The following is a 72089-nucleotide window of genomic DNA, read 5'->3' on the forward strand; positions in this document are numbered from 1 at the left end:
AGCTGGGTGAGAATCAAGCAAATCAGCCTTGTTAAGGTCTTTGGCAGAGATGTGTGTAGGTTGCCTTGTGTCTGGGAGGATCTTGCTTGCAATTGAAAAATGCTCCTTGATCCTGGTCAAATCTCTAGTGTTGATTATTAATTAATCGATATACATAATATACAGCTCATTTCACATGTCTATGAGTTTATCACACACACACAAAAAGACCAAAGATGTCTTCCTTTTTAAAAAAACTTTATTTATTATTTAGAGAGTGTGTGTGTTCACGTGGGGGCAGAGAGTGATGAGAGAGAGGATCCCAAGCAGGCTCCAAGCTGTGAAGGTGGAGCCCAGCTGGGGGCTCAGTCCCACAAACCATGAGATCATGACCTGAGTTGATATCAAGAGTCGGATGCTTAACCAACTGAGCCACTCAAGGGCCCCAAACACCTTCCGGCCTTCCCAGATGCCTGCAACTCCAGTTAAAATGAAAAGGCCTGAACTATTTCCCTTCAGGGCCCTCCCCAAGCAGCACACACTTTGTCTCTTGTTCGAAGGCTGAAAGACTTACAATGAATTCTGTTCTGGGAAGTGAGGGAAGAGCCAGAGAGGGAAGAAGGGGAGGGACGGGGTGGGAAGGTGGGGGTGTGGAGGAGGGTTGGGAGGGATGGGGAGGGGGGAGGGGAAGGCTGAGGAGGCCGGGCGATNTACCTGAGCTCTGCCGCCTTCTCAAGCGGAGGCCCCTCACTCTTTCCCCCTGCTTTCCTGCCCCTCCATTACCGCCCCCACACCCCCTTCCCGGGTCCTTGGCGCCAGTGGAATAAGGTCTGGATCCGGGTTGGAAGCTGCCGCTGCCCGCGGACAAGGGAGAGTCGACCACTTCCTGGGGCTTCCATCTCTCTCCACCTGCTCCTTTTCTCTGGGGTGGGGTCTCAGGGCTTGGTGGGCGCCTGCCTGCGTGCAGCCACGGCTCGGCCCCCAGGGGCCTCGGGCACCGAGCTGCTGAGCCGGTTAATTAGCGCTGGTTCCCAGAAAGCCCCATCTGTTCCCAGCACCCTGTGCTGCCCCCGTCTCCACGCCCCTCCCCCCCAGGCCGGGCAGGATTCCTGTCCTCCTCCCCGGCTGTCCCCGAGGGTGCTCCCTCCCTGGGGGCCTTGTCCTGGGGTCGCCAGTCCGGGTTAATCCTGCTCTCTAGCCTGTCTACCGGAGGGCGAGGATGGGTGGGAGGGACAAGGCGAGAGGCAGCCCTCTCCGGACCCTAGGCTGCCTGCAGACCCCGCGGCCACTTCCCGCCTTTGTCCAGAGCAGGCACAGCCCCCAGGAAGACGGTTTTATGGCAATCCTGGAGTCTCGGTTGGGTTCCCCCAAGGCAAAGCCTGAGACACGGGCTTGGGCGCAGGTGCTTTATTTGGGGGGCGAGGGGCTCCAGGAAGCCCCGGCGAGGGAGAAAGCTTTGTCATTGAGATTGTGGCTGGCGACACCTGGGATCCTGCAGGTGAGAAGCTCTTTAAGAAAGTCGTTTCCCCGTGTGGGTTCAGAATGGGTGAAGTCTTTCTGGGCGTGTCTGTCATCATCACCAGGAGGGCAGGGGAGGGTCGGGGAAACTCTAGGAAAGGCCTAAATCGCTTCATAATGGTTCTAATCCACACAGCGGGTCTAGATTCTCTCTCCTACCTAAAGTGATTTAAACTCACCCAATTCAGCAAATACTGATTGAACAGCTCCTACTGTATTTATGGAATCTAAAGGTATCCATAGGCATGCTGTTTCTTTTTTTTAATGTTTTATTTATTTCCAGGAGAGAGAGAGAGAGACAGCGTGAGCAGGGGAGGGTCAGAGAGAGAGGGAGTCAGACTCTGAAACAGGCTCCAGGCTCTGAGCTGGCAGTCAGCACAGAGCCCGACGCGGGGCACGAACCCGCAAACCGCGAAATCATGACCTAAGCGAAAGTCGGACGCTTAACCGACTAAGCCACCCAGGCGCCCCTAGGCATGCTGTTTTTAAGAAGAAGAGAAAAAGGCTGACAGTTAAACCATGATACACTATCAAATGCAAGATGCTTTCCTAGTTCAGAGATGAGAAAGTGTGCAAAGAAAGTGGGCCTTGGGGTAGGCACAGTGTCCATCACACCTTAGTGGTAGTGGGGAGGGTCATGATATAGAAGCTGCCTTTGCGGGGCGCCTGGGTGGCCCAGTGGGTTGAACATCCGACTTCAGCTCAGGTCCTGTTCAGGGGTTTGAGCCCCGCGTCCAGCTTTGCTCTGACAGCGCAGAGCCTGCTTTGGATTCTCTTGTTTCCCTCTCTCTCTGCTTCTCCCCTGCTCACACTCTGTCTGTCGGTCTCCCTCTTAAAAATAAATAAACATTAACAAAGAAAAGAAACTGCCTTTGCTCCTGGGGGAGGAAATAGCACAGAATAGGATGAGGGGGGGAAATCAAGTGCCTCAGAGCACAGAAGAGGGAGAGGTTAATTCTGGTGGGGAGGAGTCAGGGAGACCTTCCTGGAAGAGGGGTGGTATGTGAGCTGGGCTCCGAGGATGGCAGGGTTTTGGACTGTTGGAGAGGGAGGGAAAAGGCACTCCGTGCAATGGAAACAACATGGAAAGAGGCCGAGGCTGGCCTAGAAATGCAGGGATCCTACTTGCCTGGAATGTAGGGTTTGGGGGTGAGCAGAAGAAAAACGTTGAGAATTAGGACAGCAAGGAACATACCCAGGAATTCCACTCCTAAGTGTTTTCTCAAGAGAAATTCCTACTCAAGTGCTCCGGAGACAAATATATCGACGCCGTAAAGCACTGTTAGGGGAGCAAAAAATGAGGATGCTCGTTGGCGAAAGAAAGATCAGGAAGGGTCGCTTGTTCGGAATGTTTCTTTAGGAAAATCAGGCCGAGGGAGAGGAGGAGGGAGGCCGGAGCAGGAGACCTTCAGGGACACGCTCAGACCAGAGGCAGTGACGCTGCACGGGGACAATGACAACAGTGGGAAGGGAACAAGAGTGGATGCCACCGGAGGGGGAAGGCGACAGGACTTGGTGACAGGGGAGGCGGTGCCAGGAATGGACTGGGACACTTAAAACACAAAGCAAGCCTCCCCCCTCCCCGTTGTTTCTAAGGGAGAGTGAAGGAGGGATGACGCATCTGGTCTTGCCCGAGAAGCCCTCCAGCGCACTGTACCTTGTGTTTCAGTCAGTTGGCTTCCATGACATGGTTCTGCTATTTGTCTTCTCCTCTCCCCCTCCTTCCTTAGCCTCTCCATCCTCTGAGCCTCCAGGTAGCTGAGGGCCCTGCCTTCCGTCAGGAGGCCCGTCGCGTTGTCCACATGCCCTCTCTGGGGTTCTCTGTCTCCTGAGCTCTGCCTCCGGCCTGAGTGCTCCACAGCGCTCCTCCACATCTCGTGAGGGTCCCACAGTCCTTTCCATTTGGCATTTCGCTAATGAAGCCCCTTATGGTTCCCATGCCCATCCACTGGGGGACAGGGCACCGCCATCCACGTGACTACCCAGTCCTCACACTGGTCTTCCCTTCACTTCCCCTGTCAGGCCAGCTTCCCTGACCTCCCCCTTTGTGAGTCTTCTTGAACTCTCTTGGCTCCCCTCCGGGCTGGGGGTGTTGCCGTGACCACCAGCTCTAAGGTGTGTCCTGACAGGGCAGAGGGGGTACCGCTTGCTTTGTGCCCAAGCCGGTGGACACCCTTGCTTAGCCATTCTGGCTTACGTGTAAGCTTGGAATGGAAGCTCAGGAAACGTGGCATTCCTTCAGAAGAGCCTTGGCCAGTAGGAGGTGGGAGGTGATGGGTAAATAGTTCCTCCATCCGTGTTCCGGATGGATGGCTCTGGGGTCCCTACACACCGCCTTGGAGGGCCTCCCGTGGGGGATCTAGCCCCCGCTGCCCACTCTGGAACCAGCCCAACAACACCCTCTTGACCTGACTCCTTCTCTCCTCTCCCCAGCACCCCCCCCCCCCNCTTAACTGCCTGCACAATAAGCACGTGTCACAGGCCCTGCTTCTGGGGGGAGCCCGAGTTTGACACCCATTAAGGATCCCTCAAACCCTTCCTCTCCCTCCAGTGCACTTCCTGGGCCCCAGCCTCACAGTGGCCTGTGGGAACGTGTCATAGCAGCTCGTGCAGTTGACTCACTTCTCCTGTTCTGTTTGAATCTGCCATCCACGTTGTAGCCAAGATGATCTCTGTTAAGAGAAAATCTGTCCTTGTTACTCCTTTGCTTGAAGTCCTTGAGAAACATCCCAATTCCTAAGCTCTGTGCCCCCACCTGCTAGCTTCCTCCTCTTTACTCAGCTGCTAAATTTTTTCAACATTTATTTATTTATTTATTTATTTATTTTTAAAGGTTTTATTTATTTCTGAGAGAGAAAAGAAGCGTGAGCAGGGGAGGGTCAGAGAGAGAGGGAGACAAAGAATCCGAAGTAGGCTCCAGGCTCTGAGCTAGCTGTCAGCACAGAGCCCGATGCGGGGCTCGAACCCATGAACTGTGAGATCATGACCTGAGTTGAAGTTGGACGCTTACCTGACTGAGCCACCCAGGTGCCCCAACATTTATTTATTTTTGAGGAGAGAGAGAGCGAGAGAGAAAAGGAGGAGGGGAGGTGCAGAGAGAGAATGGGACAGAGGATTCCAAGTGGACTCCAAGTGCTGAAAGTCTGATATGGCTCTTGAATTCACAAAACGTGAGATCATGACCCGAGCTGAAGTTGGGCACTTAACCAACTGAGCCACCCAGGTGCCCAGCTCACCTGCTAATTCTAAGCTGCTTTTCATTTTCTCACACGTGCCATGCCGTTTCACGTCCAGGAGCTTTAGCTCATATGCTTGCATGGATGTTGCTGTCTTCTCTGACCTGGCTGATCTTACCATGTTCTTTAAGACTTGGACCTAACCTGCACCCCTCCCCCCCCCAAGAGCTCTGCTCCTCCTCACTGCATAGCAGGGCTCCATTGATCTGAGTTCCTCCAGGGGAGGACCCACATCTCTTGGCCTTTAAACCATCACCACCGACACTGTGTCTGGCATACAGCAGGTGCCTCCAAAATATCTTTTTGGACAAAGTCCTCAATTAAATCACCATTGATACAAACTTGATGTCACCTGAATTTTTCGCAGTGGTTGGTACCTTGGGCTTCCTACTGAGCTGCTGGGAGGTGCTGGGAGGAAGGGCTGGGAAAGGTCCCCTCCACTGCCAGGGGGAAGAGGGGACTGGACCCGCTCTGTGCTTTGCTTTACATGAACACTGCCCCCATCACCTGGGCCTTTGTCGGGCTGGCTCCTCTCTTCATTTTCAATTTTTTTAAGTTTATTTATTTTGAGAGACAGAGAGAGAGAGCATGAGTAGGGGAGGAGCAGAGAGAAAGAGAGTGAATCCCAAGCAGGTTCCACACTGTCAGCACAGAGCCTGATGCAGGGCTTGAACTCATGAGCTGTGAGATCGTGGCCTGAGCTGAAACCAAGAATCTGACACTTAACCTACTGAGTCACCCAGGCGCCCCTCTCTCTCACTTTTCAAAAATACACCCTCCCATCCACTCCCCAGTACCAAGGTGTGTATTTGTTTTGTCATCACAAAGTACCACAAACTGAGTGGCTGAAAACAATAGAAATTTGTGGTCTCACATTCTAGGGGCCTCAAAGTCCAAAATCAAGGTGTTGGCAGGGCCATGCTCCCTCCAAAGGGTCTAGGGGATGCTCTTCCCTTGTCTTTTCCAGCTTCTGATGGTGGCCGGCAATCCTTGGGGTCCCCTGCCTTGTCGTTTTATCTTCCCAATTTCTGCTTCTGTGGCCATCTTCCCTCTGTGCATCTGTGTGTCTCCAACTTGCCTCTTCCTTGGAAGGCCACCTGCCTTCAGATTTAGGGCCCAGCGTGGTCCAGTAGGACCTCATCTTCACTTAGTTACATCTCCAATGATCCTATTTCCAAATAAGATCACATTCACAGAGGTCAAGGTTGGGACTTCAACCTATCTTTTTGGAGGGACACAATTCAACCCACAACTACGGTTCACTGAATATCTTTTACGTCTCAGAGATTGTTTTAGGTATATTGCCCATAGAATCATATTAGAGGTCCCCGCAACCTTCCTGCACAGGTCCTGACTCGTGTGCAAGGACACTGACACTGAGAGGGACCACCCAGCTAGTTAAGAAACAAACCCACCCTGTGCTGTGTATCACACATCAGCAGACCCATGGGTGCTGTGAACATGAGTGTTTGCAGGGGGTACAGAAAAACAAAAGTCCAGGGCTTTATCTTCAGCAAGCTTAGATTTGATGGTAGAGTCAGGATTAAAAGAACCCGAAGAAGAGGAGAGAATCTGTATAAGGAAAATATATATGCAATTATGAATTGAAGTATCTTAGAATCAGAGGTTGAATGAAGCTACTTTTATTTGCTGAAGCTCCTAATATGTGGGGATGGGGATAGAAGGATGCCCAAACAGGGTCACATAAAGCATGGGACACTTTAAACATTTACATTGAACAGCTGGTAATGTGTCATGTCAAAAACACGACATGAGAGTCTTTAGCCTCAGCTGCAGGTAACATCCAAAGCCTGGAAAGTAAAGTCTTCTGGAATGTGAACTTCCGGTTTGGGGCTGAATATGGCGACCACAGAGAGGAGTGCATGTCAGACTCACAAAGGGGTGAGCACTGTTAGGCACCATTCTGCTGGAAGGATGGGAAGTCTTTCACTGCACAATGACCATCAGGGACAGGCTATACATGCGAGGGTCAAGAAGGGGCGGGGTCCATCTAGAGCAGACCGACAGAGCAGTTGGTGACCCCATTTCCCTATAGCTTTCAGCTAAAGATGTCCCAGATGTCCCAGGAGAGCCGTTGGATGCTTTCACCTCTGGGTTTTCTTGCTTCTGCCCACTTAGCACTGGCCAATGGTCTCTATTCAACAAAAGTTTTCCAGACAAAACGTTTTCCTGGGGGACCTAAAGCTTCTACCTTCAGAATTAATCCAGAAAAATATCCCTGTTGTGGGGAGGGGGGGAGAGAGCTTCCAGGCATTTGAGGATTGGATTCAAGCAAAAGAGGTACATCCCATTCTGCTTTCTGATCTGCTGGGGTGGATTTCTCCACCTTCAATCAGACGTGCTTGGCTTCCATCTAAAACCACTGAATCAGAATCTGGGTAGAGTCAGGGAGGTATTGCCAGTGATTGTTCTATACAGTGGTGTGTGTGTACAATCCATCACTCTACGCTTTGGGGGTAGAGGCGGGCTTAGGAAGGTGGTGTAAGTTGCCAGTTCTTGAGTAGCAGGGGAGTCAGTTCAAGTGGCTGGGAAGGAGGAGGCCCACATGCTAGGTTGGGTGGAGGGTGTGCCTTTGTGGTAGTGGCTGTCTGGGGAAGACAGCCAGGCACCATCCCTTGAGCCTCAGTTCCTAAACATCTCTGGCCTCGATACCAACCTCTTATCTTGCGACTTATTATGGTTACCATTGCTATGTAGCAAATTACCCCAAAACCTAGTGGTTTTGACAACAATCATATTATTTTCTCTCACAGCTTCTGTGGGTCATGAATTCAGCAAAGGTTCAGCTGAGTGGTCTTGTCTTGGAGCTGCCCATGTAATGATGGTCAGACAGTGGTTAGAGCTGGAACGTCAGGCATCTGGAGCAGTTGGGAACAGTCTGTACACCTCTTTCTGTCCCTTTGAGTATTTTCACATGCTTCTCCAGGAGCTCTTTCTGTGGGAGATTGTTTGGGCTTCCTTACGAAAGGGCCACTTCATGAGCCTTTCCACAACATGGCAGCTCAGGGCCTGCACAAATATTCTAGGGGACACAGTGGGAGATGCATACCTTTCACGACTCAGCCTTGTCAGTCACTCAACATCATTTCTGTCACATTTTGTTGGTTACAAGTAAGTTACAAGCCTGTTGGGATCCAAGGAGAGTGAGCATAGACTCCTGCCTCTTGGTGCAAGGACTCTTGGAGTCCCAGACTATAGAGGAATGAAAGAAGGCCGTGTGGGGTGGGAGATATTCTTGCAGTCATCTTGGAAATTATATGTATATAAAATAGGAAGTCTGAAAAAATATATTAACAATGGGAAGTTCCTCTGCTGGCCAGTCTGTCAGCGAAGCTGCCTTTCCTTTCTCAAGCAGTTTCATTTGCAGTTTCATTTTGAAAGTGAGGAGCTGGAAAATCTCTCTTCTGGAAATATGTCAAATGATTTTTGAACCCTAAGCCATAACTAGCATTTCTTCAGATCTGACTTCCATAAAATTTGCTTGTTTATGCATGGATGGGGGCCTAAGAAACACTTCTTCCCATTTTATTGGTGAGCAGACTGAGGTTTAGAGGAGAGACTCAGGGTTCAGCATAACAGAACTGAGACTAAGTAGGATTAAGAATTTCTGGTTTCTGGGGTGCCTGGCTGGCTCAGCCGGCTAAGCGGCCGACTTCAGCTCAGGTCATGATTTCTTAGTTTGTGAGTTCGAGCCCTGCGTCTGGCTGTGTGCTGACAGCTCAGAGCCTGGAGCCTGCTTCAGATTCTGTGTCTCCCTCTCTCTGCCCCTCCCCTGCTCATGCCCTTGCTCTCTCTCTCTTTCCAAAATAAATAAACATTAAAAAAATTAAAAAAAAAGTGCTCTATGTAAACTGTTTCATCAATATTGTCACAGCATTTAAAAAAAATAATTTCTGGTTTCTGTGTAACGATTCCTGTGAACAAGAACGAACACTATTGAACTGTCCACGTAAAGGTGGCTAAGGTGGTAAATAAATTTAATGTTATTTGTCTTTTTTTAGTAAAAAAAAAAGAATTTCTGGTTCCCATTACTGAAGCCTCCATCAGGTGACCCCATAGATGTGGGGAAGCTGTTTGCAGTTTTCAGGAGCCATTTTGCTGATGACACTTCAAAGCTCAAAAGAACCTGAGAGCAATCTTCTCCCTCACTCAGACATCCTCTGTGGCTCCCAGGACCGACAGATCGGGTCTAGATATCTTTGCAGGATGTTCAAGGCCCTCCATCATAGGACAGTCTCCTCTCAGCACCTGCCTGCGAAGGGACACGCCCACTAGTGGAACTGGGCACCCCTGCGGACCTCCCCCACCTTCCATAAAACCAGGCGGGGACATGGTCAGGTTTCTCCAGCAATCATTTCTCAAAGTTAATGCGTACTAGTGGAGGCTGACAGGCACTTGATAAAAATTACAGCTTCTGGAAAAGCTACTGCCTCGTTGCTCCCCCCGCCCTGCCCACCCCCAGGACCCACACACTCTTCCTCAGAGAGCTCTTGCTGGTGTTAACAAAGGAGAGGGACCCACTTTGAAATTTCTTTTGTTCTCTGTGAGGCATGAAGCTGAAAGAGAATAGGCTTCGCCGTCTGGACTGACAGAGGAGTGAGGGGGTGGGGGCAATGGACTGCAGAGGATGCTGGGGAAGTCTTGGGGAAGTTTCCATATGCCAAGGAGCCGGCCAAAGAGCCTGAAGCCAACGGCGCTCTTTTGAACAGTGCTTGTTCCTCTCTGATCCAATATGTCTCTAGTGGCCCATAAAATTTTTACTACATTTTGTCCACCCGTGGATACTGTGACCTAATGTGACCCAATCAGAAATCTGTTTTGGCAATGTTTTCAGAGGGGACTGGAGCCGCCCGGGCTGCGGCCGAATTGGCAGTGTTTGCTTTAATCAGGAATGATGGCTTCTGGTGGGAACGGAAGGCAGGTGGTATGGGGAGCTGTGAACTTTGTCACAGAGCAGTGACTTCTGTGAAATTCACGGCAGTTCCTTCCAATTCTGTCTGAAAGAGCTGGAGCGACTACAAATGTGTCCTGTGGGCTTCAAGAAACGATGTGGATGGAGTCTTATTTCCATCTTGAGCTCTTGGGATAGAAACTTAAATGTGTGGAACACGAATTGTTTCAATTGTTTGAAAGTATTTCACCCTGGTCTTTTATACTAATAACTCAGATTAAATAAATGGAAATAAATGAAAACTATGAGCCCATTTTTCTAGTCTATTACAGCTCATCTGTTTGGGAAATGTGTCTTCTAAACTGTCAGTGACCCCCCCCCCATGGTTGGTTAAGATGTCCCCAGGGAATAGAGGGCTCATCAGAGAATGCCTGGCTTCCAAAAACAATAGCTGGTTTTACTTTAAAGTCCCTAAACACCTTGAGGCTTTTCTCAGTGTTCTAAATGCGGGGTAGTATCAGCATATTCCTCTGGATTATTCTCCACTAGATTCAACCTTTGAGCCAACATCTGATGATCTGTTTTTCTGACTGTTCTGGTATTATTATCTCGCCAAGTGCTTTAAACTTTGTGTCAATTTCTTGTTAACCTGTCAGATGAGGAGAAATCACCGCCATGTTAACAATGCTTTTCTGGCAAGCGTCACACAATCTTGGTGAGTTCTACCTAATTTTAGGTGAAGCTAGGTGACCTGGATAGAAATGGAAGCAAATAAAATAATTCAGTGATTTTGATGAAAATATATGAGATGCCAAACCTCAAAGTGGTAGAAGGGTTTTGCAGACATGAGGATATTTGAAAAAGAAAAAAAGAAAAAAAATAGGAAATCACCACTATCACCACCACTGACCATGACCGCCGCCATCTTTGAAACCCTGAGAGTCATGGGTGTCTGGAATACTGATGCAATGAACAAGGACATTGAAGCAGCTTTCTCCAGCTGAGTGGTGGCTTTGGTTTTTCCTGGTTTTACCATTTTTGTAGAGCGTTGGCAAATATGACTCTTCCAAGACTGCCTTCTGCCTTCATTCAATCTGCTTCATGGCACCTGGGTGGCTCAGTCAGTTAAGCATCTGACTCTTGATTTCAGTTCAGGTCATGATCTCAGGGTTCGTGAGTTCAAGCCCCATATCAGGCTCTGCGCTGACAGTACGGAGACTGCTTGGGCTTCTCTCTCTCTGTCCCTCCCTCTGCTCGTGCTCTCTGTATCTCTCTCTCTCTCTCAAAATAAATAAAATAAACTTAAAAAAATTTCTTCAGTGTTCAACAAAATAAGACAGGTGACTAAATCAAAATTCACAAAAAAGCAAATAATCAAATCAAATAATCAAATAATCAAAAGCAAAATAATCCTGTGTAATTTTGAATGCAAAGCTTTAACTTGGGCAGGCTTATGGCATTTGGGGGTGAGCAACCAAAACAAGTCTGCCTCTCCCCTAGCGCTCTAGTTCCTACCATTAGGGAACCATGACCCTCACTTTTTGGTTATTTGGGGGTTTGGTGCCCACTGATTTTTAAAAAATGGCAATTAGGAGCACCTGGGTGGTTCAGTCCGTGGAGCGTCTGACTTTGGTTCGGGTCATGATCTCACGGTACGTGAGTTCGAGCCCCACATCAGCTGGGCTCTGCACTGACAGCTCAGAGCCTGGAGTCTGCTTCAGATTCTGTGTCTCCCTCTCTCTCTGCCTCTCCCTTGCTCACACTCTGTCTCTCTCTCTCTTTCTCAAAATAAATAAATAAATTTTAAAAAACCATGGCTATTATAAGTTGTGTTTGTGTATATATGTGTTGATGCACGTGTATATTTTTTACTTAAGCAACATTGATATAATTTCCTTTTGAAAATATATTTTTTTTTATTTTACTATGCTGCTTATGGAATCTTGGGGATGCTTTGGGTTTTATAAACCCTAGGCTGAGAATAGCCATTTCAGATAGGTCAGCTTAACTATTTGGGTACCTGTCAAATAACTTTCTCCCATCTCAGAGTTTGAGAAACAACAGGAGAGAGTCAACACTTGGGTCAGTGCTAATTTTGGTTGGCTGCGGTGAATGAGAGGCTGGGGTTTGGAGGAAGAGGGCTGAGCTGTGGCTCTGCCCATTTTAAATGTTTCCTGCTTTGAACCTTAACAGACACTTTCCTGGTCACCTTGACAGTGGTTTCAGTTGCCAAACCCAAAAGCTCTCGTTTTAGAACTCCTGACTCCCGGAGGGTGCCTGACTGCTGGAATAAAGACTAGTTTTCAGCTTCTCTTGCTGGTAAGTGTGGTCATAGGACTAATTTCTGACCCATTGGTCAGGACATCAATGGAAGAGTAACATGGCGGCTTCTAAGGACATTATTTAAGAGGTAACTGGCCCCTCATCCCATCGACCCTTTTCCTCTCACACTGAAAATGAGGCAGAGTACCCTAAAATGGCAGAGTAGGAAATTGGGAGAAGCTACATCAGTACTGGGATGTCTGAATCCAGAGTCTTACATGACAGAATGAAACTGGTATCTTCTCTAAGCCATTTTTTCCAGGCTTCTGAGACCTGGAACTAATTTTAATTTGTAAATTCATTTTATTCCTTCAAAATTTACCTGCTTGGGGTGCCTCAGTAGCTCAGTCGGTTGAGCATCCAGGTCTGCATTTCAGTTCCAGTCATGATCTCGCAGTCTTGGGGATCAAGCCCTGCTACGGGCTCCATGATGGGCTCCGTGATGGGTGTAGAGCCTGTTTGAGACTCCCTCTCCCTCTCCCTCTGCCACTCCCCTGCTCACACACACTCTCTCTCTCAAAAAAAATCTTCAAAATTTACCTGTTTGTATTAGTTGCCCCAGACCAGAGCCATTCTTCCTATGAGGTAGTGACTACTCAATACATTTGGCTAATTCACAGTTTACTGGAGCCTTCAATCTTCTAAGAGTCTTAAACAGAACTCTCTTTCAAAAGAAACGCAGTCCCTTTCTCATTGTTTCTGAGGACTCCTGGTGTGTGTGTGTGTGTGTGTGTGTGTGTGTGTGTGTGTGTGTGATGGAATGAGGGAGAAGCTTATATTCTACTGGTTAACACTTATCACCTCTTTCTCTGCCCTGGCCCCTGGTTTTTTCCCTCCATCATGTCTGAGGATTCTCTCATTGTTATTCTGTCTACTGCCCTCTCCCCATGCACTCCCCCACCAAGCACGGACACAGCCCCCCTCCCTCCACTTCTCAAGGCATCTCTAACATGATGCTAATGAACTTTTACTGCATAATGGATTTTTATGAAAGGTTTGGGAATACTACTGTATAATTACAGCATAGACAGATGGAAAACTTAAAACTGGATTTCCATCATCAAGGTTGTTGAAGTTGTTCACTGCACCCACTCAGCATTAGGGCGGCTCAAATGCTGTGGGCTGACATCATCTGAAAGGTCACTCACTCATTCCCATGTTTGCAGTAGGTGCTGATTGTCAGTTGAGATCTTAGCTGGGCTTTCAGCTGGGACCTCCATGTGATTTCTCCATGTGGCTCGAGCTTCTGTACAACATGGTGGCTGAGTTTATTTCCTCAGAAATCATGCAGCATCATGCCCACCACATTCTATCTGTGGGGACAGTCACAAAATCCTTCAGATATTCAAAGGGAGTGGAGATATACCCCACCTCTTGATAAAGAGTAGCAAGATTCTGGAAGAGCACGTGGGAATAGAAGTATTGTTGCTGCCATTTTGAGAAAAGACAATCTCCCACACCCTTCTTGGGGCCTCCTGTACTGGCCATCACTTCTGGATCACTGGGATTATTTCTCCCAGTGAGGTCCCTGTCCACTTCCACTCTTCTCAGATTATCCCTCTCAATAAACCTCCATCATTGGTGTCAATCCAGAGAAAACTGAAAGCACCCACTTTTTTATTATTATGCAGAACCATTTGTGTTCTCTTTGTCTCTCCCTCTCCATTCCCAGCTCTGCTCTTGACTGTACCTTTCATAACCAAGAGTTTCATTAAAGCATTTCTTAAAACTGAAGACTGGTTCTTTTCTAAAGTAAAAAAGGCATAGACAGCAGACACTTTAAAAAATGGTATTCTTCTTTCTCCCTCATATATCCCTGACCCTTTTAGGCACTGATCCAAATGCAGTTAATGACTTTTGGGGGGCTATGGGGGAGTAGTAGGAGGGGGTTTGGAATAGGCAGAACAGATGAGAATTCTTTTTTTTTTTTTAAGTAGGCGTCACACCCAGCATGGAACCCAATGAGGGGCTTGAACTCATGACCCTGAGATCAAGACCTGAGCTGAGATCAAGTGTCAGATGTTTAATCAACTGAGCCACATAGGTGCCCTGAGAATTATTATTTTATCAGTTATTAACTGTGTGCTCTTGGGCAAGTTTACTTAGCTCTTTACTTAACCTCAGTTTCCTCATCTGTAAAAATAAGAATAATATTTTCCACATAACCAATGTTAATGGTGTGTGATAAGGACTTAGCCCTGAACAGAGGGCCTCAAAAGTGAAGTGAAAGCTCTTCATCTTGAGGCAGGGGTCGGGGATTGGGAGAAGGGGATAAAAAAGTTTTGTAAGTTGTTAATTTATAATAAATCCCCAGAGAAGTTCTTTCAAATGCACACTTATTAAAAAATTATCAACAGGGGAAAAGTTTGTAGGGGAGAAATGGAAACATTTTTAGCATAAAGCTGATTCTCTAATTAAAAATTTTTTAATGTTTATGTATTTTTGAGAGAGAGACGGGGGAGGGACAGAGAGAGAGAGGGAGACTCCAGGCTCTGAGCTGTCAGCACAGAGCCTGATTCGGGGCTTGAACTCACAAACTATAAACTCATGATCTGAGCTGAAGTCCTACGCTTAGCTGACTGAGCTCTTCAGGTGTCCCTGATTTTCTAATATTTGAACACCCTTTAGAAGAAGGAGTGGTCCGATGGAAAACAATTTCTCATGAAGGTCCTGTTATCTTGGTGAAGTTCCATCTCACCATTTGTGAAGAGAATTGACCACCCTCTGAAGTTCCATATACCTTGACATCTGTTCCTCTCATGGTGTACTGTACACAAAAACATTTTACCAGATGTTAGCGTAGTATAGATTATATTTAAGACAGATATTGTTTTCTTGCCTGAGTGTCACTGCAGTGAGAGCAGGCTGGACTTATGTTGGGGCTAGATACTTTTCTTGGTGGGCTGTTTTCTTGCTGGTCTTTGGACGAAGCTCTCATTCTATCTCAGAGTGGTCTGTCTAGCTGTTTCCCAAAATACGGGAGGTGTCCTTGGTGCTGAACCACAGGCAGGGAGCAGATGAAAGTCTCTGCTTTTGATGAGAAAGAGAGAGAGAGAGAGAGAAGAAATGAGACACATGACATTTTTCTTGGGTTGCTGTTCACTTTGTTTTGTTTCTTCGGAGGGAGTGGGGGTGGGAAGGTGCTGATCAGAGAAAGTCTTAGAAAGAACAAGATTCTTAAAAATAAATCCGTGGTAATGCCCATGGGGTATGTGCTGCCCAGAGCTTTTCAGGCTTCCCTGTGTTGTCATGGGGATTAATTAGTCAGTGTTTGTGCCTTATTTTGGAGTCACTCTGAGCTAAGCATGTATGGGGAGCTATGACTCAGATGCTAAACTATTTTCAAAAGGAAATGTATCATGTTAGGTTCTCTGAGTGCTGGGGCTCCCCTACATGTGATATCACACCTCGACAGCATTCTTTCGAACTATATGGATGACATCTTGCCAAAATATGCTGGATATTTTTTGGCTAAAACATTTTAAGCTAAAATTAAATTTCAGGGGTGCCTGTGTTGCTCAGTTGGTTAAGCACCTGACTCTTGATTTCAGTTCAGGTCGTGATCTCACAATTTGTGAGTTCAAGCTCTGAGTTGGGCTCCATGTTAACAGTGAGGAGGCTGCTTGGGATTCTCTCTCCTCCTTCTCTGGCTCTCCCCACTTGTGCACACACACTCTCTTTCTCTCTCTCTCAAAAGAAATAAATTTTTAAAAAGTTTAAAAAATTAAATTAAGTTTGACATCAGAAGAATATATTGGAGATATAAAGAGAGTTAGAGTCCATAGGATCTTTAAGAAAGTTCCCTTCCATTTCTGTATCCTTCCTCTCTTTCCCCGCACCTCCTTTTCCTTTCTGACACTGAGTCTATGTAAGAAAAAGTGGCCTTTCTATGATTAAGAATCTTTACTGATAGATTAAGCAGATTGTTCATTTAGCCATTATTTATTCTATATCTTCTCTGTTCAAAGCAGTACATGTGCCTTGTTTATCTTTGTAATCATCAGAGCAATTAGAATTGCATTTATTCATTCATTCAGTCACTCGTTCATTCAACAAACCTTCATTGACCACCTACCCTGTGCGAGTGCCTGGGCATGGAGTGATGTCTTGTGAAATTCCAATTCGATGTGTCCATGTAGTAGTCCCCACCCCCCCAATATCAGTGGATTGGTTTCTTGAATCAAAAAATGTAAAATAAAAAAATTTTTAATGTAAAATTCTTAGATTATTTTATATGCACCAGACACGTGCATTTGTTTTTTTATTAATTCAAAGTAGATCCTCATGACTATCAATTGTTTCCAGTAATTCCTGTGTAATATAAATGATCTTACCTTTGTTTTTAGTTAAGTTCTGCATTTTAGTTTAATCTTTCTCAGGTAAAAAGGTGCTTCTTTGTCTTCCCATCTTGCTCTGAAGAAGCAGATTTGTTTTCTTGTTGAGATTGGCCTCAGGTAATTTTCAGCGTTCGATGCATGCTGTGTGGTCCATTAAAGATGCTGGTGGTCATTAAAAAACTCCTCAGGTCTGAAGGAGGACTTAGGGGTTAAAAAGGAATACCTACATTGAGGATTTAAAATGACTATTATTACTGATAGAGTCTAGTTTGGAAAACAACATAATATAAAATGCTTGTACATTGGTTTGTACAAACTCAAATATGCCAATCCATACACCTCTTTAATTCAGTGAGCGTTTCAGTGCTTTGCATGTGCTCCATGCATGACAAATATTATTTGGATATTTGGATGATACATCTGGTCTTTAGATCTTCTTAGTTTTCTGTGGCCTGCACACTGGTTCCCAGAAACCTCGAAGGACTACATGTGGCAAAGTATAGGTCTGTACCTGACATTCATATTTAGGCAACTGCTCAGTTATACATGAACTGGTTTTCAAAGTCTCATTTGTTAAATCACCATGTGGCGTTCACAGCCTATTTCCCAATAGAAGTACCATTATACCCATTTCCTACAAATGTCAGAAAGCTCATTGGGGGCAGGGACAGAATTGGACTCGCTTTTGGGTCTGCAGCACCTAGTACCATGTTTGCTTGGGGTACGTGCTAGGTAGTGGAAAGAATGACAGTTTTTCTTTCTGAATGTCCCCTTCCATCCCTCCACCTCCTGTTTTCCTTTGAGCTCTCCAAGGTTCAGTTCAAATGTAACACCTTCACCAAAGCCTTCCTCCAGCAACCCCCGGCAGAGCCTACTGCCTCCATCCACGGCATCCCAGAGTGCCCTTCTCAACAGGTGCCACTCATCCCATTTCATTTCCATGAATTGGGGACATTTTCCTGGTGCTTCTGTGAACTTCTCTAGAGCAGGGGGCCCCGACTCACCTACCTGTGTATGTCTAACACCTAGTCGAGTACCTGAAGTCTGGTTGTGTCTCACTACAATTTAGTTGAACAAATCCGTATTTGTGAGAGTTGCACGATGGAGCTGAGCTCTAGTGGCTATAATACCTACCACTGTGGGTGATATAATTTCGAGGCAAAAACTCTTTCTGAAGTTCAATGTTGGGAAGAGAAATGTCCAGATGGGGGCAGCAGGGGGTGACAGAAGGGGTTTGTGTGGGGAGGGGAAGTAAGACGAGGAAGCAAATCCCAAGCATTTCCAAAAATGATAACGACCAAGGGGAGGGATTTCAGGTTTGGGGTATGAGGATGTGTGTCCTCAGTAAGGACAACCATTGACATATGGGGGACAGCCACTGCATCTGGACACCAGAGTGCTTGCTTTCACAAAAACCCACCTGGTCTCCCTCTCTGCTGGATGTGTGGTGTTTTGAGGCGCCGGGAAATGGGGGGCTGGGTCTCTGGCGCTCATGCACCCACGAACGAGCCTGGCTCTCTGTGGCCAGTACATGAGGCAATTACAGGACCTTCGCTTTGCTCTATGCCCTGGGGGGTAGATAACTCTGCGTGCGCCAGCCACCAAGTCACGGAGGGATGTCCAGGCATTCCTCTGTGGGAGTCACGTGCCTGAGGGTTGTTGGGAGAAAAGGGTGATCTATGTGCCCGGGATGACTCACAGTACTGAACCAAACCCGTCTTGGGGGCCTTGAAGAAATGGCAGTTGGCTGCCCACTTCAGATCTGTCGCCGTTTCTCACCGTCTCTGACTTGTAGCACCATAGGTCAGTTTTTCCGAAAAGGCCAAGTGCAGGCATCCAGAGTTGGCTCTTCAGTGGGCTGTTCCTAAACGACCACAGCAAGATCTACGGCAGGAAGTCGCGGTGGAACAGAGGGGGTGCCAGCGGCCTCCAGGCTGGACTGCGGAACGCCCCAGGTCGCCCTTCTCACACACCCTCCTGGCTAGTCCTTTATTCCGCTTTGTTCTATTGGGTCAAACTTTAAAAAGAGAAATACCCCTTCTGGGCATCTCGGGGGAGGGCGCACGGAGACAGAAAGGGGTGGAGGAAGGAATATATTGAAAGACAAGACTGTGGAGACAGATGAAGTCTAGTGATGGCTGGCGGCTCTGTCTTGCTGCCGTCCGGCAGAAGGACGGGAGGAGGGGAGCATAAACAGAGGCATCTGGTCCCCCAGCATGGAGCGGCGGGTCCGTGAACCGTGGCAGATGCAGGCTCAGCTGTGATTGGGCACGAGGCATCGGTGTGCAAGCCTGGGTCACGCGCAGGGCCCGTTTTAACTGTGACAGTGCAGTGTCAAACTGCCATTCTTTCTTTCTCGGGTGCTTTTTTTTCCTCTGAAATCTGCCAGCTCTCGGAAGCAGCGTAGACTAGGCCTCTCGGGTTCGCAGGCTGGAGGAAGCGGGCAGGGGAGAAGCAGTGAGTGACATCCAGAGAGAGACACTGGGGTGGGGCTGGGGGGAGGCAGGCGGGCCAGGAGCAAGCGGGGGAAAGATGTGAAGAGAGAGCCTCTTTGGGTTTTGTGTCGTGGGCAGAACTAAGTGCGGACAAGGCCCAAGTACATGGTTAGCAAGTTATGCAGAAGGACGTTTTAAGGGTTTGCCTGTGAGTGGGAGTGTGAAATCTGGGAAGACTGTTAACTGGTCTTTATCAAAACTTACGGAGAAAGCCAGTCGTATCAAGTGTCTCAAAAATCACGTGATCCATTCATGAAAGGAGCCAAAAGAACACGTGTGTTTGAGTCAGAGACTGTGTTCTGGCCGAAATGTAACTTTGCTCTCCCAGCTCTCTGGGGTGTTTAACGGATACAACTGCGATCAGTCTGCTGTTTGTGGGGAAGTGGAAATGGGCCCTTTACTGAAGGGGGGGGCCTCTGCCATTAACAAGTCTAAAAGCTCTCTGGAAGATATTCATAATACCCTGCCTTTTTCCACTTCAAGGTTTACTCATTTTTTTCTCTCTCCTTTGGAAGGAGACACTCTTGTTTTCCTTTTAAGGTTTTTTTTTTTTTTTTTTTTTTTTAGAATTTATTTATTTTGAGAAAGAGACAGAGAATGTACATGGAGGATGGACATAAAGGGAGACACAGAATCCAAAGCAGGCTCCAGGCTCCGAGCTGGCAGCACACAGCCCGACGTGGGGCTTGAGCCTACAGATCGTGAGATCATGACCTGAGCTGAAGTCGGACGCTTAACCGACAGAGCCACCCAGGTGCCCCTGTAGTCTGATTTCTATTCAGCCCAGATTGATTCCTTATGGATGTGAGTCCCTGGGCTCTCAAATCCTAGAAATTTCCTGTAACGACAGAACCTTCCTCTTTCCCTCCTTCCTGACGCTCTCTCTTTATATGCGGTTCTCACACCCTCTGTCTTAGACTCTGTTTGCATATGTATTCCTTCCATGCCTACACCGAAGTCCCGCCCGGCTCCACTTCCCCATCTCTCTCCTCATCACTGCGTGTTCCACACTCTCCTCTGGGACTGCTGTGTCTACCTCCCTACTTCCCTCTCCGTTCCTAAGGGGCGGATCAGCCTTTGAAACTCCACTCTGTGCCTTTCCCCCCTCAGACTCTTTGGAAACAGGACGTGGGGACAGCGCTCAGTCTCCGAACAGGAGAAAACAAACAGATGCACGGGCTCCCCTTAAGCACCGACAAGCATGCTGTTTCTAGAGGCTGTGCAATGGGTGCCCGAGCCACCTGATTTCAGTGACATTTGTGCCCGTCCAGATGAGGGCTTTCACGTGCCCTAAACGAAGTCTCCCCGAGAAGCCCATCTCTACACTTACTATCCCAGAGAGCATAATAAACAGCAAACTTTCACACCGTCGTTGGCTCAAGGCGCCTCTCTTCCCCGCACGTCTGGCCCCTTGATAAATAGTTACAGTGCTCCTGGACCGGCGCAGAGCCTGCCCGCGCTGCTCGGGGTCTGTTCTCAAGTTGTTGCAGGGACCCCGCCGTATGATGACAATTAGGAGCTGTTAGTGTGCAGATGAGGCCCACGAGTGGCAGGTGGCAGGAACGGGCCTCAATTAACTAACAGGCACCAAATCCCTTCCTAATGAGGCTGGGCCACCCAGATGAGCCGGGAGGCATGTGTCAGTGACAGCAACAGAGGATTTGAACTGGATGGTGGGGGGGCGGCTGGTCAACAGGTACCTGGCTCAGCCACAGAAGCAGCCGGTTTGGTGGTGTTGACTCAGAGAGGCGAGCCATCCTCAGCCGGGGGGACCGGCAGGTGCGGTGGAAGGGCCCGGCGCAGGAATTGTGGGCGTGGTGCGTGGTGGGCTCAGTTTTGAACCTCTCATCTCCCTGGGTGGCCCGTGGGTGAGAGCAACTCCTTACTACTGTGCCAGAATAAGCGGTACGTGAGATACGGCCAGCCAGCGAGCAAGGTAATGACTGTCAGAAACTTAATAAAGGGCCACTGTCTTGAGCGGCATTTGAATTCCAAATCAGACACCGTAATAACGCTGCAGAGCGTCACACAGGATTCTATACTTAAGGACCACTTGCCATTTCCATTGCAAATCTTCTGGGGCTTTGTGCGGATGCATCATCTGAATTTATATAGGACTGAAACTCGCCTGGCTTGGGAGCTCTTCAGAATTAGAAAAACAAGAAAAAACTTTCAGGAACATGCAGCGTGTGAGCAGGGTAGTCGCGCTGGAAGAAGCCGGTGCTTCCTGGCGGCTCCAATCCCTCGTCCTAAATGGCCAGTCGCAAAGTGTCAGGACTTCCAGGAGCACGAGCCGCTGCCCTGAAGTATGAATCGCCCCAGTTTTTCAAGAACCAGAAACGAATCAGGATCTCTCGCTAGCTGCGCATTCGCTGCTCTGCTGCGGTGTGGACGGTGCCCATAACACACACACTTTCCTGGGGTCACAGCTTCTGTCCTAGGGAGTCTGGAGAGGGGCCTTTGTGTGTGCACAGACTTCTAATCATAAAGCCAGATTCCGGAGTGTGGGTTAGAGCCGTGTTTGAAACTGGTCCTTTGTGATTCTCCCCCGCCCCCCCCCCCACCTCTCCTTCATTTCTTGCAGCGCAGAAGTCGTGCGAAAAAGGGTATGACACCTTAAAAGTAAGGGACAGAGTCAGAAGTGGGGATGTGGCTGTCCCTTTGTCCATATGTGTGACAGCGTTGGGATAATTTCATGAACCATATGTGCCAGGCTGCCGGGCTCAGAAACAATGGGGTAAACCAAGATCCCACCCGGGACCACGACCCAGTCCCCTCCTACTGTCGTTTCTGATCCACATACTATTTAATTGAACATTTCTGTTCTTTCTCTAGTTTTATTGTTAGAATAGCATATGTTTCAAAAGAGGATTCTCCTTTTAAAAGGGGGACTTTTTCCCATCTTGAGACATCCAGTCAGCTTTCTCTTTGTGTGTTTGCAGCCCCGGGACTTGGACAACTGAGGACCCGGTTCATAGTCTGTGGCGTGGGATCGCCGTCGGCGGTCCTGCGTGTCATGTCCTCTGGTCTTCATCGTGCCCCTTGGGGGCAGTTCAGATACACCAGTGACTGTTGGGCTATAAGACTGGAAGGTGGTACACATTTCATTTCCCTCTCCTTTCCTCCTCTCTCTCATCCTCTCTTTTTGGGACAAGATCCAGCTCCAAAACCACTTTTAGTCAAATACATCTTTGCTCTTCCGGAAACTCTGTAGGAAATGAAATCCCTCTTTCTCAGTGACATCAAACATCTTCCAAAGCGACCTGAGTCATGTCCGACAGTGTCTGCTCTGACTTCTCTCAAGCCCCGATGCCTCTATGATCTCATACCCCCCTTGAATCATCCCTGTGAGGCAGGCAAGAGGTACTCAGTCTTTTTTTTTTTAATTTTGTAATGTTTTATTTATTTCTGAGAGAGAGAGAGAGAGAGAGAGAACGTGAGCAGGGGAGAGTCAGAGAGAGAAGGGGACAGAGAATCTGAAGCAGGCTTCAGGCTCTGAGCTGGCTGTCAGCACAGAACCTCACACGGGGCTTGAACCCACGAACCGTGAGATCATGACCTGAGCCGAAGTCGGACGCTTAACTGACTGAGACACACAGGCACCCCGAGAGGCACTGTCTTATGTGTACCCACTTCATGCCAGAGAAAAGAAAGCCCCAAGCAGGCTCACAATTTGCATAAAGCTTCAGAGCACATTTTTAGAATCCTGGGGTTTTCAGTCAGGTTCCTCTGGAAGCCAACTTGGAGACAAAGATTTGAGGCAGATAGTTTATTTGGGAGATGATCCCAGGAAACGTTGCAGGAGAGTGGGGACCTGAGATGGGGAAAGAGAAGGAAGTCAATTAAATATGCATTATTTAGCAAGTTAGCTGGCGGGGGGTGCAGTGGGGAGACTAGATTAGTGCAACTCTCTGGGGCACTTGGGATAGAGAAGACGCCAGAGTTATTCCAACCAAGGGGCAACCAGTCTTCACTGGTTGGTTGACCTTGCTTCTGGGGAGTTCATGTTCTAGCACGTGTAGGCCAAGTGTGGCCTCAAGGCCAGAACAAACCTTCAATGAATGGAACAGTCTTTGGAGGAAGCCCCAGAATAGAGAATGCTGGTGGGGACCCTGACAGCTCTCACCAGACCAGACTCCGGGATTCCTTGCCTAGTTGTAGTTTGCACCATAGCCATCGGTGTGCATCTCAAGTGCGGGAGGCACAGGAGAGGGGAGGGTGAGGCAGAGACGGTGGGGAGGGAAGAGGCTTTGCTACATTTTCTTAGTATGATACACAACGCTTAGGAAGAGACCCTGCATTTTTTAATGTCCCCAAACTTTGAATTTGATGAATGAATAAATCCAGATCCTTTTCGTTACTCGTGCTTGTGGACAGGACCAGCAGTGTGGCCAGTGGGTTTCCTCCTGTGGTGTTAGTTAAGGTTCCATGTCTGGATGTATCTAGTTAGAATCATAAGTTTTAGCAAAAAACAAAAAAATGTTTTTGCCTGGCTCTGAAATAAGACAGGGATTTTCCTTATTGTATAGATGACGCTCTGAAAACTACAAAAGCTACTTGCACAAGAGTCCATTGCCCATGGTGTCCTTATGTTCTTATGTCCATATTCCCAGGTTCCTAACACTAGAGCCAAGGGAAGTGTCCAGCTGTGTGCTCAGGTTTGCTTTCTTCTCTACATCTTAGGTTCTGTGTTCACTCCCTTCTCTGGCCTCTGAACCCAAACTTGATTGATCTAGAACTCAATGATTCAAGACTCCCAAGCTAAAAGTTCAGTTCAGCCAGTGGTGTGCACTAAAGGTTTAACACTGGCTTTCCAGAGGTGCGAATAGAGAGAGCCCTGATTTTTAGCATTGACTGATTTCTGTGGTGTAAATACTCCCACCACAGATTTTTTTTTTTTTTTTGAGCCTTTAATGGGNACATGCCACTGAATAACCGGGTTGGGAAGAGATGCTCACAATTGGTGCTGGTGCAAGCCGACTCCACACACACCACCACCGCTGTCCCGGAGGAGCTGAAATGTCTATCTAACTGGGAAATCCCCCAGCCCCTAAACATCTACAGGCCCCCACCCCCCATCATCTAAATCTACCTCCCTGCAACCTCACCAACCACAGTACTTCATTCCCTCCAGCACTCCTAGATCGGGACTTGGTGCCTTGAAGTGTCCCCCTAGGACAGCTGCCTGGGGGGGTGGGGGAGCGAGGGAGGTGTCCTCTGCCTCCCTCTCACTGTGTGGTGACTGATGGGTCTGCGGGTCAGGTTTGTCTCTCTCAGCCTATAAGGGCCTAAGGGGTTTGCTCGACCTCCCTCCAAATCTTTCTGCAGGGTATGTCTTTGTTCACTGGGGCTACACGGGGATGGAGTAGGATGCGGAGCTGACCCTGCTTGTATTTTGTACTTAACTGTGCTTACTCATTTATGGCCAGGACTGTGCCCCGGACTCCTCCTCAAGGAAGCCCTCTGTGACTTCCACCAGGTTAGATTTCTCTGTTGTTGCTCTCACAGCCCCAGGTTCTTTACCATGGAGCCCTTTGCTTATTCTTTAGTGTGATGACTTAATTGCCCCTCTCTTGCATTAAGATCAGTGAGAGAAGAGCCTGCCTGTTTTGGGGGAATGTGTTGTCACCAGTGCCCAGCACAGTGCCTGGCACCTAGTATTAATGACTGTTCGTGTCATGAGTGAGAAAGCTCATGGACAAAATGAATGGGACCAGGATGCCGCTGCTCCTACCCCAGCCGCCCATGAGCACCCACCATCTGGGTGCTTTCAAGAAAGAAAATGCCCGTGGTGGGTGGGGTGTCTGACTCTGGTGGTTTTGAAAAGCTCTGCAGGTGATTCTCATGTGCAGCGGGGGATGGTAACCACTGTTCTCAAGGAAGGCTCTGCGGAGTCTTTAAGGAGTGCTTCTCAAAGTCACCGCAACCCTGATGCCGAGGCTGCACCCAGAGCGGCCTTTGTGGTGGGACCCACACACCAATAACTTTGAAACTTCGCTAGGTGATTGCAACGTGCAGACAAAGTTGAGAAACACTGCAAAACATCCTATTTCTCTAAAGCCTTCCCCTTGCTCCCATCATGATCGATGAGATCAGAGATTTACTGTTGAGAAATAGTAGCCCCCTCCCCCCACCTCCATGGTCACCCAGTCCTTTGACAGTAGGTGTGGCAATGGAGGTGGCCTTATGTCTTTGGCAGACGGGATGCTGTTGGGCCTGAAGCCTTCAAGGGCCTCAAAAAGCCCTTGCAAGATGGGGCTTGCTCCCTTGTGCTTTTATGAACAGTAAAAAAAAAAAAAGCCCATGTCAAACACTAATAAATATGGTGACACTAGTAAGAAGAACACGTGTGGCCAGCCTGTTGGCTCAAGAAAGATGAGGGACAGAGGGACAGAGGGACACGTGGATCAGAGCTGCTTCTTCTGAACCCCAGACATGCAGTAAGACAGTCACCCCACTGCTGCTGCTTGAGGCTCAGCTCCCCAGGGGAACAGCCCAGATCCGCCCACCCACGGGCAGGCACGCAGGCGACCATAGCGGACCGTTTTGTAAAGCCACTGAGTTCATTCCACAGCAGATGGAGAGACTCAACTTTCCACAATAGTTTAAAGATTCCCCAAGGGCAGAACCTCTGGGAAGTTAGTTTCTTCACTGCTTCTCCAAGAACAGCTCCCCCCACCCCCCAAAAGAAAGGCAGACCTTTAGCTGGCTTATAGAGTTGCACTGTATATGCATCCCGTAAGTCATATGCATTGGTCTCCCTCAGTTAATTTCACTGGCGGGGGCTGTGTGACCTTGGGCAAAGAGGATTATAGGATTATGGAATCGACAGGCTCCAAGTGAGATATGACTATTATCACACCAGTGTTTCATATAATCTGAGCTTTACAGTGTCATCAAATATGGTCCTAATGTGTTGAAAAAAGTAAGGCTCCCTTCTTCCTTTCAGCTCCAATCACTCATAGGTTTGTACTTTATCCCTTTCCCGGACTAAAGGGCATGGTTTAACAGGGTATTCATTAATCTTGTTGGGGTACATTTTATCTGAAGATTGTCAACAAATAAAATATATTTTTAAACATTTATTTATTTCTGAGAGAGAGAGAGAGACAAAGCATGAGCAAGGGAGGAGCAGAGAGGGAGACACAGAATCCGAAGCAGGCTCCAGGGTCTGAGCTGTCAGCACAGAGCCCGACGTGTGGATCAAACTCATGGACCGTGAGATCATGACCTGAGCCAAGGTCGGACACTTAACCAATGGAGCCACCCAGGTGCCCCATTTTCATTAGATTCTTAAGGAGATCAGTGGCTTCCTAACAGGTGAAGGGCCATCACCCTAGCAGGAAATCCAGTGCAAAAGAGAATCCAAGCAATTTTCCATCAACTTCTCTCATTACAGGGGCTCTAAGGATGAGGCATGTTAGTGGTGGTAGCATTTACTGGGTGTTACTGTGTGCTGGGCAGTCTACGTGCTTGGATGTGGGTTATGTCTGAATTAATGCCATTTTACAGATAGACCTTGTGAGGTTTAGAAATGAGGACTGCCTTGAGGCTCAAGCTCTTTTTTTTTTTTTAATGTTTATTTCTTTATTTGCAGGGCAGGGGGGGTGGGGCACGGCACCGAGAGAGAGACAGATGGGGAGAGAGAGAGAGGAGAGAGAGAATCCCGAGCAGTCTCCACACTGTCAGTGCAGAGAGCCCCACTTGGGGCTTGATCTTTCAACCTTGAGATCATTACCGGAGCCAAAATCAAGAGTCAGACACTTAACTCACTGAGCCGCCCAGGTGCCCCAACACTTCCTATTTTAAAGCCATTAATTTAGGTTCATTTGAGCAACTTCTGGCTCCCACCCCTAAGAGTGAAAACACTCACACAGTGGTGGCTTCCACCGAGTGAGAAAGAAGCATTGCTCTCATTTGGACTGATTTAGGGGCTCCTCGAGCATTGATTAACGGCGAGAACAACTTGCAGGCCTGTGCAGCGGAGAACCAGAGAACAGCCACGCACAAGGAGAGCTCGGCTGTGCCATCTTCCCACGCCAGGGCACACTCCTCAGTCCCAGAGCACGGGGCCCCACCGGGGTCAGCGTGGGGTGTCCTGCTCACGCGTAGAAGCTGCTTCGTTGTCTTCTCTAAGGCACCCCAGAGTGCAGCCAGGAACAATGTCCCTGTGGCCTGTAACAAGGGCAGGTGAGCACAGTCACCGCCCTCTCCCCACTCTTTTTTTTTTATTTATTTTTGAGACAGAGAGAGACAGAGCACGAGCAGGAGAGGGGCAGAGAGAGAGGGAGACACCGAATCTGAAACAGGCTCCAGGCTCTGAGCTGTCAGCACAGAGCCTGACGTGGGGCTCGAACCCACAAACCACGAGATAATGACCTGAGCGGAAGTCCGATGCTTAACCAACTGAACCACCGGGTGGGCCCCCCCTTCCCACTCTTAAATTCATCAGCTACAGGGCCCAGCACTTCCCTCTTTCTGTGCTCCCCAGGAGGCTTCTGGGCTGTTCCTCAGAATCAGGTTTCCCAGGGCCTGAGGTAAAAACACTCAGGGTCACAATGGAAGCCAATTCTCTTGAAAGACAGTGACGAACATGTCTTACAAAGCCACATCTATGATATATCATTACGTGTTTCTTTGAAAACACACATTAAGTAAGATCCATTGGCAAGCCTCCCGTGTGCCGAATTTTGAAATGGCGACGTGCAGGCAGTATTTCGAGAGATTTCCGACAACGGAGATATGACTTGAATATACTTGCCATATTGGTTGGTGACAATCATTACCATGGCCTGTCCCCTACATGTGTAATCAAATGCAACATTTCAGTTAGGGGTTAATAAACATGAAGATGTAATTTCTCCCCCGCTAAGTTCACACAGCCAGTTTAGGCATGCCTGCGGAAGGCCTAGGAGGCCGACACAGGTCAAATTGTGCCTCCTCCCCCCAATTAGTATGTCAACATCCTAACTTCCAGTCCCTCAGAAAGATTTTATTTTATTTTTTTAAGTGTATTTATTAATTGAGAGAGAGCAAGAGCGAGAGAGGATGAATGGGGGAGGGGCAGAGAGAGGGAGAGAGGATCCCAAGCAGGCTCCACACCATCAGCATGGAGCCCAGTGTGGGCCTTGAACCCACAAACTGTGAGATCATGACCTGAGCTGAAATCAAGAGTTAGACACTTAACCGACTGAGCCGCCCAGGCGCTCCCAGGATGTGATTTTAATCGGAAATAGGGTTGTTGCAGGTGTAATTAGTTAAGATGAGGTCTTACTGGAGGAGATTGGGCCTCTAATCCAAAATTCCTGCTGTCCTTATAAAAAGGGGAAATTTGGACAAAGAGACATGCATAGAGGGATAACAGCATGTGGCACTCGAGACGGAGATCGGGGTGACACGTCTAAGAGCCAGTAAACCACCCGAAGCCCAGGGAGAGCCGTGGGGCAGACTCTCCCTCATAGCCTCAGAGGGAACTCGCCCCTCCCGATACCTTGATCTCAGACCTCAAGCCCCTAGGACTGTGGGACAAAACACAATACACAGGGGTGCCTGGGTGGCCCAGTTGGTCAAGCATCTGACTTCCGCTCAAGTCATGATCTCACCGTTTGTGAGTTTGAGCCCCTTATTGGGCTCTGTGCTGACAGCTCGGAGCCTGGAGCCTGCTACGGATTCTGTGTCTCCCTCTCTCTCTGCCCATCCCCCTATCATGTTCTGTCTCTCTCAAAAATAAAATAAACATTAAAAAAGTTTTAAAACCCACAAAACGTAATGGTTACTTAGGGTACTTACTTTATGGTACTTTCTTCTGGCAGCCCTAGCCAACCTAGGTGCCTTAACGTGCAAGGAAGCCAGGCTTCAGCTCTAGAATCACAAGAACTGGGTTCAAATCCCATCCCCATGCTCAACGGCCTCATGAGTCTGGAAAAGTAGCACCTCTCTGGGTCTCAGTTTCCCCGTTATGGAATGGAGACAGCAAGGACCCTTATCTCGGGGCTTTGGGGAGGCTGGGCCACACGGCAGGTCCTTTGAGAGTAGTTTAACCACGAGGGCGAGGGTTCCCTTTAAGTTTTGAGAAAGACTAAATATGGAATCTGTGCTTCCCATCCTCGCGCCCAGATTTTCCGCCGAAGAGGTTTGGTTTCAATACCCATGTCATCTTCCCTTCTTCCCCAAACTCTCATTTAGGCGCGTGACGGATTCCCAGGAAGACCACACTCACCACAATTTTTAAACAACATCTGCGAGGCGGTTGTAAATTCTTGGCACCCAAACAGAGACATTGTGCTTAATTGCTGGGCTGAGGCGTGATTTTGACAGTTACAATACCTGGTTCAGCATCGCCGCTAGCCAAAAGTCACCCGTGAAACATGTTTTCTTAAACATGACTGATAAATTGTTACCTTCCCGCTTCTGCTGCTAATTAGACAACACGAGTCAAAGTTAATTTGGTGGAAAACATTTCTCAACTTAATGACATTTATGGGCAATTAGGCACGTGTGGAAGGGACGCACATTTACATTTCAGCTCTATTTTCAGGGCTTAACAACAATCTCCTCTTTCCCGGTTGGAGATTTCTCATTCTCTGAGGAATATGTTTGGTGCAGACACCATGGGCCTCCTTGTTATGCTGGAAACCGGCAATTGTTTGCACGGAACACACAGTAATGAGGTGCAGACGGAATTAGGCTCAGTGAAGGCTTTTGTGTTGTTTAGACCCGTGCCTCACGCAGCAAGAAGTTGTGAGCCCTGTGCAGGGTGGGAACCACAGGCGCAGACTCACATGGCTTAAAAATGTGGGCCACGGTCCTATTTCTCAGCCCGTTGTCAGAAATGGCTTCTATTATCGCTACCAACCCGTTAGAAAAACAGCTAATTACGTGAAACACAGTATTCCTAACTTTTGAGATTATGTGCCTTTGCAGCCGGGTCTTTTTTGAGGTCAGCAAAACATTCCCAATGGGTCGTTTTGTCCTAATGAACTGATACAACCTCCTGCCTGCACTCACCATGTGGAAATCCAGTGCAGGCTGGAGACGGAAACAAAGACCTAGGCGCTCAGGCATTTATGTCCCCACTCAGCTCCTGGACACCATGGTGGCCACCAGCCCCTGTCTCAGCCAGCAGCCACTCTCACCTGGCTTCTGGCTTCTCTCCAGGAAATGCTTCAGTTAGACTCCTGTGAATGTTCAGGTTGTTTTCCTTTGGAAAGGAAGAGTCGTATTTATGTGTATGCGTGTACACACACACACACACACACACACACTGATAGTAAATGGTGGTGATTCCTCCCTTGCCCCACGGGCAGGATGGTTTATGGGCATAAAGAATGAAGGGTGAGGGAGAGCATACCACTCCAGTAGTTCCAAAGCAATGCAGGGCGCTAGGGTTCGAGTCAGACCTTCTCACAGTTAACCTCATTCCCAATGCAGGAGTCTTTCGTAGGGGGCCAGGAATTCACAGTTCTATAAAACCTGGACTATGAGATGCCCCTGTTGCCTCGAGATTTGGAAAATTCTCATAATTCACTTAAATACTTTAAAATGTTTGTTTAATGTGCAACATACATAGACATTATATATCCAAACAGTTTTTGAAAATAAGTTTTGGTTGGTGAAGGGTTGGATAAAGCTTTAGGTAACAACCAATCACGATAACTCTGGAGAAGCTTTACTCTACACTTTGGTTGTTATAAACTAAGGTAAACAAAACAAAGTGAAACCCTCTAACATATTAATAATATTTTAATATATAAATGTTATTATAATATGTAAGTATGTATGCAAGCTGTAAATAATATTAAAATAAGAGGAAGGTAAAAAATGAAATAATGATCAGGTTAAAATTTTTGTAAAGTTTATTTATTTATTTTGGGGGGGAGGGGCAGTGGGCGAGAGAGAGAAAGAGAGAGAGAGAATCCCAAACAGGCTCCGCGCTCACAGCCAATGCAGGGCTCCATCTCACAAACCATGAGATCATGAGCCAAAATCAAGAGCCAGATGCTCAACTGACTGAGGCACCCAGGTGCCCCATGATTAGGTTAAAACTCTTAGAATCAACAAGATTCTAATTATTCTAATATTAAAATAGCACTCTATTTTAATAAAAACTTTCCAGAAGACCTATGTAATTTTCTGATGGTCTGCATTTCAATGTAGACGATTACAATTTAACTAGACCCAAATGTCCCAAAGAACCAATGCAGTGAAGAGACCCACCCCATCTCAGGAGGAAAGCCCACCCAGAAACCCTTAGGCAGGCCTTCGTGGGTGCCACAGACTGGAAACTGATTCGGAGGAGTGTGAAATAATGGGTAGATCAGGCCTCCACGAGCCCACTGGAGCAACTGCTTAAGGCTGCCAGAAGGACTTTTCCATGGAGAATGTCCCTGTGCGGTGTCTCATCTAGATCCCCAGGTGCTTGGTCAACCCTTGCTGGCGGTCTGATTTGGGGCAAGTTTCTAATCCTATCTCTTTCTTCATCTGCAAAACGAAGACAATTACTGTACCGACATAGTATTGTCATTATGGAGATTAAAGGAGCTTGCCTATGTCAGCTGCTTCCCACCCTGCCAGGCACATCATGGTGGCAGTCTTTGTTACAATGATAATGATAACAATAATGACTAGCGATTAAGAGTGCTGACTGTTAGCTCGCCCAGTAGCGTGCGGACACCAGTTGTGCTAAGAACGCCAAGTGGGGAAATCAGAAGACCCCATTTGAGTCCTGGCTAGCTGCTTGGTATCCACCAAAAGCCTTGAACTTCAGTGTCCTGTCTGTAAAATGGAGCTAATGATACTCACCTTGCAAAGTTGTTGCAATCAAAGGGTGGATACTGAGAGTCGTGTCGTGTCGACCTGCCTTAGAGCAAGTAGTCAAGAGAGAAGTGCAACTCTGACTTGCTTCTCTGGACTTGGGGCTGACTGCAGCCTTGTCCGGGCATTGCCCTGGACCACACACGCCGTTCTCCAGGCTTTTCCAACTCGTCTCCAACATAATATGCCTGACTGGTGTCCTTCTCTGCAGGGCCCTGCTTCCCACCAAGTGACAGCAAGAAGATCCAGCCATACTTCTTGCTAATGGGGATCAGGGCGCTAATGGCATCTCCCCCTAGGTTAACATAAGTACTGCCACAGAGATGCCTTCTGCAGGCGATGCTTTTGCCAGAGAAGTGATCCCACATGGAGCGAGTTTGCAGGCAATGGGAGGGACCCCTGTAGTGATGTCACTTACACGCTCTGTCAGCAGCCCCCTGCTCAACTCTACACAACAATCCAGCGAAACTCTTCCAATATGCCCATCCCTCGACTCCACTCCCCACTCACAAAACTCAGAAAGCTTTTCTGAGAGGACCGAAAATATATCCCTTTGTGAATTAATCAATTCATCCAACATTTTCTGAGCACCTTGCAAAACCATAATAATAATTGTCACTCATTAAGCACCTACTGTGTACTGAACTTTGTACTTGGTGCTTTATGTATATTATTTTATTCAATTTCACAACCACCTTACAAGTGAAGAGATAATTTTTTAAATTGTGGTAACATATAGCATTTACTGTCTTGACCATTAAAAAATTTTTTTTAATGTTTATTTATTCTTGAGGAAGAGAGAGAGAGAGACATGGAGTATGAGTGGGGGAGGGGCAGAGAGAGAGGGAGACACAGAATCCAAAGCAGGTTCTAGGCTCTGAGCTTTCAGCACAGAGCTTGACGCAAGGCTTGAACTCATGAGCCATGAGATCATGACCTGAGCCAAAGTCGGATGCTTAACCAACTTTGCTTAATCTGAGCCCCCCAGGTGCCCCTATCTTGACCGTTTTTGAGGGTACAGGTCATTGGCACTGAGTACATTCATACCGTTGTGTGAGTGTCACTGTCATCCATCCACAGAGCTCTTTTCATCTTGCAAAACTGAAACTCTGTTCCCATTAAACACCATTCCACCCAATCTCCTCTTCCCTTCAGCCCCTGGCTACCACCAGTCTATCTTGTCTTTTTTTGTTGTTGTTGTCCTTTATTTTTTTTTAAATTTTAAAAATGTTTTATTTATTTCTGAGAGAGAGACAGCATGAGCAGGGGAGGGTCAGAGAGAGAGAGGGAGACACAGAATCTGAAGCAGGCTCCAGGCTCTGAGCTAGCTGTCAGCACAGAGCTCGACGCGGGGCTCGAACCCACGAACCGTGAGATCATGACCTGAGCCGAAGTCGGATGCTTAACTGACTGAGCCACCCAGGTGCTCCTGCCTTTTTTTTTTTTTAATTAATTTTATTTTTTAAAATTTACATCCAAGTGGTTAACATATAGTCTGATAATGATTTCAGGAGTAGAATCCACTGATTCATCCCCTATACACAACGCCCAGTGCTCATCCCAACAAATGTTCTCCTTAATGCCCCACGCCCAATTAGCCCATACCCCCACCCAAAGCCCTTCCAGCAATCCTCAGTTTGTTCTCTGTAAGTCTCTTATAGTTTGTCCCCCTCCCTGTTTTTATATTATTTTTGCTTCTCTTTATGTTCATCTGTTTTGTATCTTAAATTCTACATATGAGTGAAGTCATTGGATATTTGTCTTTCTCTGACTAATTTCGTTTAGCATAATACCTTCTAGTTCCCTCCACATTGTTGCAAATGGCAAGATTTCATTCTTTTCAATCTTCGAGCAGTATTCCATCGTGTATATATGTCACATCATCTTTATCCATTCATCCATCGATGGACATTTGGGCTCTTTCCATACTTTGGCTGTTGTTGATAGTGCTGCTATAAACATTGGGGTGCATGTGCCCCTTTGAAACAGTACACCTGTATCCCTTGGATAAGTACCTATCTACTTTCTGTCTTTATGCATTTGGCTACTCTAGGGGCTTTGTTTTAAGTGGAATCATGGGTCTGGCTTATTTCACTTCATATGATATCGTTAAGTTTCATCCGTGTTGTAACGTATGTCAGAATTTTCTTCTTTTTAAAGANGTTTCATCCGTGTTGTAACGTGTGTCAGAATTTTCTTCTTTTTAAAGATATATATATCTTATTTTTTATATATATCTATCTTATTTTATATATATATATCACATTTTATTTATGCATTCATCCATGGATGGACACTTGAGTTGCTTCCACCTTTTTGCTATCATAAATAATACTGCTGCGAACATGCATAGGATCTCTTTGGATCTCTGCTTTCAATTCTTCTGGGTGTACACACCAGAGTGGAGTTGCTGGATTATATGGTCTTTATTTTTAACATTTTGAGAAACTGCCAGCTGTTTTCCCCAGCATCTGTACCATTTTACATTCCCTCCAACAGGGCACAAAGATTCTAACTTTTCCGCATCTTCACTGGCACTGTTATTTTTTATTTTATTTTATTTTTTGAAATTAGCCCTTCCAGGGGTGCATGAAGGAGACAGTGTTTGACCAGATGCTGTGGGGGCTGCAAAGCAGTCTCATGCTTAGGATATAGCAAAGCACTTATAGAGGCTGCTATACTAATACCTCTGATGCAGAGAGAAAGAAGTAACCACATAGAGATAAGGGCTGGGTCGTGTCCAGAGTACAGTAGCAGGGAACTCCTATAGTGGGACCCAGGGCAGACTTTGTGGCGAGGACAGGCTGAAGCACACCAGAAGCCTGCGTGGGGGATGTGCTCTAGGAAAGGGGAGCAACAGAAACAAAGCTCTGCCAGCGGAACCCAGGACCTCAACGAAGAGGGGCCAAGAAGACCCCCGGAGTGACAAGGTATGTGTGACAAGACAAGCCCTCTGCTCCCTTACTTTCTCGATAGTGTCCAGTACTTGTTAAAACGCTGATAACAGCAGAGACCTTTGGGTCGTTCAATTCCTGGTGAAGGAGGAGGACTCAGACACTCTGTTTAGCCCAATGATGAACCAGAGGGGTTAATCTTAGCACTGTGACCCTTTGTGGGAGATAAGGAGGGGAGCCCGATGCGGGGTGTCAGCATCTCTGCTAATTGGGGGTGGGTGCAGCAGCCAAAACAGCGGGAGATGTTAAGGACTGCTTAACAAATACTTAACAGGACTGCTAAACAAATACAGGGTGTCCGTAACATCTGAAAGTACAAAAAAAGCATGTTATGATCATTATTCTCCAGATTGAAGATGGCCTCTAAGGACATTATGCATATTCAACTATGTTTCTGGACTACAGACACCATGTAGATGGAAGCCAATACGGGAACCAGATTTCTCATGTGGAAGAAGGGAGTTACAAATGTGGAGAAGGAAGCCTAGACGAAGCCCTTTGGTGTCGGGCTGCAATTGGAGCTATCCGTGTCAGGTCAGCGAAAACACATACAAGTGTAGCCTTGCTCTGTCCACTCGGAGGGCCTGGGAGCAGTGCTTCCAAGGCTGGGGTAAGGAAAGCACATGACGAACGTGGAACATCTTGTGTCAGAAAGGGAAGAAGAGCCCAAGAATGATGGGAACGTGTCAAGAGAACACAGAAGCCAATGTGAGGGAGTTCCTCTGGGCCAGATCTTGGACAATTCCCACCTAAAGATAAATAATAGTAGCAGTTTAGGATAGCCTCTTAAGCAAAATAGGAACCCACAAGTTCTTACGGATATATAGAAACAGATGAATACACTATGGAAAAAGTAGAAGCTTTCCCTTCTAAAAGTAGAATTCCAACTAATAAACATAGAAGGGATGAAGAAATTAGGAAGTCATCAATTGGCAACTGGCATAGTAATTATTAATCCAACCAAGAAATATCAATGGATGTTAAAAACAGTGAGTGAAAGTTTGATGGGGAATGGGGTATCTGCATAGCCTCAGAATACCTCCCTACAAGGTATCTTATTTTTTAGGTTTATTTATTTATTTTTGAGAGAGGAAAAGAGAGAGTGTGTGTGGGAGCTAGCAGAGGAGGGGCAGAGAGATAGGGAGAAAGAGAATCCCAGGCAGGCTCCATCTTGTCAGCACAGAGCCCAATGAGATCATGACCTGAGCCGAAATCAAGTCTGACCCTTAACCAGCTGCACCACCCAGGTGCCCCTACAATGTGTCTTATTAATTACAAAGGGGAAAAAAGTAACCTTACAGTGGAGACACATGGAGCACATTACCTTAATCACTTGATTTACATGAAAGTCGGGAGTATTGGGGTAATTTAGAGCCATGTACCACTTGGCCAGAGGCAATGCGAAGAACCCAGCATCACATCTGAGATGTTTGTGTCAGAGATGCTTAGCCTGAATCTAATCAAGAGGGATTATCTGAAAAACCCACCTTCTACAAAAGAATTGGCCTGTAGAAGACAGGAAGTCTGAGAGACAGGAACTATTCCAGAACAAAGGAAACGAAAGAGATACGACAATTAGTTAGATTAAGTAATCCTTGACAGGGTCCTTTTGCTATAAAGGGCATTACTGAGAACACTGGAGATACTTGACTGGCATCTGGGTATTCAGTGGTAGTAGAGATCAGTGTTAATTTCCTCATTTTGATGGTTGTATTTGGATTATGACAGAGAACGTCTTGGTTTGTAGGAAATAGACACTAAAGGATTTTAAGGTGATGGAGTATCATGTCAGCAATTTATTTGCAACTACATTAGGAAAGAAAATTCTTGGTACCATTCTTGCAACTTCCCTATGATTTTGAAATAATTTTAAAACACAAGGCAATGCGTTTTAAAAAATCTACAAGTTAACGCCCAGCATCAGCATCTGGGCCCCACTCAGGAGTCAGAAATGGAACAAGCAAGGGCACATCTCCTAGAGAGTGTATGACCTATTAGTGGTCCAGCCACGCATTGAAGGACAGCCCTCCTTTGCTTTATTTCCCACATTGGATATATCTTCCCAACAAGGATCATAGTCTTCTCTTCTTCCTCTTAAGTGAATGACTGCATGGTGTTGCCCAAGGGCCTAGAACTGAGGCCACGTCCCCGGTTATTGGATAAACAAGAGCAGGTGGCCTGGGGAAACTACTCCCAGACCCCCTGCAGACTGTGTGTGTTAGAAAATACTTCTCAACGTTGAAGTAAAAGTTAGTGTGGTTAGTCCATGAGGTTCAATACGTTTTACTAGATAATAGCAAGATTGTTTGATTATGGAATGTTGTTCTCCTCCCATCCAGGATGCGGGAGTGGAGGAGAATCCTGAAAGATTTTTTGAGGAAGGCAGAGGAAATCAGACATGATGGAGCAAGCATGGGAAGTCGCTACAGACTCCTGAATAGGGTTCAACATATTGATAATGGCACTGGGAGGGATTAAGAAGTCTGGCTTAGAGCAGCCAGCTAGGCTAACCCTCTATTTCCAAGGGGGGAGGGGTGGGCATGATAAACTTCTTTTGATTCAGCACACATGGATTCAGAATGAATTAATTGATGCCTTTGGTTTGCTGTGAGGATTCAATGAATTAATATGTGTGGAATCACAGCCCGGTGCTAGAACAATAAATGCTGGGTAAACAAACAGATGACATGCCCCCAAGTAAGAGCTGGGCACATGAGAAGCAGCTTCCCCTAAATGCCTAAAAACCTTACCTAACCCTGTTAGCTAAAAATATAAGTCTCAAGGCACGGCACTGACCACCCTTCTCCACCAACACGAGCATTGTGACCTCTTTATTTTATTTGCAAAGGCCCCATTCCCTCTGAGGAGTTCCAGGGTTCTTTACAAACTTTAAATTACCCAAGGGGGACGAATCCTCACAAGCAAGAAAGCAAAATAAAGCATCTCCACCAAAATAAATTCCCTCCATCTCTCCATCTCCCTGAGCGTCAATCCCCTCACCTAAAATAACCCAGGCCAGCTTTCTGTGCACCCCTCTCCCCCACACCCCGTGCTCTCTCCTGCGATCAGCTGACCCATTGCATTTTGCTAATGAACCTTGCGCCCTTTAATCGGGAGGGTTTCTTTCAGCGAGGTCCCAGTCCCTCTCTGGTTTTTAGTGACTGCCCTCTGGCACCAGCCACTCAGAATTCAAATCCATCCCGCTCGCAGGGAACACGGATTCTCCTGCCACAGTGTTTGATAGTGATGAAGACTTCTTGACGCTTGGATCTGCTGCGATCACACACGGTGTTTGTGGTTATTGGTCTCCTGGGAGAAGCAGCTCCCCCTTGATGATAAAACTCCCGCAGATGAACCTGACTTTGGCGAGACCAGAGTTCAAGACAGAGGGGCAGTCGGGAGCCCTGATCCGGGATTTCAAGAGCAGTTGTTCCCCCGGTGCTCAAAATTCTACAAATAGGGATGAAACAAATATGCCAGCATCCAGGTTACCACTGGTTATCCCAGGAGCCCCGGAACCTCCTCGATTTGCAACCCACTGGCCAGTAAGGGGCGCTGTTGATTGAGAGACTGGCTGGAAGCTGGCGAGAGAAGGGGCTCGCGCCTGTTTTTTTCTGTGTGAGTTCGCTGGTCCTTAGGGGTCTCCCTTTTTGGGGGGCGCGATCTGCTTCGAGCTGGAAAACCCAAACAAGCGGCTTCAACCTCTGCAGCCTCAGTGCTACGCATCTGTGGACAGACAGCAATCCCGCTGCAGGTTGCTTACGGAGTCCTCCCTGGCCGCCCTCCCCTCGGCCAGCCGCCTCTCCATCCCCTGCAGACAGCGTGGAAGGGCTCCAGGCGGCCACATGCCAGTTTGCTGGCATCGCTCGGGCTGTAACCTTCAACCTGCCCCGGCCACCTACTTACCTTTCCTACTGCTGTGCGCTTAGGGACTCCTGAGAACGATCTGGATCAGGCTGAATCTAGCTCTACTCACTGCACCAGCCCCGCGCTGAAACTTACCAAGCACTTGGCTGGGTAGACTGCTAAGATGGTCTCAAGTCCTTAAACTCAGGGAGGGAGACAGAAAAAAAGAGAGAAGAACCCAAAGGCACTGGCAGTGCCTCTCTCTCTACTTGTGATGGGACCATACTTGTAACTGGATGGTATGTTTGCTGCACATACTCTTTTAAAAGACTCCTGCGGCCCCATTTAGCCCAGGGTGAAAGACAGCGTGCCTCCTTGCACCAGGACAGGATTGGAGATGGGACCCAAGGCTAGAGGCTCCCCCCCTCACCCCCCCCCGGGGGTGGCAGCCTCCTTCCTTGCTGGCCCAGGCCTGTGTTCACTGGGAGGACATTTAGGGGCCCCCTCGAGAAAGGGCTATACAAGTGCAAATTATTAATAGTCATTATCCCAGTGATGCTCACTTAAAACCCCGTTGGCAGCAGATGAAACAGTCGAGGCCGCTTGCCACTTGCTTGGGTTTCTCCCTCAACGGACAGACGACAGCCCCAAACATGCGATGTTTGAAAACTCAGGATGTTGGCATCTTTCTGTTTCTAGTGGTCAAGTGAGGCGACCCGGGTTTGGAGGGAAAGGTGCGCTTTCTCTTGAGCTGGCAGTGAACCAGTTAAATGAATACCGCTCCCCTTCCTCCTTTTTTGAGGTTATATTTGAAGATAAAAGTGCCCCTATTAACATGCAGATTTGGGTATCCATTTGCAAAGAACAGAGTTATTTCAGATGCTGTATGGGAATCCTTTCTGTATTTGTGCCTTTGGGGGTGGAAAGTCCAGCTGCCTCTCATGCAATTGCCCATAAGTCTTCAGACGTCAACAAATCATTGAAAGGTGTCAGAATGAGGGAAATGGAAGATCATTATTCCAGCCGTGGAGAGCTACTTTGAAAGTGAATAGAATCTGTCAGATCGTCTTTTGAAAACAGCGGTTGGCTGCTTGTCTTGGCCATATTAAATGGATATATCTAGAGCCCAGTGAGGTTGTTTGAGATGGCGGTAATCAGCTTAAGTTGGTTTTGGTAGAGGGAAAAAAGGCACTAGAAACGGGGCAATTACTGACTTGGCGTGGAACAGCCGCCCTGATATGGTGACGAGGGGGCTCCTATTCAGTTCTTTAAAAAAAAAAAAAACGGAATCTTACATTCTTTGTGAATGAATAAAGGGCAAAGTCCATAAGGACTTGGTAATTTCCAGATGGGGTGGGTGCGGGGCAGCAGAGGAGATTTCAAGGGGATCCTGTGGCCTGGGGTGCGGTTCAGTCTCTGCTCAGGAACCGAACTGGGAATGGGAGGGCCGAGCCACCTTGAGGCTGGGTAAGGTGGGTGCCCAGTGCTTATGCTGAAAACAAAAAACGAAGGCTCGTTGGACTTAGGTTATGTCTGCAGGGGACAAAACAACACGAAAGCGATTTTAGAAAGATATTCAGGGTTCTACAGAAGCCAGAGCTGTTCTTGCTTCTCTCTCCCCAAAGCCAGATTCTGAGAAACTTTAACCGCCATCGTTTTGGGGGGATCGTTAGATCCGATAAAGGCAAGGCCAGGGGAGGCGTTGCCTGGGCCTCAGACCTAGACTTTCCGCGTGCTCTCTGAACAGGCTGCCTGCGTAGCTGGTCCCGAAGGACAGCCAGCTGTGAAAAACGCAGCTTGCCCTTGGCCCCAACAGCAAGCCACACCCAAGTGTGCCCAAGTGAAAGTTTTCTTCGAACCACATGATTATTCTGTGGATAGAATTATTCTGCGGATAGTAGCTGTGTGATTTCTATGGTAAAAGTGCAACGGGGCGCCTGGGTGGTTCCGTCCATTAAATGTCCGACTTTGGTTCAGGTCATGATCTCGGGGTCTGCGAATTTGAGCCCCGCTTCAGGCTCTGTGCTGACAGCTCAGAGCCTGGAGCCTGCTTCGGATTCTCTGTTCCCCCCCTCTCTCTGCCCCTCCCCCGCTTGCACTCCGTTTCTCTGACTCTCTCTCAAAAATAAACATTTAAAAAATAAAATAAGATAAGAGTGCATCTGTAAGGATGTGGCAGTTTGTCTCTGTTTCAGTATTTCTTCCTTTGCTAACAGAGTGGGAAGCCCTGACAGTCTGGGCGGTGCTGGTCTCTGGGAACAGAGCAAAGCGGGCTTTTTCTGTCACGGGAGCTTGGGCCAGATTGGGGGGTGGCTGGTCCACGGCATAGGTCCTCCTGGCTCCCCACCACAGACAGTGGGCCTGCCATCGAACAAGGGTTTGTCCTGCCTTACCTCGCCTCTCACATCTGGGGCCAGTCACACGAGGAGGACCCTTCTTATCTGATGTGGGCTGTACCCTCTCGCCAGCTGGGGTTGCAAGGTCCTGGGGTGCATAGGGTCAGGCGCCCTGTGGTCCCTCCCCTCTCTCTCCCTGCGCTCTCCCCAGCCCCTGACATTGTTACATGGAGCAGGCCTGACCCAAACAGGCAGCGGTCGGGATGGGAGACCCCGTGTGCTATAGGACGGGGCGATGCATCTCCCTGCTGCGTTGCCGCAGAAGCCCGGGCCATCCAGGTTAGCGTTCCGCCCAGAGCCTCTCAACCTCCTGCTGTACCTGGTGACTCTTGTGCAGGCAGAAGCACAGTCTCAGGGTTTCAGAGCCCCAGGAAGATGTTTATCCCTGTGTCCTTGTTTCTACCCCTGGGAAATTTCTTTTCCAAGGCAGGCCTCTCTCATTGTCTTTCTACCTCCTTTCCTGAGGGGAGGGGAGGCAGCGTGAAATTCTTCTGATTGAATGATTCAGGATTAATTCTTTTTTTTTCATGTCTTTTAATGCCTGTTTTTATTTTGTGTTTTATTATTATTTTATTACTTTGTTATTTTTATGTAAAAGTGGTATATAACATTACATATGTTTCAAGTATACAACATTATAATTCGACACCTATATACACTACAAAGTGATCACTACCAAAAGTCTATTTACCATCCATGACCATACAATTGGCCTCTTTCACCCATTTTGGCCTCGCCCCAACTCCTTTATGCTCTGCCAACCATCAATCTGTTTTCTGTACCTATGAATTTGTTTTATATTAATTTGTTTATTTGATTTTTTTAGATACCACATATGAGTGAAATCATATTTTTTTGTGTGTGCTTTATTTCACTTCATAATGTGTTTTGTTAGTATTCTTCAATCCAAACAGTCCAGAAGAGGTTGGAAACTTTAACTCCAGGAAATCTAAGGCCATAAAATTGATGGATACTTTTTAATTCTAATGAGATGTTTATGACTACATATGTAAAATTTATTTATGTAGCACAGCAACCATTTCACTTATTCTTATGCGCACATTTGTAAGCCTCTGACACTTCAGCTTGATCCATTATTTTTACTCTGGTGGTGGTAGTTTCCTGCAAGACAGGGGGCTTCTGAAGGGGTTTCCTAAAAAAGATTCTGAGTGTTAGTAACTGGTCTTGGGGAGGGTGAGTGAGGACCCTCTGACAATTTGTGCATCGTGGCTCTTGTATTGCTAGTGAAGGCGACATCATTTGGGAGGGGTGAAACGTCCGCTGATGGCTTCATCGGGCCACTGGGCTTCCCTGCCAAAGTGTCCAGAGACCCAGATTCTAGGTGGCTTGACCTCTGTCAGCAGTCGGCAGCTTGTCCCTGGGCAAGTCGTCTGCTTTGAAGGACATCGAGGTAATTTTGACTAAGAAAATAGATTTCCTTCTTACCGATCTTGCAGAAAAGCTTGCCTGTACGCACATGTTTGTTTACATGGCAAAGTCAGCACTATTGGGTCATCCTCTGGCCAAGTGCCACCCAGTGCTGAGATTCAGAGCCATAAAAATGTGTCCAAAGGCAAGAATATGGGCCCAGACGCCCCCCACTGAGGTCACCACGTGCAAGACGTATGAATGTTTCTACAGGGTTGTTTTTTTTTGCTACTTGAGGAGGACAGAGTCCAAAGGCAATTTGTCACTGCTTTTGCTTAGAGGCTGGAGAGGAGTGGATGCCCTCCGATAGGAAATGGGGACCCAGGAGGAGAGCACCACAGCCCTCTCCACTGCACCCAGGCTGGGGAGGAGACAGAGACAGGATCCTCAGGACACTGGGCTCTGCGGGCAGTTAAGACACATGACTGCCACCACCCCCCTTCAGTCATGACCGGACTGTTGTCAATAGGAGAAGAATTTGTGTGGGACACTCTCCCCTCCCCGACAGGCCCATCTAAAGAGTTATTGTTTCCCTGGTGGGTCCATATGTCTGTCCTCAATTTTCCCTGTTCATTAAGAAATTTCACTTTTGTACTTGGAAAGGTTTGGTGTCTACTTTATCTTGATTCTTATGGGAAAACGACTTCCAAAATGGAAAGCAGAGACCGGGGAAAAGTGGGATCTAGTTCCCTCTGGAATTTTCTGGACATTTCCCCAAATGTTCAAGAACAGGTAAGGAAGGCCAGCTGAAGAGTCTGCAAAGCTGGGTTCTGATCTCAGTTTCATTTCAGGCAAGTCACTCTGCCTCTCTGAGCTATATTCTCCTCCTCAGTTGAATGGAGGGATATTATCCAAATAAACTGGCATCGGTGAAGGCGGTCTGCAGAAAGTAAAGAACTGTATTATACGTAAAGCGTTGGTACCAGCAGCAAAAGTAATAAAATCTGTTGGCTCATCAATTGCCAGGAGTTATATCTGATAATAACATAGCTATGCAAAAAAAGGGCTTGCGCTTTCTGGACCACAAAAAACACAGTTGTATTTTTGTTACAGAAAAGCCAGCCAAGGTTTCCACAGGCCTCTGTGGGGCCTCTGCACCTGTTACTAGGAGAACAGCACCTAGTTAGCCCAGGGCCTCTGGAAGGAGGGCTGACCAATCAGAAGGGAGGAGTCTCTTTTCTAGGTTTTATTGGTTAGTAGGTGTGTCAGTCATTGTCTGCCCACCCATAACTCCATCATAGGCTTAAATGGCCATTGTCCACACCACCCACCTGTGCGCATAGTTTCTGAGTTCTTCCAGCTGTGAAACAGGGGTGGGAGCCTTTCATTGCTCTCGGGGATTTGAACTGGGCGTGAGAGAATTAGCCAAGTGGGGACAGGCGAGGCAGCATAAGCAGCATGTGGGGTCTGGAGTTCAGTGGCCAGTGAGGACCATGTGCGGGTGGCAGGAATGAAGTCCCACAGCTAGCACGCGGCAGAGCTGACCATGTTCTGACCCCGGAGTCCAGACCCTTGAGAATTACGTTGTATGACCTGCATTGTGACCACGGAATCTACAAACCACTAAAACCCTGCAGCTGGGCTAAGTCCAACCAGTCTTCGTAGGTTTCTGCCACAGACTTGTGATGCCCAGCAAGTCCCTCAGGGAAAGAGATTATTTTTTCTCTTTGGCCGTGACTCCCTCAGCCTTTGGCATTGACCCCTTCTCACAGTGGGTGTCCAGGAAGCTTTGCCGGCCAACGCTCCTTCCCTTCTCCCTCATGAAGCTATGTTCCCACGCAAAGGAGTATCAGCGGCCTGGCAGTGGACCGCTGCTGGGAAATACATTTTTTATTTGCATCACTCTTTAAAGCACAAAAGGATTATGTGTTTGGTGTTTAAAAAGTGTGCGTAATAAAAAAGGGCATGCTGTAAAAATGAAAAGTCCTCCACTTTCCATCTTCTGAATGGCTTGACGGGCACTCTTTTAGGTGATTTCACGTATCGGTATAGATGCAGACATAGATGTAGGGTGTGCTTTATGTATGGCTCCCCGCCTGTTCTTCGTATTGGATGCGCTGTAAATTATTCAATCAGGAATTTAGATTATTTCCAGTGTTTTCACTTTTGCAAATAATATTATAATGAAACCCTTTGTACTTATGTTCTGGTTCACTTGAGGGAGTAGCTCGGTAGGAATCAGTCCCAGGAGTGGAACTGCTGGGTCTGAGGCTGTGGGCCATTTTACACATTGGCGGAGACACGGCCAGATTACTCCTGAAGAAAGTTGTTCTGGCTCACATTGCAAACAACAGTATACTCCGTCCTGACTCCTGTCCCAAAGGGAAATTTCTTTTTTTTCTTTTTTAGAGAGAGAGAGGGAGGGAAGGGGAGAGAGAGGAAGAGAGAGAAGGTTCTGCACTATCAGTTCAGAGCCTGACATGGGCTTGACCCCAAGAACCGTGAGATCATCACCTGAGCCGGAATCCAGAGTCAGACCTTAACCCACTGAGCCACCCAGGTGCTCCCCCAAAGATATATTTCTTTTTTTTTTAATGGATCTTTTAAATGTTTATTTATTTTTGGGAGAGAGGGAGAGAGAGAGAGAGAGAGAGAGAGAAGATGAACAGGAATGGGGCAGAGAGAGAGGGAGACACAGGATCCAAAGCAGGCTCCAGGCTCTGAGCTGTCAGCACAGAACCCAACGCGGGGCTCAAACTCAAGAACCATGAGATGATGACCTGAGCCAAAGTCAGATGCTCAAGTGCCTAAGCCACCCACGTACCTACACCCCAAAGGTATATTTCTAAGTTTTATTACATTTGTAGTTTTCCTCATCTTGACTTCTTCTAGGTCCTGGGATCCTAGGTGAGGGTTCATTTGCACGGTTGGCTGTCACCCTGGGAACACTTTTCCTACTGAAATTAACCATGATTCATAAGGATATTATAGCTGCCACATTTAGGCATTGAAAAGCAAAGAAACAGGGATGCCGGGGTGGCTTAATCAGTTAAGTGTTTGACTCTTGATTTTGGCTCTTGATCTCACGGTTCCTGAGATTAAGCCCCACATCTATCTGGCTCTGCGCTGACAGTGCAGAGCCTGCTTGGGATTCTCTCTCTCTCTCTTTCTCTCTCTCTCTCTCTCTCTGCCCCTCCTCCAGCCTGTGCTCTCTCTCAAAATAAATAAAAAAACATTAAACAAATCAAACAAAACCCCTAACAAACTAAGGTAGAGATTTGTACATATGGCCTGAATATTTTACACTCTTCCAAGATATAAAGTCTGGAAGGTTTTCCATAAGGAAATTTCAGCTTGCTTTGATGTTCTGGGAACACGTTAAATTTCTATTGAAAATGTCTGCAGGAGTCATATAGTTGAACTTATAGTGATAACCTGCTAAATTGATTTAACACCTACTACTAAAGAGTCCAGAACTCAATTTATAGTTGGTTAAACGTAGTATTTGTGGTCATTTTTATGAGGAATTATCCCCTAGACCCTGGATCGGGATTGTGTCCTCTCAGGGAATCGGCTGTTCAAAAAAAATCAGCATTCATAATTTCAATCAAATGGCTTCATTTCCAGAAATCAACCTGTCATAAATGCTAAAATTATTCTTAAATTATTTGCAAACAGTTAAACTCTTGGGGTTGATTGGGAGTAAAGCAAAAGTAAATAAGATCATTTTAAGATATCAAGCCAGTACCAGTGACTTTACACGAACATGCATCTGCTAGGCATGCGGTCTGTCATTATTTTTAAAAATATGATTGTCACAAGAATAACTTAATATACAATTTTGGCCAGCTTCATGCTGCATGAAGAAAAGCCAGAAGCAGGAAAGAAGAAAGCCAACTAGTATTACAGCAGACAATCCAAGCTGGCCAAATTATTTGGGTTTATGGTAAATGATAACGGTAATAATAAGTGTTACTATTACCGAAGGGTCGGGATGCCTGGCTGGCTCAGTCGATAGACCATGCAAGTCTTAATCTCCGGGTTGTGAGTTCAAGCCCCACGTTGGGTGCAGACTTTACTCAAAAAAGAAAAATCTGTATTATCAAAAGGGTCAATGTGCATTCAAATGATTGGCTGGCATCATGGCCACTGTTTTCTTACGGAAGGTCCCCGGGGGCATAGAGGCTCTGTTACCATTATCTGCTGTCATTATTGATACGGCTGCCATTTATTAAGTAAATCCATCCTGCTATCTATATACCAGGCATTATGTTAGACATTTGTCATACATTTTCCAAATACAGTGCCTGTGAAAAATAAAATAGGTATCCCCTGTTATAAATGAAGACAGACACCGCGAGGTTAACCGATTTGCCCAAGATGACTGAGGGGGTGAATGTTCACACAGGAATTCAGCCTTCCGTTTTTTCCCACACGTGGTGTCTTCACCACCACGCGACATGACTCATTGTCCGGGGGGTCTGGCTGCAAGACAGTCTAATGCTTCCTTGCATTTGGAGAGCATTTAGAGATCTCATTTTCTGAGACGTTCTATGTGCGTGAGGTTTCAGGCACGGGAGCAGATCACGGTTTCTTTTTTGAACAAACGAAATAAAACAGAGGCAACGAGAGTCGGGACGTGGGGAATGCTGATGCCAATCCGGCTTTGGGGTCTGTCCCTTGTCATGTCCCCATTTCTATGATGACATTTTCCCACCAAACAGCAATACAGATGTCTTGGATGCAGGGCCTGATTTGGATCTTTTCCGGAGAATGACACTTCTTCCACTGAAACAGCTCCTTTCTTCGAAGGGGCCATGGGGAGTGCGTGTGTGTGTGTGCGTGTGTGTGTGTGTGTGTACACTGTTTGCCTGGTGAAGCGGGCATTCAGGTGGCACAGTGCTGTGAGTGACTTGGGCTATTTGTGAAGAAGCTGGCAAATGTGGACCTTCCTTCTGGCAGGGAGGAGAAAGGGCTGCTTGTTTCTGAAATATCAGGAAAAAAAAAAAAAGGCCGGTGCAGGTGGGGCCCCCCCGTCAGTGAAATGTTGTTGAAAACCATGGTAGCAGGTGCCGTCTCTGGACACGGACATGGGCTTCCTGGGTCGGGCTAGGGGGAAAGAGAACTGCCAACCCCCAAATAGAACCGCACTGTTGTCCCAGGGGTGAATGAAAAAGATGTTTCAGTGCTGTGGACGGATCTGGATGGTTCGCCCCGGAGGACAAAACGTCTCCTATAAAATTCCATTTACATAGCGCTATCTCACTTGGGCTTTTGGTGACCAGATTCAATTGTGCTGGTATCCCCTGTGCAGTGTGATATCATAGCTTCAGAGGAAGGCTTTATTTAGAGGTCACACTAGTTTGTCCTGGGGATGTAGTCATTTTTTGTGTCACAGACAATGTTTTACTGTGGAGATATGAGCCAGATGGCTTAGCCCCTTGCAGTCCAGAGCTGAACAGAGTCTGTATTGTTGGCGAATAAACAGAATCGATTGTGTGCTGCTCGTGAAACTCTAGTACCCACCACTGTTGAGAGATGAAGTATTTAATAAATGGTTAGGTCTCGCTTAAAGAAGCTGCGAAGCAACATCTCACAAGGACGAAGCCCTCCCCATCCCCAAAGATAAATCTCCCGTATGCTTAAAAGCCCTTGCCACCACCATCTTCCTGTCGGCTTTGGGCTTCCTTCCTTCTCTCGACCTGATACCTCTTGATGGCCGTTTACCCTTACAGTAGCAAGGCTCTGATTTTTCCTTCTTTCTCACTGCAATCCATATGCTAATATGATCTGTAATCCTGGGAGGGGGCAGCAGCATGGAGGACAACACGAGTCTGGGCTCAGCCTCCTCCAACTTTCTCACCGGCTCCAAGCCGGGACGGCACAGAGCGTGCCACCCAGACGCCGTTTTAGGATTTGTTTCGTCCCTCCTGCCTGAGATTAATCCTGCCGCCCCAGAGATAGGAGGTGTGGCGTGGGGCCAGCCCGGCCTCCCCCGGTGGAGGTTAGGGGTGGCGAGGCCGGGAAGTTGGGGTGGGCTCGCTGGTCCCCAACGACGAAGACGACAAACAAGCCAGCACAGCAACGCTGAAGGGTTCCCAACTTCCTCCCGCTGAAGAATGTGTTTGGAGTGTCACTTTCTGAGCATTTGCTGCCGCTCGCCTCCCTCGCTTTGTGTTTGTTTTTGTTGTCGTTTTTCCAAGCTGCGTCTTGTCTTCCTAAATGAAGCACGCTCTTCCGTTCCGCTCCGGCCAGCTGTGGCCGGGTACACTGCAATGTCAGAAGTATTCGTTTCCCGCTTTAATTGCCGCCCAGGCCAACCTTGACTGGCAAGGAGAAAGCCACTGACAGGTTTGGGCTGTGTCCAGACCTCCTCAGACTCTCTGTCAGCCAACTGTCTGACAGTATATGCAAATGCATGCAAATGCGGGGACACTGGCCTAACACCTGCAGAAAGTGACCATCCCTGCTTGGGCTCTGCCTCCCCGTAACTGGGGGCTTTGAAATGCTGCTTGGTCTCTCTCTGTCAGTTTATTATGCATTTGTCAGCAGAACGTTGGGCTGATAAAAACGCTCCTCTTTGTCCTGAAGAGCCAGAGAGCTCCATGTGCCAGGGATAGTGAGATGGCTCCTGGCCAGCCCTTGTGAGTCGTCCCTCCGTCTCCGGGACCCGAGTGGCAGCATCTGAACTCTTGTGGGCTCGCCCGCCTCGAGGAAGGCCTTCTGTTTCCCTGGGTGGAAAGATATAATGTCGGTGGGGAGGCAGCAGAGAGAGAGGCCGGCCCACTAGCAGCTGGAACTTGGCGACTCTGAGCAATAGTGTCTCGGATTTTAAAAAGCCAAAGGAAAATCTGCCCAGGCTGTCAGGGAATGGGAAAGGGGGAGAGGGCCCACCACCTTGAGTGGGAAGTGAATCGCCAGCCACACACACACACACACACACACACACACACACACACACATCACCTCCCGACAGTGGGAAGACTGCCAGGCGGTGTGACTCTTGTACCCACTGCTGCCCGGCCACGGTGGCTCCCATCTGCTCTGCCTCTGTTGGCCTCTGACAGCCCCTCTTTAAGAGCTGCTCTAACCGGCCAGTCAGCTGTTACTGCAAAGTTGTGTGTGGGACAGTAGTTTGAACTTGGCCTTTTTGGATGTAAGGCAAGTGACCCGGCCAGCATGGTCCCACAATGGAAAGAGGCTGGTGGCAAAGTTTCTGGGGCCTTCCTTGAGCCATCGCGGAGAGAGGGGAAAGGCAGGGATGTTGCAGACCAACGGTCTATGTGGTCCTTAAACATCGGCAACCAGAACTGGGGAAAGCGTTGTTTTGCATTGTGTGTATGTGCACGCACGTGTGTGTGTGGCTGAGTTTTGGTTGTCTAGAACAAGTCATTTTGGGAGTTGATGGTACAAACCAGAACTTCCAAATGCTCCTACACTCTCTACTCACCGGTTGGAAGGACCTTGAAATACGGGTGTCTCCTTGTGTAATTTTGGACACCTGAATATACGGAATGTAAACATAGGACCATGGCATCCTGGGTGTGGGTCTATAACCAACTCCGGCAACGTGTGGGGAGTAAGGAGTTATTGTTCATAATGAACAAGTAACCAATGTCAGTGTTGACTACTGATTAAAGTAATTTAGTCTTCAAACTGGATTTTTTTTCCCCAAAGAATCATTTTACCATTCATGCAACTCAAAGCAATCAAAGAGTTGCCCCTTCTTTCTTGTTTATGAAGAGAAGTGAAAAATCACAGGGAGATGTTTGACCCCCCAGGCCTCTTCCTCTAGGAGGAAAAAGCCCATCTTTGGACCACCCCAAAGCTGCTCTTCTGGGACCTGGTAGAAAATTCAAGTGTGTGGCTTCAAAGCAAACATAAGGTTTCCCTGGGCCGGGACCAAGTGTGTGCAAATATCCCTCTAGTGGCCCCAGCCCAAAACCTGATGCATAAGCAGGAGACCCAACAGATTGATGGGAGTCAGGGCTTCGTAACTGGTGGATGTCTTGGCATGGATCTCAACACGATGATGGTGCCAAAGGCTTGTGGGGTCAGTGGGTTTTTCAGATATTGATTTATTCAGAGAGAGAATGAGGGCAGGTTAAGCTCAGAAAGGAGTATCAGGTGCCTGGTAAGTACCCTTCGTTGGGCATCTGCTGCGGTGGCTAAAGCGATGCACTAAAGCACGGATGAGAACTCTCTCCGGGTCATGCTGTAGCCGGCTAATGGTTAACAGGAGGCCCCAAAGCCTAGTCCAAGTTTCATCCACATGCCTTCTGTTAATTAGATCACCCAGCGTGTGCAATAAGAAAAACCAGATATTGACAGCATGGAGGGAGATATGCATGAGAAGAGAAGGTTCAAGGTGATTTCAGTTAGAATGTACGAAGCTTCAAGAAGGGACTGAGAGATGGTCAGGTCTTCAGTTCCTTTGAATATCCATGAGACCGAAATTGTTTCAGTTGTCATAACATCAGAAAGGAATTTCATCAGCTGGGGGTTTGTGGATGGATTTTTTTTTCTCCCCAGCCCCAGTGCCCGGCATAAAGGTGACTGGGTCCTACTCCTCAGTCCAGAAAGCCAGGGCCTGAGCATCAGTTTTGTTTTACCAATTGGAAAGAGAGTTTCATCCTACCAGCTCTAATTCATCATGAACAGGCACCTCTTATTCAAATGAGCCCTCTGTTTGCCTTAAAAAAAAAAAAAAGCCAGAAAGAAATAAAACGCCGCATAAATAAGACTGTTTCGTCTCTCTCTTGCTCCCTCTCTCTCTCTCTTTTAAAAATAAACTTTAGAACCCAAGGTAGTTGTATTTAAGCAGCTTTAATTTCCTTTCAGGGCTGTGCGCACGGTTGTGGTCACTCAGGCAGCAGTAACTTTGAAAAAATGACCCGTCTACACCCAAACAATAACAGAATCCCCCTTTTTATGTTGGAAACGCCCACGGCTTTCTGTGTATCCGCAGACTCCCCACGTAGATGCAACTGTTTGACCGGCCTTCTACTGAACAACTTAATTAAGCAAAAGAAAACGTGTCAGTTTCTGCCGACCTCACAAAAACAGAGCTGTGGGGGTAAAAAGGGTCGGCCGAATTAACCCACATTCCTGAACGGGTTCACTAAAGCGAGGCCTGGCTTTGCAGCAATGCCAAGGGGAACCGTGCGCTGGGTTGCCATTCAGATTTATCAAGACATATTGTTTGGTAGATCATACTGAACACAATTAAAGCCGCGGTACCTCGGGGGGGCTGCAGCTCGAGTGTGAGCTTAGCTGAATTTAAAAAAAAAAAAGTCTTGTCACGACACGGTGCCGCCATTGACATTCTGCGCGGTTAGGGAGACAAAACAGTTTTATCCCACCATATGAAAACAGCAAGTTGTTTTTAGTTTTTTTTTTCTTTTTTACCCCCTCGTCACTATCCTGCCCTCCCTCTCTCCCCCTGTACCCTCTCCCTGAAAGCGCACACAATATGTAAAGCAACTGTATACTGTATGCAATTTGTACCAGCCAGACCAAACCCGAATTNGAAGCTGAGAAAGCACAGACCCCAGGAATCCTGTTTCCTAGCCAATTAAATGTAGGGATTTTTTTTTTTTCAAGCTTGGGTTTTGATTTTGCTTCCTTTATGTGAAGCCAGGATAGAGCTTAGTGCCCGGGCCCAGTGCTCTCCCTGCCTCCCTGCCCCCACACCCCCACCACCTCCCCACCCAGCCAGACCTCTCCTCACCCCATCGGAGCCTCCTGCCGCCCTCCGGAGAAGCCAGGGCCCTCAGTGGCAGCCAAAGTGAATTCAGAAACACCACTGTTCATTGGGGGAGAAATTGGAGGGCGCACCAATTTGGCATCGAGGCCTTGAGACTGTGGTGTTTTTCTTCTCAATGGTCTTCCCCCTCCCCTGTGTGTGTGTGTGTGTGTGTGTGTGTGTGTGTGTGTTGCAAGTCAGCATGTAGCATTATTCTAGGCAGAAAGCATCCCCGAATAGAATAACACTGTCCCACATTCTGGATGGGGAGAGATTCAGGTCAACATTTTGCTTCCTATTCGATCAGACACCGGCGTGTGGAGATCGGGGGCCTCCAGGTCACACATCAGCAATAAATGGGCTCTCCCATCCCAGAAGAGCTGAAGCACAAATGCTTTTCTGCGCGTCCTACCTCTCTGAGGCCCCTGCGATGCCAAGAGCCCTTTGGCTAAGAGGCATTTATGCCTGTGTCTACAGTGGGGGCACACTATTCCACGGGGGGCTGTTTCCTAAAGATTCAAATGTGGCTCGACTATCAGAAGACCAGACAGGCAGCTTTTGTTTGCCCTGCTGCTTGGATTAGAAATACATAGAAGTTTTGCTACATAAGCAGGGCCGAGCCTTGCCAGTGGGGAGAGGCTGGGCAGGCAGAAGCAAGGGGAACAGTAGAAGTGTGGCCGAGAAGCCTGGTTAACAGGCCTCTGTGCGGAAGGCCATAGAGGCAAGGAGCGTGTGCTGTCTTGTGCACAGGGCATCACAAGCCACAACGACTTTTTCTTTCGGTTTTAAAAGGGCTTCTCTCTTGAGCTTGACCCCTGGTTTAAGGGGGTCCTCGGAGGGGCCTAAAAAATGCTTCCGGTGCAGAAATTTGCATCATCGGAACGCACGTAAAACATTCTGGTCAAGGAAAGCAGAGAACATCAGTGATGAAATATCACCAGGAGTTTCTATCAGATGATTATCCAGATAGTTCATCCCCAAAGAAGTATTTTGTCCAAAGTACACAGATGCTTCAAACAAAAACCATTAAAACTCAACACCGATGACAAGAATAGCTTATGCTTTTAAGGTTTCCAGTCTGGGACTGGCCTATATTTCTTTCTTGCTTGCTTTCTCTCTTCCTTCCTTCCTTCCTTTCTCCTTCTTCTTCTTCTTCTTCTTCTTCTTCTTTCTTCTCCTTCTTCTCCTTCTTCTCCTTCTTCTTCTTCTTTTCTTCTTCTTTTTAACATAGGCTTCATGCACCAGCATGGAGCCCAACACAGGGCTTGAACTCAACAACCCTGAGATAAAGAGTTGGATGCTTAACAACTGAGCCACCCGGGCACCTCTGTATTTCTAACTTTTCTCCCCAAATCATTCAAGCTCCAAGAGAGATTTTTTTCCTTGTGGTCTGAAGGGTAAAGTTTGTCTGGTTAGTACCTCTCATCTCCCCAGACGTCTCTGTGCTCTCCCCACATGGTTCTTCTGAGGCTTGATGGAAAATCTGAGCCAAAGAGCTTTAAGGAGGCATGATGCCCCGAGGACGCACCCTCTCCTTAAGGGCCAGGCATGCCAGCCAGCTGGGGCCTCACCCTGCCTGCGTCCCCCCACCCCCACTTTCCTGCTCTCTGGAATGCTTCTAATGTCTCACTCTGAACCCCTACAGGGAGTGCTGTCTCCACAGAGGACCCCTGGCCACTCTCCCTGCCTCTCACCACGTTGGGTACAGAACCTCTGGCTGCCTACAGGGCTCCCCGTCTCCTCTCTGCTTGAACTGCAGTATGTCTTCAGGCAAAGTACCTAGTGTCCCCCATACCTCGGCTTACCTATCTTTAAAACTATGCTGATTGGGGCGCCTGGGTGGCTCAGTCGGTGAAGTGTCCGACTTCGGCTCAGGTTATGATCTCACGGTTTGTGGTTTGAGCCCCGTGTCAGACTCTGTGCTGGCGGCTAGCTCAGAGCCTGGAGCCTGTTTCAGATTCTGTATCTCCTTCTCTCTCTGACCCTCCCCTGTTCATGCTGTCTCTCTCTCTCTCTCTCTCTGTCTCTCAGAGATGGATAAAACATTAAAAAAAATTTTTTTTAAACTAAGCTGATAATAGTCCCTACCTCAAGAGGCTATCGAGTCGATCTACGCAAAGGGTTTGAACCGTGTCTGGTGTGCAGTAGTGACTGGCACCATCACTGCTGCTCGTCTTCAGATTCCTTCGGGCTTCAAGTATGACATTATTTCTCAGATCACTTCCATGAGGCACTCAGCAAAACGCCAGGAGGACATGATCTCCCATTCTGCCCGCCCTCTGCTGCGCACAGCATCAGGCAGGCTTGAATACCCGCCTTGTGTGGACGCAGGCTGGACCACCTGGTCTCGGCAGCCAAGCCAGTGTGCCAGTCTCTGGAAGGTTGCCTTGGAACCGATGTCAGCAAGAGGGAGGCTGGATGGGGTCAGACCTTTCCTTCACCTTGTTGGTATGGCCCAGAGGAGGGTGGCCAAGTCCAGGAGGTTCTGAGAGTCCAAAGGGACCCACCCGTCCAGCACAGGCCCTCCGCCTCCCTCAGTCCACTGCTGGGAACGGAGGTCAGAAGCCCAAGTGACTGGTCCAGGCTTACGGCCAGGGCTGGGACGAGAAGCTGTCTTCCCTCCTCGGCTGTATGATTTTGTTGGTCACTAGCATCACAGTCAGACAGTGGGGCAGGTAATTCAGTACCCGATCACATCCATGCAAATGTTTGCTTTCATGAGTACCCCGCCTGACCCGCAGGCTTGAAACCATCCAGACAGGCTTTAACGTACCTCCCCAATCTAAAGATAAACTCGACTACAGTCCTTCCCAAATGTGTCCTCGGGTGTGGAGAGAAAGTGTTTTAAGAAAGTGTCCAACTCCAGGAGGCAGAGGAGCACGCGAGCGCCCCCCCCCCCCCCCCCACGCACAAACAGGCCGCTGAACGCAGGGGCCCTCAACAGCTCTGCCCCGCTCCCAAGCCCGGCCCCCTGCGCCTGGATTCGTGGCTGGGAGGTTCCCTGACATGCCTGAGCTTGATGGGAGCCTCTTGTTGGGTGAAATTTATGACCCCTCACTTCCTTGGGGAGACTTCCCACGTCGAGCTGTCGAGCTGTCGAGCTGTCGGACATTTCTGACCTTACCGCCCCAAACAAGGGAAGGGTGGGGAGGGGAGGGGCGGGAGGGCGGAGAAGGTAGGCNATGCAGATGCCAGAGTGACAACCCACGTGCGGGGGGCGCGGGGGACCGGGGTCTCCAGGGCGCCCCGCTGGGCTAGCGCGCAGGGCTGGGGGCGGTCTGCTGTTGCGCGTGGCTCGCCTCCTTCCACCTGAGCGACAATGGGCGCATGCCGGAANGCCTGGGCAGACTGAGGCCCTGCCTTGACCCAGGTTGTCTCACCAGTACAGTCGCCCCAGGAATGCCCTCGGTGGCAAGAAAGAATTGTTGAAGGTGGTAGAGACGCTTGGCGTTGCTGGTTAGGGCCTTTGGTGTGTTTGTTTTGTAGTCGCTGCTGCACCTGCAGATTGGCTCCTTCACCATCTAGTAGCTTCTTTAGCGAGGAGAAAGTCCTGAATCCTTGGAGGGGACTGTCCCTGCTACTCTTTCTTTCCTCCCACTTAGGGGAGGATAGAATCATGGGAAAATCTGCTTAAATCAGTTTCTCAAATTTGGCTGCTTACTAGAATCACCTGGGACTGTTAAAATACTGACGCCAGGGTCATGCCCTCTNAGCTCTCCTGGGATTTCAACGGGAGGCAAAGTTTGAGAACTGCCAGCTCAGGTCTTCACAATCAGCCCAGCCTGACAAAATGCCAAGCCTCCTGCCACAGTACGTCCCTTTTAAAAAGACAGAATGACCGTCTTGGGTTGATGGAGTTCTAGACTATTTCTCATTTGGAGATGATGCTTACATTTTGGCTATCTCTTGGTTGCAGAGATAAACTCACTGAAATAATTTCCAAGGGGGACCCTAATGTTTGTACTAAAACTTGACAAAACACCCAAATCTTTAAAAAAAAATTTTTTTAATGTTTAGTTTTAAGAGAAGGAAAGACAAAAAGCATGAGCAGGAGAGGGGAAGAGAGAGAGGGAGACACAGAATCTGAAGCAGGCTCCAGGCTCTGAGCTGTCAGCACAGAGCCCCATGCAGGCTCACAAACCGCGAGATCATGACCTGAGACGAAGTCAGACGCTTAACCAACTGGGCCACCCAGGTGTCTCCCCAAAACACCCAAATCTTATTCTCCTTGTAATTCTTTGTCAGTAAACTTAGGAACTCAGTGTTTGAACCCAGTGGAGTAGAGTTTCCTTTGTAGCCGAGAGAGTGGTTAAGTCTTCAGACCACAGCCCTTGAGATTCATAGACTCCACAAAGAACAATCTACCATAGCATGATTTTACTCTATTAGTCCATTTAGAATAAAGCTGACATCTACATTATTCTGTGTCTACCCACAGCCAGTCCTGATCATGTCTTTTACTTCATCTTTTCTCTGATGACATCTTTTCAGATAGATTTAAAAAAAAACCCAAACCTATGAGAATATACCTAAATTTTCAAATATACTTAAATGACAAATTTATTACTTGATTCTTCCCCAGAAATTCTATGTCATGTATCTCCTTGTCATTCGTACATAAAATTCTTTTTATTTCTAGCTGGTAATTATTGTGTGGTTTAGTATTTGCAGAAATTATAACCATCGATTCATTATATCCTGAAAGGGTCACTGGGAATTCTGGGGCTCGCAGTGATTGAAGAGGTTTCCATAAATTATCTCCTTCTGTGAAGTCAAGACCAAGAAGTGTAAAAAATCCTGGAGTTCCTGATGGCTATGTATGTCGAGCTGGGTCCTTGCATAATGGCTCTTATAAGAATCTTCATCCTAGAAATGCAAAGTAGTAAAAATTCAGATTACATGGGGCACTTGCGTGGCTCAGTCGGTTAAGTGTCTGACTCTTGATTTCAGCCCAGGTCATTATCTCACGGTTGGTAAGTTCGAGTCCCACATTGGGTACTGCCCTGACAGCAGGGACCCTGCCTGGGAGTCTCTCTCTCCCTCTCTTCTGTGCCCCTCTCCCTCTCTATTTCTCTTTCAAAAATAAGTAAACATTAATAAATTAATTAAAGGGCGCCTGGGTGACTCAGTCAGTTAAGCATCCAACTTTGGCTCAGATCATAATCTCACCGTTCCTGAGTTAGAGCCCCGTGTTGGGCTCTATGCTGAGAGCTCAGAGCCTGGAGCCTGCTTTGGATTCTGTGTCTCCCTCTCTCTCTGCCTCTCCCCCACCTGCACTCTGTGTCTCTCTCTTTCACAAATAAACATTAAGTAAATTTTTTTAAAAAGGGAGGTGCCTGGGTGGCTCAGTTGGTTAAGTGTCCAACTTTGGCTCGGGTCATGATTTCACAGTTCGTGGGTTCAAGCCCCGCATCTGGCTCTGTGCTGAAAGCTCAGAGCCTGGAGCCTGCTTTAGATTCTGTGTCTCCCTGTCTCAAACTGCCCCTCTCTCACTCATGCTCTGTCTCTCAAAAATGNAGTTGGTTAAGTGTCCAACTTTGGCTCGGGTCATGATTTCACAGTTCGTGGGTTCAAGCCCCGCATCTGGCTCTGTGCTGACAGCTCAGAGCCTGGAGCCTGCTTTAGATTCTGTGTCTCCCTGTCTCAAACTGCCCCTCTCTCACTCATGCTCTGTCTCTCAAAAATGAATAAATGTTAAAAAATTTTTTTAATTAAAAAAAAGGAAAGAAAGAAATTCAAAACATTCAAATTACATCCAGTGCCGTAGTACTGGAATTTTCTTAAGCCTTGAGACACACACAGCATCCTTTCTGCTCTTCAGACAAGGAAAAGGCCAATGAAACTGGTTGGCAATGGAAAGACCGTTTGGAATTTGCTTCAACGTGAGTGTGAAGGAGGTCGTTGAGAAGGCTTGCGTGGCTAGTGTGGTGATACGGTCCTGTGCACATAGCTGGGGAAAGAGAGACAGGGTCCAGGTTCATGGGAGAAAATATCTTGAGCTTTGGACACTGAGTATAAGGTGCCTGTTGGAGTTAAAGCTGCAGCATAAAGTGTGGAAGAAGCATTTGGCCACACGGTCTCTGAAACTGGAGACCAACATGCGATGTGCCCTGTGGTGTGGACATTAGAGCCACACGAAAGGAATCAGCTTAGAAAGGAGCGCCAGAGTGAAGAGAGAAAGGAGCCTGGCCTCTGACCTTGGCAAACTTGCGTATTTAAGCGCCAAATGGAAAATAAACTTGCACAAGAAGCCTGAGAAGATGTGACAAAGAAGTAAGATGAAAACCAGCAGAGTGTGGGGTCAGGGAATTCCAGATGACACCATATTGTAAGAAGGAGGGTCTGGTTATCACCAGTAAATTCTGCAAAGTGGGATGGAGGCTGCAAGGTGCCCTTGAATTTGGAAGTCTGGAGGCACAGATGGCCACTTAGGTGGCAGGTGGACTGTGTGAATGCGGAGGAAGTGGAGGTACCACGTGGGAGAAGCCGGTCTACAGAGGGTTGGAGCCTGAGCGTGCCTGCTGGAAGTAGAGGCAGATTTGGGGAGGGCATAGAAAATTAAGTTGGGAAGAATGCATGTGCCTAAAAAGTGGGAAAGAGGGGCGCCTGGGTGGCTTAGTCGGTTAAGCGTCTGACTTTCGTTTAGGTCATGATCTCGCGGTTTGTGGGTTCGAGCCCCGCGTCGGGCTCTGTGCTGTCAGCCAGCTCACAGCCTGGAGCCTGTCTTCGGATTCTGTGACTCCCTCTCTCTCTGACCCTCCCCTGCTCACGCTGTCTCTCTCTCTCTCTCTCTCCTAGAAATAAATAAAAAAACATTAAAAAAAAAAGTGGGAAAGAGCCCACCAGAGAAGGAGATGTTGCTTTCTTAATAGTGGGAGGGACCCAGGAGAAGGTGACACTAATACGGTAAGTTTATTGAAAAAGTTTTTTAGGATTATTTATTTATTTGAGAGAGACAGAGATAGTGAAAGTGAGGGGAGGGACAGAGAGAGGGAGAGAGAGAAAATCCCAACCAGGCTCCGCCCTGCCAGCACAGAGCCTGACGCCGGGGCTTGAACTCACGAACTGTGAGATCATGACCTGAGCTGAAGTCGGATGCTTAAACAACTGAGCCACCCAGGCGTCCTGAGAGTTGGAGGCTTTTCCATGCGGCCCTGTCCGTGAACTTCTGCCCGGACATGCTTCCCTGCTCCCGCTCCTCATTGCCCCAGGGTGGTCCTCCAGCCCCTGGTCATCCCTCCTCGGATGGAGGCCACAAGGCATGGTGCTAAGCCCTGACGGGACCCCCAGCCACATCCTCTTAGGCCAATTCTTTAAGCTTTGTGGGCTTCCATCACCTCTACTGCTCAAAAGGAGCAAAACCACCCACCGGCCGGGTTGAAGCAACCGTTCCATGAGTTGGCCACGTAACCCACCAGCACACGGCAACCACCCGCATGTACTGGTTCTCACAGCCGGCAGGAAATAATACTGGCGGCTTCCAAAGATGTCCCCAGTGCAGCCAGCTGAAACCCTTTTCCGGCGCTTCCCCCTGAAGTTGATTTATACTTTTCATTCGAAATGCCAAGCTACTCCAGACCCCACTGCCGGTCTCCTGCCTGGGTGTCATTCGGCTCAGATGTGCCGAGATGCACTTCCATGGGTCACCCTGATTCCGGCTGCTCAGCACGGCATCCCTGGAGCCTTCAGTGAGGGCGTCCTTTTAGAAGACACAACACAGAGGCCATTGCCCAGCTGTCTCCCAAGATCAGGGCTTGGCCTCAGGGCCAGTGTCTTCCCCCAGAGGGACTGTGGGTGGATTTGACTTCCCATTGATCTATCTTGCCTTCTCTGCAACTCCAGGACCCTTAAATCTCCCTGCTCCGAGAGAGCAGAGGACGCTTCATGCTCAGCTTTGTAGTGTGGTTTAAATCGTGGGCCCCAGAGCAAAAGTTTCAGTTTCTTAGCTCATGTACATGTATGGGGTCAACATATGCCTGGGGATCTGAGTCCCTCAGCTGTGCTGGTGACCAGCGTGTCCCGGCTTGCCTGGGACTCTCCCAGGTCAGCACTCAGCGCAGGCAAACTGGCCTGTGTGCTGTGTACTGGTGTCATTTTCTATGTGCTCTGTGAACCCAACCTTAACCTTAACCTGTATCCCCTTTTAATTTCAAAAGAGGCAAATTTCTGTTGGAGAGGAGGCTCCTTTCCTTTGTGTCTCCCTCTCGTGGCTCATGCTATGGCTCTGGAAGGCGGCTGTGAAGATCTTTCTTTCTTTAAAAAAGTGTTGCCTTTTCTCATTGTGATAACAATCCATCATTGTGGCAGACATTGACAGCAAAGGAAATGTAAAGAAAGAAATTAAAGTCACCAAGAATTCTGCCACCCAGTGACGATGGTGATGGTGATGGTGATTATTAGCAGTTATTGAGAGCTTATGTGTCGCTCTGCTAAGCTTTTTACATATATTACCACGTTTAATCTTCCAAACAATCCCTCTTAACAGATGAGGCAAACAGAGGCACCGGGCATTTGAAATAAGTTGCCTGGGGCCTCAAAAGTGCTGTTTGATTTTCAGGTTCACATTTCCCCCCCTAAAGTTTATTTATTTATTTTGAGAGAGCGTGGAGAGAGAGATTCCCAAGGAGGTTCCGTACTTGTCAGTGCAGAGCTCAATGCAGGGGCCTTGAACCCATGAACTGCAAGATCGTGAACTGAGCTGAAGTCAGACGCTTCACCGACTAAGCCACCCAGGGGCCCCCAGATACATATTTTAAAGTATTACATAAAGTAGCAGAGAACCACCTTGGGTCTTAGCCTTCAGCAGCTCCCAGATCGCGTCCACTCAGGGCGCTGGTGTCCTTTGGGCTACCCTTGAGTGTCCTAAGGACGAATGAACGCCAGGAGTCCTTTGCCCTAGACTCTGCCAATTAGGCAAGTGGGAAGCACTTTTTTCCCTGTTCAGTTTTACATTTCCACCCTCTGGTTTCCTTCTTCAATCTTTGCCACATTTATATGCTCCAATACGACCTTAAATGGTATGGAATTCGATGCCGCTAGTGTGCAGAGTCCTTGAAGTTTTTACAAAAGTGTGTTTCATGGGGTTGCACGCTGCACACCCCTCCTTCCCAGCATGTCCATTCCCCCAGGAGGAGGCTCACAGAGGCGGCCTCATCCCAGAGCCTGGAGGCGCGTCCCTGGGCGGTCTTCCCGATTCCTCTGCCCTTTCAGGCCACTCTGCTGCCTTTGGGGCCAGGGAACGAACAAGAGCCAACAAGAGCCGGGAGCCTCCCAGCAGAGCTGTGGAGGGAGGCCCAGCGTCCCCAAGGCCCTGTCCCTCCCGCTCCTACTGAACACTCTTTGCCCCTCCCCCACCTGACACCCCAGGCCCCAGGCCGAGGTTAAGATCTTGCCCCTGTTCTGTTGTTCTCCAAGAGTCCTGTCTCTGGGCCCCCTCCCCGGCCCAGATGACGGTACTTAGTGACCTTTCACACGAGCACTTCAGGCTTTTGTGCGGGGTGATGGGTCTTCCTGCTCTTTCTGTGGGAGGACACAGATGCGGGCGGTACGACTCTCAGCCCGCCCGGCGCACAGTGCCGGTGATGAGCCTTCTGAGACCCTCCGAGCTCCCGGGAGAGGGTCGCAGCCAGAGGCGGGGGGCCAGGGCCTGGACCGGGTTCCCCTTCTTCCCAGCCTTCCAGTGTGTGTGTGTGTGTGTGTGTGTGTGTGTGTGTGTGTGTGTGTGTGGTGGGTATTACCTGCCTGTGTTCAGCTGTGTCCAGGGGAAGGCCCTTCTTCCCCAGCTACAGAGTGGAGACTGAGGTCTTCTTCTGGTTGTGACTTGACCATGTTACTCCTTACGCAATCTCAGCTCTGTATTTTCCCTCTTCTCCAGGTCCATCAGGAAAGAGTTCAAAATCCTTTCAGCTCCCTGGAGAAGAGTCCCGGGCATAATCCACACTGTAAAAAAATGCAAACTGCAGCACTCTCACTAACTGTAGTACTAGTATTACCATTCCTAGAGCTTCTCAGAGCACTGTATGTATCTCCTCATGCTCTGAGAGACTATTAAAGTAAAAAGACTGGACGGACGTCTGGGTGACTCAGTAGGTAAGCATCCGACTTTGGCTCAGGTCATGATCTCACGGCTAATGAGTCCAAGCCCCATGCGGGGCTCTGTACTGACAGCTCAGAGCCTGGAGCCTGCTTCCGATTCTGTGTCTCCCTCTCTCTCTGCTCCTCCCCCACTCATGCTCTGTGTGTGTGTGTGTCTATTTCAAAAATAAAAATTAAAAAAATTAAATACAAAAGTTCTTCAAAAAATTACAAATAGAACTATCTTATGACCCAGCAATTGCACTACTAGGTATTTATCCAAGGGATACATGTGTGCTGTTTCAAAGGGGCACATGTACCCCAATGTTTATAACAGTGCTATCAACAATAGCCAAAGTATGGAAAGAGCCAAAANTGCAGCTACATAGATGGAACTAGAGGGTATTTTGCTGAGTGAAATTAGAGAAAGACAAATGTCAAATGACTTCACTCGTATGAGGAATTTAAGATACAAAACAAATGAACACAAGGGAAGGGAAGCAAAAGTAATATAAAAACAAGGAGGGAGACAAAACATAAGAAACTCTTAAATACAGAGACCAAACTGAGGGTTGCTGGGCTAAGCAGGCGAGGGCCATTAAGGAAGACACTTGTTGGATGAGCTCTGGGTGTTATACATTGGGGACGAATCATTGGGTTCTACTCCTGAAATCATTATTGCACGATATGCTAACTAGCTTGGATGTAAATTAAAACAATAAATAAGAAGAAATTAAAAAAATCATTATGTTATTCACTTGAAACAAAAATATAAGTATAATAGTATTACTATTTTTCATATAAATTTGTATATGGAAATTTTATACATGTAAAATTATACATTATATATTATGTTTATTATATTATATATTTTATACATAATTATACATCNCATCATAATATAATATAAATAGAATAAAATATAAATAATATATACTAATGTACATGTTCTATATACATGTATATATAGAATTTATGAGGGACTTTTATGAACCAAAAGGCTTAGATGCATTCAATCCTCAGGCATTGAACAGAGGTAATCCTGCCTTTCGGACACTACACTTCATTTTTTCACTCAGGTCATGGCTACTTGAAATTCCCCAGGGATTCACTAATGAAAAGTGACTCTAAAGTCTGCAACAGGTTTATATCCCCTCCAACCTCTTGTGAGAACTTTCTTTAAGATGGGGATCGAGAAAGCCAACAGGCCTTTGGTAACAAAGAAGGAAGGAGGGACTAGCTGATATCGAAAAATAACTGGTTTGGAGTCCACAATGGTAACACAGATCTGGACCTGAGTGGGGAGGAAGTCACGGTTCACATGAGTGAAGTTGGGACCTCAAGTGCCGATTGCAAGTGAAAAAGTAAGACACTGGGTTATCCTCTCTGAGACTGTTTTATTTCTTCTTCTTTTCCTCCTCCTCTTCCGCCTCCTCCTTCTTACTTTGACGCCAATCTGATTATAACTACTCTGTTCTTGTGACTTTTTGCACTCTTTTCCCCATAATTCGAAGGAATAAAAAATTCTAGTGTCCGGGGAATAAATATAACTCTTAGTTCCTTCTTACTAACGAAATGCAGTTGGGGAATAAATCCAGTGAATGTTCACAAAAACAGGGAAGAATAGAAAATTGTTTAAGTGGCCAAAGAAACTTTATCCTATTGTGCTGCAGGTCCAAGCTATGCCAGCTATATGTAAATGTAAGCAGTGGTCTGTGTTCATGTGTCCACTTTGAAATTGCCAACTGAATTTAATTCTGCCTTTGTGATTAAATCAGGCCATTACGTTTAATCTCACTTAATAGTAAGAAACGTCCTTTGTTGTTTTCTATAGGCAACATATTCTGCCCCTAACATATACAGCTTGGCATTCACACTTTGCTATTAATCCCCGATGGCTGGTAATTGCTTCATCTCCAAGCCCTCTGTCCAATTCACAAGGGGCTGATTGCAACTATTCTTCCCCTATACATTAATGCACTGTTTGGGTCTTGCTTCTTTGGCTCAGTGAACCCCATCAAGCTGTCCACATTTTCTGGGCATGTGGGCGTATTGTGAGATGTTAAATTAAATTCTGTGTTGACCCCCCTAAACACCAGAATCTATTAGCCCCTGCAACTTAGCTGATTGACAAGCGGGACTACTTTTCCACTCAAAATCCTGCAATAAAATAAAAACAACAACAACAGGCCGAGTATTCTGTGTCTAGGCAAACCCCGGGGTCTTCTTACCGCTGTCTTGCTATTTACGTTTTCGTGACCACTGCGAGGAGCAATTGCATTATTGCCGCGAGGCTGTTTCATTGATCCTCCGTTGGTCTGTTTCGTGATTTCTCCGGCTAAAATTATCAGACCCCCAGAGGAGTACTGTTAATCGCTTCAGGGTTTGAAATTATTTTCACTTTGATTTATTTTCCCCAAAATGTTGTTTTAGGTGATGAGAAGTAGGGCTCATTCCACTTCTATTGGCCCGTGAATTGCTCAGGCATAGATCTCTGACGCAAAGTGCCAGTTGCTGGAACAGCCTCCTCTCTTTCCCTTTCGCACCTAAGGTAACAGATACGGCTAAGTTTTATGTTAAGCTTTACAGCGAAAAGAGGTTTTGTTTACCGTCACCCATTCATTAGATGGGCAATAGTTGCTAAGCTGTTCTCTGTGCTAATTTAGGAATACTATCATTATCAAGTTGACTTTGTGGTTCCAAAAGTATTATTAGCTGCTTGTGTCTAATTCGTATGAACCACATACAGTAGGTAGAGTTTGAACAGTGGCTGCAACACTAATATACAACCGTCTGGTTCTGCTAATAGTTTCGTCTGGCTTTATGCAATTTCAGCCTCCCTGCTGCTCCTGGGGCTCCTGGGAAACCCGTATCCCTATTGAAAACTTTGTTTTCTGATTATGAAAGCAACCTCACAGAAGTACTTTTATTCTTGTATATTATATAAGTAGGGTGTACGTGATATACGCTTACGTAAGTAATAATTTCATTAAAGGGATTACATAGTCATCACAGACGAATCTTAAAAGTTCAGAAAAACTAAAGAAAAAGGAAAAACCATCCCAAATCCCGCAGATATAGCTGCTGTTCCCATTTTGGTGTTTGCTAGATACACTTTTCATCCGTAACTGACGTGTGAGTGGACTCCATGTATATGAAAATAATACACGTAACTCTCTAAAATTTCCAAGGAATGTTATCCTAGTAAATGTCAAATAACTGAGGCACTGAGGACCATGTGTCTAAAGTGAAGATGTTATCTTATTTGTTAAATAAACTTTTCATTTTGGAATTATGTTAATTAGTTAATTGTTATTGAAGGATAATTGATAAACAGTATTATATTAGTTTGGGGGTACAACAAAGAGATTTGATATTTATATATATTTTTTGTATGCATATGCAGTATACTACAGTCAGTCCAGTACAGAGAATAATTTTAGATTTATAGAGAAGCTGCAAAGGGAGGAGAGAGCTCTGGTATAATCCTGCCCCAGTTTCTCTTGAATTAATATTGTATATATAACATTTGGCACAGGCAAGAAACACACATAATTTTTAAGAATACAGGTAGGAATGTAATTTCTTAATCTGCTTTATCATATAAATAAATATTCGCCTGGGGCACCTGGATGGCTCAGCTGGTGAAGTGTCCAACTTCAGCTCAGGTCATGATCTCACAGTTCTTGAGTTCGAGCCCTGCATCGGGCTCTGTGCTGACAGCTAGCTCAGAGCCTGGAGCCTGCTTCGGATTCTATGCCTCTCTCTCTCTCTGCCCCTCCCCTGCTCTCAGTCTCTCTCTCTCTCTCTCAGAAATAAACATTAAAAAAATAATAAAATAAACATTCTTCTACGTCATTAAACATTCTTGTGAAATGTCATTTTAATGTTATCTTTTTAAAAAAATGTTTAATTTTATTTATTTTGAGAGAGAGAGTTGGGGAAGGGCAGAGAGAGAGGGAGAGAGAATCCCAAGCAGGCTCCCTGCTATCAGCCCAGAACCCTACGAGATCATGACCTGAGCTGAAATCCAGAGTTGAACGCTTAACTGACTGAGCCACCCAGGTGCCTCTAATGTCATCTTTTTTAAAAAGAGGGAACTAAGGTAACAAGTAAGATTATTCAATGAATTAGGTTCTTGCTAAACTTTTGATAGTGTACAATCGGAAAGTTGCTTCCAGAAAAGCTCCAGTGACCAGGGTGGGGTGTGGGAGGCATCCCAGGAGCACCTCTACCCTCCAACGTCAAATCTGCTCTGGCCATGCAATGCCTAGGGGAGCAGCGGCAGCGGCGGCCGGGCTGGCCTCTGCAAAGGAGATTCTGTGTGTGAGCAAAAGGAGTCCAGGTGTTACCATTTTTAAACTTTGTGTGTGTGTGTTTTTTAATTATTTTAATGTTTATTTATTTTTGAGAGAGAGACAAAGCATGAGCAGGGGTGGGGCAGAGAGAGAGAGAGAGAGAGAGAATCCAAAGCAGGCTCCAAGCTCTGAGCTGTTAGCACAGAGCTCGACACAGGGCTCAAACCCCTGAACTGTGAGATCATGACCTGAGCTGAAATCAGGAGTCCGCCTCCCAACCGACTGAGCCACCAGGTGCTCCAATATTTAATATTTTTATAAAAAATCTCCCCCAATGACTTCACGAAATTCCATCTTATAACTTTATTGTAATTATTTAACTCCATCTCACATTTTTTCGGTCTTAGGGTGTTTCCAGCTTTTGCTTATTGTAGAAGGGACAGAGATAGCTTTTATTATATTACTTTTTTCTATTCTTTCCAATTTATATTTTCTTCTTGGATTATTTTTTCTAAAACATTAATATAATATATAATGTAATATAACATAACATAGTGTAATATAATGATTAAGTGTAACTAAGTGACATGTCATACTCTTTCCTCAAGAAAAATCATCAAAAATAGAATTAATTAGTGAGATTAAGGATGTCCAGTTGTACCTTTCCCAAGTGGTGTTTTGCAAGAGCTACAGAGAAAAAAAAACATCACTGCTTTTGGTGGGGAAACCTTTGTGGAAGTACAATTCTCAGAAGAAAAGAGAAAATCCTACCACGGTTTTGGTGATCCACTGATTAGAAGTTTCTGTTTAGTCGACTGGGTAGCTACCCAAGGGCTCCCACACAAGGAGATAGGTCTGTGCATGCGTGAGGTGCTGACCATGAATGCAGGCTCCCAAGGAGCCGCCAAGGACTTGGCCAAAAGAAGATCAAAATAAAAGCAAGGAGGTCAAAAGGATTAATCACAAATTGTCATTTGGTGGGTCAACAACCACACTGCTTTAGTGAATTATCAAACAGGTTCAGAAAACATGAGCAAGGGGCGCCTGGATGGCTCAGTTGGTTAAATGTCAAACTTCAGCTCAGGTCATGATCTCTTGGTTCATGAGTTTGGACCCCGAGTGGGGCTCTGTGCTGACAGCTCGGAGCCTGGAGCCTGCTTCTGATTCTGTGTTCCCCTCTCTCTATCCCCCCGCCCCCCACTCTCTCTCTCAAAAATAAATGAAACATTAAAAAAAAAAAGAAAACATGAGGGAGATAAAGCAGTTATAAGTAACATTAAACTGTTTACTTCATCATGCAGAACTGGGGTTCGGCCTTGCAGATGCTACCGCTGTGTTGCTAGCTCTCAGTTTCAATAGCTTTTAGCTTGATGCCTGTGTGAGTTTACTATCATTGATTTTATCTGCATCACCTCTGAGCGATGGTGACACTGCTCTTGTATTGAGTAGGAGCTGGTGTTTTTATTTATTTATTTTTAAAATGTTTTATTTATTTCTGAGAGAGAGAGACAGCGTGAACAGGGGAGGGTCAGAGAGAGAGGGAGACACAGAATCTGAAACAGACTCCAGGCTCTGAGCTGACAGCACAGGGCCCAACATGGGGCTCGAACCCACAAACCGTGAGATCATGACCTGAGCTGAAGTCAGACGCTTGACCAGCTGAGCCACCCAGACACCCCTAGGAGCTGGTGTTTTTAGTTCTAGTTTACTTTACACTGAGGAAGATGTGGGGTTAGACATATGATTTAAAAAAAAAAAAAAAAGACTCCTAAAGCATTTACCAGGTATAAAAAAAGACTTTGAGAAACATTATGCTGGGAAATAGAAAAAGAAGATAAAAATGTCTCAGCTTCTAAAAGACTTGTTCTAACACCGTGTCGATTGAAAATAAAATTTACCAGCTGACGAGTCACGACTGCCCCTGTACTTGACGTTGATCTGAAGCTAATTGAATGATGCAAGCTCTGTGATCTTTTTAGCTACTACCTCTCCTTTCTGGAGGACAAAGCCAAACAGTGAATGCCTTCAGAGTGAACGAAAACAGGTGCCAGGAAAACAGACCAATGAACGACCACTCACACATCGTGAAGATGAGAACTCCTTTGGGGACCCCCAGGCCCCCATGAAACTGACTTTTCCTGTGTTTGAAGCACGTCTTGCATTTCTCCTGCCTTCTGCAGCCCTGGGTGTTTCTGGGCAATATCCTCACATTTATTTATTTCAGAACATCAAATTGGAAGCCAGAAGAGCTATTGGTATGGGGGTTCGATATTCAAATTTCATCAGAGAGTTTCCTTAGAAAACTGGGAAATTGTTTAATTTCTGGCAGGATTTTGTTTTTAGGTGCGCACACTATTGGACTGTTAGATTATGATTGCTTTTCGCTCCTTGACTCTAAGAGCATCCCTTCCTTCTTTCTCCACCCACCTCTGTTCTGTTTTCCCTTCCTTCTCCCTCTCACTTCTTTCAGGGTCTGTTGCATGATCAGGCGCAGAGGAGGAGAGGAGGTAGATTTAGATCTGATCGCTGTGCAGGAGGAATTATGAAGGGGAGCGAGAGAGAGTGCCTTTGCCTGAGTGATCGAGAGAGGTGTCTGGGAGGAAGCGACACCTAAGCCAAGTCCTGACAGCCATGTAGGATTGTGGCAGATGGAGGACAGAGATGCTGAGGCTGGTGAGAGGAAGTGGCTAAGATGTGGGGGGCGGGGAAGGGGGGGTCGGCGAGAAAGGTACCTAAAGGTGAGAGAGGACTTGGGCAAGAGCGGGCCACGGAGCTGGGGATTCTGTGTTTCTGGCTCTCTAGCCTGCAGGGATGTGGCTCACAGCGCTGACAAATGTGAATGAAAAACTCTCAGCAGAACGCAAGGCATGTATTGGCCAATATGCTGGCGTTTCTGAGGCACTCCCAAGCTTTCTGTAGCAGATGGATAAACTCCCAACCAGGTGTATGTTAGCCCTCCCATGTCACCCACAGTTTCACAAGCACCCAGATAAAGCACTCACTACCCAGCTGGAAGATCATTTGACTAAGATAAACTTGCTCTGTCATGAGCCTGTTTATATCATTGAACTGACATTGCGAGATCTAGTCTGCTTTTGTGATGTAAATAATATCTATTCTCTAAAAAAAAAAAAAGATTTCTAGNCTCTGGTAGCTGGGGGTGGGATCTGAAGCCCTCCCACCTCCCCAGCAGGCCTGCGGGGGTGGGGGGTGGGGCGAGGAGCAGCCTTCTGAGCCCCTCTCACACCCCGCCTGAGTGAGGAGATCAGTCTTCAGAATAAACACACATATGTTTGTGGACCCACAGGCCAACTGGGAGCCAGTGCTGACCTCAGGAAACCAAGGGAAAGGTTTGAGGCTAGCTGGGATTTGAAGCGGAGCTATCGTTCACATAAGTGCTGTACCTGCAGACTAAGCTTTGAACCCATAAACTGAAGAGATTTATCGTTGTCTCTGTAATCCCTGCAAATCTCCAGGCCAGAGAGGAAAGCAGCACTGGGTTCTCCTAGTAAAAGAGAGATGGCCAAAACATAGGGATGGTCTGGTGACTGAGTCCGTTAAGCATCAGACTTCGTTCGGCTCAGGTCATGATCTTGCAGTTGCAGGTTCGAGCCCTGTGTTGGGTGTGGGCTGACAGCTCAGAGCCTGGAGCTTGCTTCAGATTTTGTGTCTCCTCTCTCTGCCCCTCCCCGACTCGTGCTGTCTCTCTCTCAGAAATAAATAAACATTAAAAAAATTAAAAATAAAAAAATGAAAGGGATAGGGCTGGAAAATAAAAATTAGAAAATTGGCATTAACTTTTCTCCTTCTTTTGTAGTTTATAAACACTACGGCGAGGTGTGGTAGCTCCCAACCCCACAGGGAGCATATCAGCTATTGTTGGCTGAACCTGTTACGGATATTCCCAGGGTAATTCCTTGCATGCATACAGGCTCCTGACTCAGAAGACAGCATCCATCCTCACCTTTCTGCATGGAGCTGAGGTCATTGCATAGAGGGTTGGAGGAGCCCCAAGACCCCACTTTGTGAAAAGAAAGTATCCATAATTTTTATATCCACTGTCTTAACCACCAGCCCCCTCACCCCACAACCTGCCCACCTCCTGCATCCACAGGGCAGCTGTGCATCCCAGCTTACTTTGAAACGGATGCCTCGGTAAATAAGAGTCAAGATTAACTTTATGGATTTGATTCAGCTGAAGAGTGGTAAGTCATGAAAGAAAGGAAGAAAGGAAGAAAGAAAGAAAGAAAGAAAGGGAGGGAGGGATGGATGAAGGAAGGGAGGAAGGAAGGAAAAAAGAGAAAAAAGAAAGAAACAAAGAAAGAAGGAGAGGGAGGAAGGAAGGAAGGAAGAGAAAGAAAGAACGAAAGAAAGAAAGAACGAAAGAAAGAAAGAAAGAAAGAAAGAAAGAAAGAAAGGAAAGATAGAAGAAAGAGGAGATGGATGAAGGAAGGGAGGAAGGAAGAAAGAGAAAGAAAGAAAAAGAAAGGAAGGAAGAAAAAAAAAAGACAAACAGTTTAAATGTTGGAGAGAAAGCCCAAGTTCACAGTTCAGCAAACCAGGGTTGTCCCAGAGCATTAGTAAGGATGTTAAAATGACCACTGAGTCACCATCACTCTGGCTTATGTGACTAGTGCCGCCTGTTTATCCATCAACATGGGGATCATTTGTGAACTGAAGACAGAGGCACCGCTCAAAGGGATTGCGGTTCTTAGCAAGAATGAGTCTGCTCACTCATTCTGAGTGCGAGTCGTAAGCCCAAAGACCTCAAAGACCAGATGAGGGGCTGGGGTCGCTGGAAGGGAGCTGGGGCCATGCAGAAGCCTCCATGACTCTTGATTTTGTCCCAGGTCATGATCTCACAGTCATGAGTTCCAGCCCTGCACCGGGCTCTGTGCTGACAGTGCGGAGCCTGCTTGGGATTCTCGCTCTCCCTCTCTGGCCGCCCCTCCCCACTCATGTGCAAGCTCTCTCTCTCTCAGAAAGAAAGAAAAGGAAAGAAAGAGAGAGAGAAAGAGAAAGAGAGAGAGAGAAAGAAAGAGAGAGAGAGAAAGAAAAAGAAAAGAAACTATTTAGATGTAAAGTATATACCCACACTAAAATTCTTTGGGAATGAAAACTACATGTGCCTGGTATTTTTCAAATATCATTTTTTATTGTGGGAAAATATCCATAACATAAAATTTACTATCCTGTTTTGAAATGTAGAGTTCAGTGGCAGTTAAATTCATTCACACTGTTGTGCGACCTTCACCACCGTCCGCCTCCAGACTTTTTCATCTTCGCAAACTGATACTCTGTCCCCATTAAACAGTAACTTCCCCTCCCCCTCCCCCCAGCCCCTGACGCCCACCAGCCTGCTTTCTATCTCTATGAATTTGACCCCTATAGGTACCTCATGTAAGTAGAAGTACAATATTGTGTCTGGTTTCTTTCACTGAATATAACGTTTCCAGGTTCGTCTATGTTGTTGCATGTATTGGAATTTCCTTCTTTTTTTTTTCAGATGAAAAATATACCACATTTTGTTTATCCATTTATCTGTGGATGGACATTTGGGCTGCTTCTACTGCTTGGCCATTGTGAGCAGCACTGCTATGGGCAAGGGTATGTAAATATTGGTTCGAGTCCCTGCATTCAATTCTAGACATGCCAGTTTGTAAAAGCCCACTGATGATTCAGAACTCAGGTGCTCTTTGGGGCGCCTGGGTGGCTTAGTCGGTTGGGCGTCCGACTTTCGCTTGGGTCATGATCTCACGGTTCGTGGGTTCGAGCCCCGCGTCGGGCTCTGTGCTG

This window comes from Crocuta crocuta, unplaced genomic scaffold (assembly GCF_008692635.1).
Source record: "Crocuta crocuta isolate KB4526 unplaced genomic scaffold, BGI_CrCroc_1.0 scaffold84, whole genome shotgun sequence".
In the NCBI taxonomy this organism is placed as follows: Eukaryota; Metazoa; Chordata; class Mammalia; order Carnivora; family Hyaenidae; genus Crocuta; species Crocuta crocuta.